Raw genomic sequence first — 54,323 nt, forward strand, 5'->3', positions numbered from 1 at the left:
CCCTCCAATGGAATTTTACAGGGCCATAAAGAGCTAAATTGTGTTATTTCTTGAAAAATTGGTGAAACTGGAAATCATTATGTTAAGCGAAATAAGCCATATTAAGGCAGATATCATATTTTCTCTCATATGTGGACGCTAGATTTTTTTAAGGCATGAATGTAGAAAGAGGATCATTTGGGAAGAGAAAGGGGACAACAGAAGGGTAAAAAAAGGAGACAAAGACAAGAAACTGGTGACTATGATCCAATCTTATTAAGGTATAAAAATATTATAATGAAAGTTGTATTCCGTACAATTAATATACACTAATTATTTCCAGATGCTGAATACTGTTTTATAACAAGGGAATATGCAGTAACTAGAAGAAGCAGAACAACTTGCCACCAATCAGAGTGGAAGCATGCCATCAGCCTCTGCCTTGTTCTCCGACAGAGACGAAGCCAGTGCCTCCCATGCCGGGCTCTCTGGAGATCATCTCTCAGCATGGAGAGCCTGCTCCAGCCCCTGAAGCAGAAAGCTGCTACTTAACCAAACACACAGGCCTAACAGCTGGGATTAAATGACCCGAAAGGTAAAACAATCCTGCCTACAGCAAACAGAATCACCACTTAGGCTCTGCTGTCAAGTCATGTGGACCCTGTAAAAACAGGTTAAGCCATGTTGAGAATGTGCTATGCTCACACAGCAGAGTAGAATAAACTAGCGAGGGTATGATTGGGATAGGAGCACGTTTTGCTAAAGCCAATTCTCTCTAACTCCCACATACACGTCTACTTGTATCCTTCAGTAATTCCTGAATATGTTAAAGGAAGAAACTACAGACGAATACATGTTCTACTTACTGATCTGCCTGCTGGAAATCTCTTCATTTAATTTCTGGAGACTACCTAAATCAGAAAACTATAGCAGTACAATGAGTAACCATGTTAAGTAATCCTCTCTACCACCTCGTTCCCCAGGCTAAGACACTTCTAAGGAAGCATTTTAGCTCAATTGGAGAACTTCTTAAAGCCAGATCAAAACTAAAACTCAGTGTGTCAGAGAAGTAACTGGGTTTTAAAAGAAAAGGCTGTGTGAGCCATCTTCGAACAGCAGAATGTCTCTCTTAAAATTACTGACATCCAGAATCAGATGTCTTGTCTACAGAGCAAGACCCTGTCTCAAAAACACAACAGCAAAAATAACTTCTGAGATTCGTTTAGAATTATCCTTACTGATAAAATTACAACTATAAAAGAGATAATCATTTTAAGTACAGAAAATTATTCAGACAGAAAAATGGATTCCAGAAAGCAACCCTGTGTTTAAGTCACTGTTTCGGGTAATTTCTCCATTGTCATTGTTTAGATACAAGCTGGGGGCTAGCAGTGATCTCATGGGCGCCTATAAAAGATGCCCAGGAACGTGATAACCATTGGATGTTGTATACATGCAATCAGAAACACAACCAAGATTGTGTCAAACTCAGGGCCTTGGAATTGAGAGGAAGAGAGCCTCCCTCGGCTGTCTGTTAGCCCCTCTCTACCCTTAGGAAGTATCTATTCTTGCTTCCTAACTGAATGTTATTTAGAATTCTGTTTTGATTATACACACTTTTTATGTTTCAGGAAAAAAAAATATTTTCCCGTGCATGGTTTTAATTCTTTTTCTAAAACAGAAGTTTAACACTACAAAAAAAAAAAAAAAGGAAAGAAAAAGCAATAATGGTTGTAAGGGGAAAACACAGAAATTAAGGCAGACTCTCTCTAATGGGGAATGTGGATGAAGGAGTACTTGGGAAAGCCAAGCTATGAAGAATTGTCTAAGATTATTCTTCAATCTCCTTATCCTTCCTTGGATTTTCCAACTGTTCCACAACAACCACACACACAAAGAGAGCAGCCTGTGAGGGGTACACAGCCTGAGCGGGAGTTCAGGACACTACTCTCTACCCAGTTTCTGCACGGGCAGCCAGTTGGCAGCACTCACTGTGGCAGCCCAAGGTGACTTTCTCTAGGGCTGCAGTCGTGCTCAGATTTGAGCCCTGGTGTAGCTTCAAAACATCCAGTGTCTGAGCTTGACCCATTTTCTCCCAGGAAAACTCTCATGTTCCCTAAAACAACCTCCTCTGACCTGTGAGGACCAGTCAGTAGGTGTCCACGGGAAAACCCTTTGCCTGAAGGACTCGGGGCAGGGGCTTCGGACAGGCAGAATTGCACCCCAACTCAGCCAGCACTGTCAGCTATGGGTGGCTTCATGCACTTAAGAGAACAAAGCTAAGGACGTGGCAGTGAACTGATGTGGCAAACACTCAAAAGAACCATCTTCCATGCTAGAAAATGTCCGGGCCACTCAAACATAAACACGAACAGCCACACATGTAGCATTGCTGGTTAACTAGTCCCTGGGCTGTTGTTCCAGACAGAGTCAGTTGGCGAAGAAGTACTAGAAATGCAAACATACTGACAGACCTAAGGGAGTTACTGGGGGAACACCACAGTGGGTTTTATGGGGCACATATTATCCAGCACTAGGAGCCTTAAGCACCTCGTTCCTTTAGACCACGCATAACCGGTAGAGTGAGGCTCTCTGATCCATCAGTGAGCATGTGCTGAACACTCCAACAGGACCAGGAAGAAACTATGAGGTCCAGCGGTGTTCAGCTTAGCTTTCTGGGGAACGATGGCAATAACTTTCCCAAAGAGGAAGGACTGTCGAAATGTCAGCTTAGCTTTCTGGGGAACGATGGCAATAACTTTCCCAAAGAGGAAGGACTGTCGAAATGGAACAAAGATAGTTAGCCTTCAGGGACAGGAACCGATAAAGCTATGTCTCCCAAGGAGCCCACTCTGCTGTGGACACAGAAATCCCAGCCTCAGCTTGTTCAGGAGGCCTTGACATGCTGGGCTGGAGCGCCCCCTTCTGACCACTGCCTTCTGTGACATCAAGTTCTGAGGCCAGACTCTCTCAGATGAGGCTACCTAAATGTCATTTTGTCCTCGGTTTTCTGGATGTTTTGGATTAGGAATTTTTTTATGTTTTGAATTTTCTTTGACAGTTGTGTCAATATCTTCCAATGTATCTTCTACACCTGAGATTCTCTCTTCTATCTCTTGTATTCTGTTGATGATGCTTACATCTGTAATTCCTGACCTTTTTCTTTAAAGAAAAAAGGAAAATAGGTGGTAGCTATCAATCCATCGTCAAAGACGACTATTTTTAACATCATTTGATATGTATCATTTTTACATAGTTGAGGTCATGCTATGCAGTAGCCGTTTTCCATACACTTCTGCCTTCATTCCCTGGCCCTCCCTGGCCCCTGTCAAGCTGGCTTCCCACTATTCCACTAGACTGGACAACGGGAGGCACTGGCAAGTTTAAAGAGCAGAAGGGTCAAGTCTGGATATTTTCTCACCCCCTTTGCCTGGAGAAGGAATTTTCCAGTAGCCACAACTCTTGTGCCCACCAAGTGGATAATTTCTAGGCCCTGAGACCTCTTGCAACCCTGATGTTGTTCAGCCCTGGGTCCCTTCAGCTTAATGGTGGGTTCTCTGCACTTTGTCACCTACAAAGTAGATCCCACAATGACATCATTTGAAATACGCAGCGTGGTTTAATTTTCTAATCATGACAAGACCAATCTGTATACTCATTTAAAATTATTCCACATGGGTTGTCAAATATAGTTCTTTACAGATTCTTTTGCTGTGGTATTGTTTTCGGTTTGTTGTTTTGTTTGAGACAAGGTCTGACGCAGCCCAGGTTGTCCAAGGGTGACTTTAAACCTCTGATCCTCCTGCCTCTACCTCCTGAGTGCTGGGATTACAGGCCTATATCACCATACTGGGGTTTATACGGTGCTGGAGATCAAACCTAGAGGCACTCTCCCAACCGAGATACATCCCCAGTGAACAAACTCCATCTTAAAAGACTGAAGAATAATTCATACCATTTAGGTTTCCATATTTGCTAAAATATAACACTGGTACAAACAACTTCATAACTGAATTAGTATCCGCCCTTCAATGTGCTTGTACAGGTTGTGTCCTACGAGTAACTAAAAATGAATGGGACAGTTTATGTTTCTTGGTACATGTTGCCAAAAATCTCCAGTAAGAGAAGTTAGAAGAGTTTACAACCCCACCAGCAAACTGGGAACACTTGTGTCACCATCTCCTCCCCAGCTCTGTTTATATTATTGATGCTGAGACAGTAAGCAGGGCACCCCTGCTGCCGCCGCTGTTTAATTTAGGTGTTTTGTCTTCAATGTTATCGAAGCAGAACATTTTTTCAGGTGTTTCCTCTTTGGTAAACTCTCCTGTCTCTTACTATAGAGTTCTCACTAGCTCTCTTAGAGATTAAGGTGTCATCAGATCCTTAGGTACACAGATACTGGCTGTGGTGGCATTAAATAGAAGGGAATCGTTGAAAGCATAGCACGGGATTCTAAGTGCTAGAAAACTAGAATCAATAGAGCCCAGCAATTGGCAAAGAGCCAGGACCCCACTCTAAAGCCCCTTTAAAATATGGCACTGCTGACTGTGCTGCCCTGAATGGAGTACCTAGCATCCCTGCCCCTCCCACCAGCCAAATGCACAGTAACCACCCTTACATCTTTGTCACTCCCTGTGACAACATGGAAAAGCATTAGTGGACGAGTCTATGTCTCAAGGTCCTACCTGTGAAGAATACAGTAAGTAGGTGTGAGTTGTATACTTTGAGGTAGGCCCATGGCGTCCATAAGAATTTTCCTGCTATAGATCTGTTAAGTATCGTCCAAAGGCCAATGTGCTAAAGATTTGACACTAGCCTGTGATACTGTTGGGAGGTGGAAGAACCCTTGGAAAGTGAAGCCTAGTGGGACATGCCCTTGAAGGGAATACTGGGACCCTAACCCACTCCTCTCTCCACTTCCTGGCCTCCATGAAGTGAACAGTTTCCTCAGTCTTGTGTTCCTGTCAGGATGTTTTACCACAGCCCCCAAAACAGGTTAGGAACAAATGACAAAAGAGCTAAACCGTCTGGCCAAAACAAACCTTTTCTTTTATATTGATTATCTCAGGTAATTTGTTCTGGTGCTAGAAAGCTAACTCCTTCGAGACCGTCTGTTCTTGCTGGCCCATGGAGAGCAGGAGGCCCAGGCAACCACACAGTCTAGTATTAATTCAACTTGCTCCAGAGTTATAAACCACATGCTCCAGCCCCTGCTTCATTTGCAGGGCTGTGAACAAATGGAAGTGTTCTAAGCTGCTAAGTGTGGCGTGCTCTGGGGCATGAAGGTAGAGCTGAGATTCTCCCTTAGAATTCAAGCCCTGGGCAGGAGCGGCTGGACAGACCCTGGTACCACCAGGAAGCAGCGAGGGTGGATATTTCAGCTTCCATGGAGGGAGGAGACCTTGTCCTTCCTTGAGGGACTCCCCATAGCAAGGAAATCAGAAGCTGGAGTCCCAACACTAAAACAACAAAACAATCCCAAGTCCCTGTTGTCAAAGTAACTAGTGACACTGCCTGATGCCTCCCAGAGGGAAGAGTCCCTCACAGCAGAGCATCTCTCACAACCCAGTGTTCTGTGCTTTGAAAGTAGAAAGTCAGAATAAGCTAGGACACCACCATGCACTGCCTGCCTACCTGCCCAGGGCAACCAGAGATTTAAAAAGAATGAGGAAGGAAGGAGAATTTCAATAGTGTAAATGTATATGTAATATACGTTACATATGTACACAAATATACCAAAGACAGCAAAAATATGACCACAGAAAACCTTTACAAGCAGGTCCTTAGGGTTCCTATGTGCATAATATCCAGAAGTAGGGAAAAATTACAAACTAATGGTTCAACAATTTATGTAAAAAATATACATAAAGGAGAGAGTATTATTCAACAATAAAAAATTAAGTACTGATGATCCATGCCAAATCGTGAGTAACTCTTAAATATCCTACAGAGGTCCCCAGAGGCCTAGACATTTTGCCATTTAAAGGAATCGAAGATGATGAGGCTTCTGCAAGCAGACATGACACGTTTTATTAGATGCATAGGAAAACCATCTCAGATGATTGGTGCTGGAAGGACTGTCTTGCTCTTGCAAGGACCACTTTGATTGTTGTAAGCATATCGCACATATTCACAGAAGCTGGGCTCTCAAGAGTGGCACTTGCACAGTTGCATAAATCTTACCTCCTTGAACCAATATCCTGCAAAAGCCAGGATTTGGGGACTAGAGCCAGATACAGAGACCCTGGTGATGGTTTCCTGCTTCACACACACACACACACATACACACACACACACACACACACACACACACACACACACACACCTTCTCTGAAATCAGCAGAGGGAAGATATGAATTACTTCTTACAGTAAGTAAGAAGCATCACATCTGAAGTGTCACATCTAATACTAATTTTTAATGCACAGTTCTAGTCGAATATGGAAAAAAAGAGGGAGTGTTCGTGCTTTCAATCCACTCACATGGAATTCCACGTCTCCTACAGCAGTCCTGAGGTGCCCCTAGCATTCTGGCTTCTGCCCTCCCATGATAGTGTTAAATCAGAGTGAATAACTAGGCAGAATTTTTCCTAGCAAGCTGTTCTGTTTTCTTTGGAATTTCTGGTGTTCACGGAACTACTCTGCATGTTGTATCCAGTCTGGTATACTTCTCCATCTCATTACAAGCAGGAAGAACTCATGTGTGTCCTGCCATCCTTACAGGTGTGTGTGTATGTGTATGTGTGTGTGAGAGAGAGAGAGGTATGTGGGGTGTGTGTGTGTGTGTGTGTATGTGTGTGGGTGAGAGAGAGAGAGGTATGTGGAGGGTGTGTGTGTGTGTGGTGTGTCTGTGTCTGTGTGAATATGTATGTGTGTGTATGTGTGTAGTGGCGTGTGTCTGTGTCTGTGTGGTGTGTGTGTGTGTGTGTGTATGTGTGTGTGTGTGTGAGAGAGTGTGTGGTGTGTGAGTGTATGTGTGTGTCTGTGTGTATATGTATGTGTGGTGTGTGTCTGTGTCTGTGTGTGTGTGTGTGTGTGAGAGAGAGAGAGAGAGAGAGAGAGGTATGTGGGGTGTGTGTGTGGTGTGTCTGTGTCTGTGTGTATATGTGTGTGTGTATGTGTGTAGTGGCGTGTGTCTGTGTCTGTGTGTGTGTGTATGTGTGTGTATGAGAGAGAGAGAGTGTGTGGTGTGAGTGTGAGTGTATGTGTGTGTCTGTGTGTATATGTATGTGTGGTGTGTGTCTGTGTGTGTGTGTGTGTGTGTGTGTGTGTGTGTGTGTGTGTGTGTATAATTTTCATGTGGGGTTTGGCAGATGCTTTGGGTCTAATCCTGTGAGCTCACCTGAGCCCTAGGTGATGACATCTGCATCCTTTCCTTTCCTAGATAACTTTAAAGCTCCTAAGTGTAAATCCCATGGCAGTTTTCTGTAAAGAACTTGATAGCTCAGTTTGCATGACAATTGCTTAAGGAACTCTGCTAGACATGGCTATCTCTCCCGGACCACGCCAATGACATTTATGGTGTATTTTGGTTCCACATCAAGAGTGATCAGTCCCCATAACCCTTTGAGCCTCTTCAGGCACGTCCACATGCGCTGTTGCAGATTTCCCTTTGCATTGTATTACTCTGACAGCTGTAATTTGAATCAGATCTAAAAGGAATCTAGGATAAAATATATTTTGGTTGAAAAAACAAAATGTGCTAAATAAAAACAACACTGTACCAGAGGCTATTAACTATAGGATCGCAGTTCTACGACATATCCAGCGGAGTCAAGCCTGTAGGCAGGTGAATTCAAGTTGCCTAGACCTTGAGTGATGGGCAAGGAACTGAAGGAAAGTAGTGAGAAACCAATACTGGGCACAGCGTCTCTTTGGAGTGATCAAAACACTGTTATTAACTGTGATGATGGTTGACAAACTGAATATTTTCAAACTTAGTGAATTGCGTAGCTTAAACAGGTGACTTATATAGCATAGGATATAATCTCACTAAAGCTATAGTCTTTCTCTTTTTCTTCAAAAACAGATTTGGGGCTCAGTGACAGAATGCTTACCTGGTATGCACAAGTCCCTGGGCACAATCCTTAATATCTAACACACACACACACACACACACACACACACACACACGACACAAAGACACATCTAAGGACTATGTTGGTTCCCAGCATCCACATCTAGTAGCTCGCAGCTGCTGTAAAGCCAGTCACAGGGAACATAACAGTCTCTTGGCTCCTCAGGTATCCACACACTCATATACACACCCACACACAAAGGTATCAATAAATAATAATTTTTAAGTAGAGAGCAGTGGACCACCAGGTACAGCTCAGCTCAAAGTTCCCTCTTCCACTGTCCAACCTTGTACACTGCCATGCTCTTAATCGCCAGTCCCAGACATTCAAGATTAAATGTTTAATAGCTACCAACACTCACCCAGAACTCTGTGTCACTAACTGCCCTAAGCTCTCTGCAGTTCAGTGAACCCTCAAACAACCCTAGAAGGGTATTTCTGGTAATAATAATAATAGTAGCAGTAACAACAACAACTGCCCCAAAAGCTAGGAAAGGAGGGGGAAAAATGGGTCTCAAACTTAGTATCTTCATCATACCTCCTGCCTCTCTTAGAAAAACTAGAGCTCCCAACTAGAGGGATCACTTGATTCAGAAGCTGAAAGAATGAAGCTTCTCACCCAGAGTGAAGGTGTGTGTCAGTTCTTTGTCAGTTCTCCTCTCTCTGCCAGAAACATCCTGAGGCCACAGGAAAACTCTAAGTTTATTCCGGGAACTCAGAGAAGTCCTACGTAAGCCTCCAGAGCAGCCATGTCCGCTGACACTCATGAAGAGCTTATGTGGCACTGTTGACCTTTGCTCTCCATACTATAGCCTGTCACCGTGTGGCTAATAAGCCCTTGGGATGTGTGGCCTTGGGATATTTTGAAAATGTAATAAAAAATGTAAAATACTATTGTTAAAATAGTATCTTAGAAATTTAGAATTAGCTACTTTGAAATTGGTTTCACCCCTTAGTGTGGTAACTAGAATTACTTTAAACTGTGTGACTGACATTTCCACAGGTGATGTCATTGAATCTGGGAGCAGCCCTGGTACCCGGCTCCCTGTGGGAGTTTGCTCTGTGAATGCCCCTTACAGGTTTGCAAAGACATGGGAGGGAGGGAGGGAGCATCCTCAGCACCAAGGAACATGGGCCCATGTACAACTCTCAAATCTCGGGAACTCGGGGTCTCATCAGTGACAGGAGACTGGCCTCACTCTCCATCAAGACCAAAATGAGGATTAACACACTTGCCTCACTCTGAGATGCCGAAGTGTAGCTCCTGCTCTCTCTTCAGGGCACATTTGTGAGTCTGACTGTCACTAGGCTGAGGCTGACGTGAGATGCCACCAACCAAGAATTCAATGCCTTTACCTTCTTTGCTAAGCCAAAGTTCTCAGTGACCCACCATGAGAGGGTTTCAACCTGAATTTATTGTATCTTCAACCCACACGGCACACTGTCCAGGGAACAAAGGGGTCACCTTTACAAGGAGCGCCTCTCCTTCCATCCCTGAGTTATGCCTCACCGAAGCCCAGCTAAGCTTGCTTCATCGCTCTAAGCCCAGCTGCATGTTTACCTGCTGAGGCCCACTGTGTCCAGCCCATTGCTAAGCTATACTCAGTGTTCTGCAATCCTGTGATTCAGCCCAGTTACTAAAAAACACAGTACCTGTCACAACATCTGACTACTGGGTTAGTAGAGTGAAGGCTGATGCAATCCTAAATCTGGCTGCATCCGCTGTAGCGTTGACAGGAAGCAGTCGAGCATCTGAAGGCACAAGAAATTTTTGTGGCCCCAACGAAACCTGAAGACTGAAGCCGTAACATAGGGTATCTGGGACCCCACATCATCCACCCCAGTGCCCAGTTCACAGCAAGTGCACACTGCCAGTTAATCACAGGTATAAGGGATTGCTAACTCTGGATCTCAAGAAAAAAGAATGGGTCTCAGCTAGCACAACTGGTCTGGCTCTGTCAGGCCTTGGGGTGGCTACCAGCCAGCCTGACACAAACACCTAAGCCTCATCCCTTTTGGTGAACATAAAAAATTCTACTGGCCATTAGGCAAGGTCACGTTTTGATCATGACCAGAAAAGCAAAACCCCTCACAATCATATCTAAATATCCGTGAAACAGGAATACCACCCACATCATAAAACAGTCTAGGAAACAGCCCCTGATCCTGACTAATCATGGCTGCTTCCCTACAATGTCTACAGCTTTTAGCCTCCCTCCAGTCTTCTTCCCGTGTAGGTAAGAATTTTAAGATGCCTGCCCAAAGATTCATTCCTGCTTCCTATCAGCTCTTGGTCCTAGGAAAGTCCTTACAAACCATGACCAAGCACAAGAACAGACCCTCTGAGAATTAACACCAAACACCCCAAAGACTACACCAGCAAGCCTTCATGTGGTGGGTCCGTAACTTGACTTTGCCTAAAGGGAACTCGCAATCCCCTTTCCTGGGTTGTGTCTATGGTGGCCCTCACACCCAATTCATAGAAAACTCAGAGCAGAGGGACACAGAGAAGCCGGGGACAAACAGTGGTTGTTAACCACTTCTGTGACAGACCAGACAAGGGACACTCTCCAACTAGATTGCATGCAACATTCTATTCCCTTCTTCCAAAAAGAAAGCTCAACAACATAGAAACAAACAGAATTAGCTATGAGCACACAGGCACACACATGTGCCAACAGCCATTCGCTAACTTGAGGCCTTGTAATTCATTACAGCTAAAAGGTACAATCAAGGGACATAAGTTTGGTAAAACGCTACAACTACCCAAAAATATAAGCAAGGCTAGGAACCAGAAGTCTGCTCTGCTCTCCTGGGTGTGACTGGAAAGGTACTTAAACTGAGCCTCACTTTCTCACTCTGGGAAGTGAGGCACACAAAGGAGCTACAGGGTGACACCTATGTTCCATGGCAGTGCCTGGCAACAGGACAAGTTCAAAGAGAACCCCCACCCCACCCCCACCCACCACCACCCTCCCCCCACCACTTTCCTTCCTTGCTGTGAGCTCTGACTGAAGCCAACCAAGTCAATTCTACCCAAGTCCCCAAGAATTCCCCCATGGCATTCTACCATGACTACAGACCTTTCCCAAAAGTCCAACTCGAAGCCTGAGACATGCCTCAGGGGTCAGAGTATGCACTGTTCTTGCACACGGCCCAAGTTTGGTTCCCAGCACCCATGCCACACAGCTCACAACTATCTGCAACTCCAGGCCACAGTTTCCAATACTCTTTTCTCACTTCTGCAGGCACTGACATTCATGTGCACATATTCATACACATAAAGACAAATACAATTTTTATTGTGTTTTGTTTTTTGACAGGGTCTATGTAGCTAGCTCTCCTGAAACTCACTATATAGACCAAGCTGAGCTCAAATTCAGAGATCTGCCTGCCTCTGCCTTCTCGTTCTGGGATTAAAGGAGTGTGCCACTACACCTAGATATATAAATATAGCTTAAATATATTAAAAAATCTTAAGTATTTACTTTATGTATATGAGTGCATGTGGTTGCTGGGAATCAAACTCAGGACCTCTGGAAGAACAGTCAGTGCTCTTAAACGCTGAGCCATCTCTCTAGCCCTAAAAAATACTTTTTTAAAGATTTTTATTTATTTTACGTATGTGAGTACACTGCAGAGTGAGTACACTGTAGCTGTCTTCAGACACACCAGAAGAAGGTTTCCAATCCCATTACAGATGGTTGTGAGCCACCATGTGGTTGCTGGGAATTGAACTCAGGACCTCTGGAAAAGCAGTCAGAGCTCTTAACCACTGAGCCATCTCTCCAGCCCTAAAAAATATTTTTTAAGCCAAACTCCAACTTGTCCCACATGCCTAAGATAAAGCAAAGACACTAACAGAAACTGGCTTAGCTCACTCATCACTTAAAAGGTCACATTTAGTAATCTAGTGGGAAATCTCTCACAATTCAATCTTCACCTCTATATCAAAATTCACCTCTAGGCTGCCCTTTGGCGCCTACCAGGTGTTTTGTTTTTCTCTATGAGAAGAAACATTCAAATGCCCTGGCTTGGGCACAGATGTCAAAGCCTGAAACCAACAGGAAATGTATATGTGAAGTGGAGCGAGCAGGTGTTTCTGAAACTGTTTACCTTTATCCACACCACGCAAACTTGCTTGTTTTGAAAACTTACTTTATCAAATTTAGCTCATTCTGCACCAAAGTTACTGATTAACCAATTAAAAATAATGCACTCCTAATACCAACAGTCTAACAGCACCTAAGGCATAGTTTTTAGAGATCACTTTCAGAGTAATAGGATTAATCAAGTAGGGAAAATGCATTTCTTTGTTTGCTTGCTTATTTGTTTTTTAGATAGGGTTTCCCTGTATAGCCCTGGCTAACCTAGAACTATGTAGACCATGCTAGCCTAGTACCAATAGATCCACCTGCCCCTGCTGTGACTAAAGGTATGCACCACCACACTGGGCTGGAAAATGTCCACTTAAGGCTCTGTCCTGCTTAGTTTCTATTCTGAGACTTGATTCAGCAAGAATCTGGACACCAACACATGTAACTAAGTTCAATCTTCAAAGCAGAAGCTAAGCTGAAGAGCTGACTGCTAGATATCATGCAGCATTAGCGTGGGAGGAACCAGGGCTCGCTGCACAGGGATGTGTAACAGAATGGACTTGTGAGGCCCTTGTCAACCATCACTGAGCTGGTCAGTCTGCCTTCCTCTATGAAGCTTTTTCTAGGCACTCTGATGTTTACTAGGCAGTTTATCTAACCTCGAGACTAAGGGAAATGAGAAAATTCCAGTCCCTTTTAATGCTCATCAACTCCCATACAACTCAATAGAGCAGCTGGGAGTGAGGACGCCTGTGCTCAGCTATACCGCCCTCACTCAGACAGAAAAGACCAACACCGCAGCAAAGGTCTCAGGAGCACGTGTCCTTGATCCAATAAAGGAGACAACGGGAACATTTACCTGGTTGTCTCCGATTCCTGAGTGGATCCCACTTATCTGATATAAATTAGTCGGGCCAAACTGATTCCCATCAGTACAAATTCTGTAGTGAAGACAAAGGATCACAATGGCACAATCATGTTTATTTCAACCTTCAAACAGCACAAAGAAGTGACAGCTTCTGATACCAAATCATACAAGGGTTATTGGAGGAACAAAACAATACTAACATAAAGAAAATCATTCAAACAACAAAAGTAAGTGCTTTACATCTCAGACAATGCTGTGTGCTTGCTGCCAGAGGGCGTTTCCACCAGGGGCTTCCAACAGCAGGACCAAAGCAAAGCCAGGATCCGAGAGAAGGTGCATTCTCACCTGGGAGTTTATACCCAAGTCACTACAAACCCGACTGCTCCACTCAGAATTCCTGAAACCTGATCTTAAAACCTAACTAAGATTTGGGAGTGGTAACAATGAAAACAACCTCAAAACAGAAGAGTGTGGCAAGAAAGTAAACAGTAAACAAGGTTTCCCATAAGGCATCAGGAGACCTGCTGGCTGACTCCTCACTTTTCACCAGCTTAGAAAAATGTTACTTCTCAGCAAACCCAAAACTTCAGAAGGTGAACCAGTAGGTTCAGTCAAAGCTTTCAGAGACAGTCCTGATCTCTTATTTTTATTTATACATTTTTTTGTTTTTGGTAAATGTTTCATATAAAACATAAAATCAAGTTCTATTTTATAAAAAACTGAATATTTTAATAGTAAAAATATATATTTAAATTTCTTTTTAAAAAGACACATAGCAATACTTCATAAGACTGGATTTGACTACCCCACCCCCACGGCCAGCCATCCACTCTGGCACTGTGGACAGCTACATGAAGGTACATTAAGGCAAAGGCTCCTGGTGAGGCATGTCCACTGTGCCTGGGCTGGAGACTCAAAGTGAGCACCCTGCTCCTCGCAGGGTTAGAAGGGCTTCTCCCTCACGTTCACTGAGCCATCCTGCATCCCGAAGTAGACTCTCTCTGCCATGTTGATGAAAAGTCCTGTGTCCACCACGCCTGCAGAATGAAGAATCGGTACATTTAAGTTCAGCTTCCCAAGACCAGGCAAGCATCAAGTGTCCCTGAGAGCAAACATCACAAGCCAGCACCAGACAAAACTGGGGTCATCTTTGTTCCTTCCTGACACCTCTTCCTTCCACTACATCATGGCTTGCTCTGTGTACCTAAATGTGCCAGCTTCATCCCACTGTAGACCCTCTGCTCAGGTTGTCCCCCTGCCCTGCCGCTCCTCTTCACCCTTCCATGAACCTGCTAAAGAGACCCTCCCAGACTACGCTTGTGATATCACTCCTCCCAGGTATGTTCAGTCAACTACCATCCTTGAGAGTCTTCCTCAGAGAAGGAGAAAATCACAAAGCATACACCTGATAAAGGAGTCACATCAGAATACGGTTCCTAAGCCGCTAAGTAGCAAAAACCCAATAAAAGAACTAAATGGGGGGCTGGAGAGATGGCTCAGCAGTTAAGAGCACTGACTGCTCTTCCAGAGGTCCTGAGTTCAATTCCCAGCAACCACATGGTGGCTCACAACCATCTGTGATGGGATCTGATGCCCTCTTCTGGTGTGTCTGAAGACAGCTACAGTGTACTCATATACATTAAATAAATAATTAAAAAAAAAAAAGAACTAAACAAAGACTTCTTAAAAGAAGCAAACTCAAAAAGCATTCAAGCTCACTAGTGACAGGGCATGACAACTACTCCATCACCAGGATGAGTAAGGACAGGTGACCAGAATGTGGAGGCACAGACAGGAATATTCCTGAAGCCATCATCCAGATCCTGGTTCAATGAGAGACTCTGACTCAAATTAGAAAGGACACAGCTGGCTTCTGCACATACATACATGGGTTACACACATGCACTTGCATGCTCCTGCACACACTTGTATTCACACAACTTGCACTCACACACACATGCACACACACATAGTAGCATGAATAGATCACCACATTGTTCGTGCAAGCATACTAACAGTGGAATACTCAGCAATGAGAACTAACTAACTATACATGGCCTTCACAAAAACTGTTCACATATATGCATACATTACAGTGGGTCAACTCCGGCCAACTGTCAAAGAAAACGGAAGTGAACCCAGTGTGTAGAGAAACATGGGCCAGCACTGGTAAATTGGCACTCTTATGTGGGGAGCAATTTAATGTCATCTTATAAAATCAGTCTAGGGGCTGGGGATTTAGCTCAGTGGTAGAGCGCTTGCCTAGCAAGCACAAGGCCCTGGGTTCGGTCCCCAGCTCCCTGCCAAAAAAAAAATAAAATAAAATAAAATAAAATCAGTCTAATGTTTTGATCTGGTAGTTCCATGCTAGCACAGGATACAAAATGCAGCAGGGATCTGGTCAAGTAAACTGGGTTACACAGCCACAAAATTGAAATATCACCATTACTTTTTAAAAAGAGTTATTATATATAATACACACACACACACACACACACACACACACACACACACACACACACACACACACAGAGCTGTCTTCAGACACACCAGAAGAGGGCATCAAATCCCATTACAAATGGTTGTGAGCCACCATGTGGTTACTGGGAATTGAACTCAGGACCTCTGTTACAGCAGTCAGTGCTCTTAACCTCTGAGCCATCTCTCCAGCTCTTACCATTTTATTTTTTTTTAAGTAAAGGTCAGGGGCTGGAGAGATGGCTCACCAGTTAAGGGAACTGACTGCTCCTCCACAGAACCCAGGTTCAAATCCCAGCACCCCATATGGCTCACAATAGTCCATAACTCCAAGATCTGACACCTTAACACAGACATGCATACTGGAAAAAACACCAATGCATGATAGATAGATAGATAGATAGATAGATAGATAGATAGATAGATAGATAGATAGATAGATAGATAGATAGATAGATAGATAGAGACACAGACACAGACAGAGACAGAGACAGACAGACAGACAGAAGTAATGTTATCGCTTATGAGTCAAAATGAAGATAAGAAAGAGGGCAGAGTACAACCTAAGCATGGTATGCCCTTACTTGAGTTAAAAGGGGTGAGGCAGGGGAGTTTCAACTTGTGTTTTTGTAAAAGATCAACTCAGAATAGGCCATACAATTCCCTTAGTAACACTAGCTGCCTCCAGACAGGGTAACTGGTTGCCTGATGATTGGTTGGGGTTAGGGTTGGAAAGCGCTAGCCACTGTTTACCCATAATGTTGAACAAGGGGTAAAGGATATAAAGGGACAAAAGAACAAAGGGTAAGTTAAAACATCCGTGGACAGCCCTCAATACGCTGGCAAGACAGAGGCTGAGTCACTGAAGGATGAAGGTCCTGACACAAACCTAGAGATTTCTGAGGATGGACAAAGCAGTGTTCAACACTCATTTTGATCAGCACCTCTGTAGCACAGCCTAGAAGCTTCAATCTGGCCCCAGGGAAAGTCAACCCCACTTCAAAAGCTATAAAGAAAGTCTAAGGCAGCAGTCTAAGGCATGATTCTGGAGCCTCAAATTAATGAGTTGCTAGGAGGGACTGATTCCCCTCACCCCAAATAAACTCCAGAAGAAAAGGCAGAGCATGCTGAATGAGGGCAGAGGCAGGACCCATGAGACACAAATGGAGACTTTTCTCTGCATGTCTGCCTCGTGCAAATGAACCTGGGAGACACAGGAAAGCCTGCCATGCCCTTGCCCTGCGAGTCTGTCTAATATAATAGGTTAGAAATAAGTGAAAAGGAGACAAACCAGGGTGGTCCTGTGGTCACAGTCCGTCTTCCTCACACTACACTGTAACTGCAGTCTCCAGTGTATAGTCTTCATGCATAGGAGAAACCAAGAAAGGCCTCAGGAAGAGTAAGAGAGCCCCCTAGTGGGCTCAGCAGGAACCGGCTTCCCACTCCACCCTGGGTCAGTCTGCATTAACCAGGCAGGTGCACTCTGCCTACAAAGCATGACCTCCACATCATCATCCTCATTCCCTCTTGGCCTTTTAGAGAGGCAACACTAAGCAATAGAGTGGTTCATCTGTTTCACTTAACGGATGAGGGAAAGATTGTCAGAAGACTAAAGACGACAGGGGCTGGACTTGGAAGAAGAAGCTGCCTTATTGCACAGCATATATTCAAACTGGTTTCATTCCCAACCAGCACAAATAACTTACAGTCTAGAAAATAAAAATAAAAACAGGCAGTGGTGGTACAAACACACCTTTAATCACACCGATCAGGAGGCAGAGGCACACAACCTGTGTTCAAGGCCAGCCTGCTTTACAGAGTGAGTTTCAGGACAGCCAGGGAACAGAGAAACCTTGTCTTAAAAGAATAGGGGGGCTTGTCAGTGGGCATTGAGATGAGATTTCATGTAGCCCAGGCTGGCTGCAAACTGATTATGTAGGCAGGAAGTCCCTGACCTCTGATCATCCACCTCTACTTCCAAAGTTCCAGGATTACAGTCATGAGTCCCTGCGTGGGCACAATCTAGTGGTTCATTAGTGGAGACAGCAGTACATCCTCCCCTAGGGACTTTAGTCATCAAGCACTGTTTTAAGAGGTGACCTAATTCATTTAATCCCCACAGTGACCCCACGAGGTGGGTACTAGTTTTGGCCCTTTTTAAAAAGGAGAAACTGAGGCATGGAGCTGTTTGATAGGGGACATACTGCTCATACTGCTAGAGCATGGCAGGGTTAAAAGTCCATCCAGGCAGTCTGTCCCAGCATCCACTCAGACACTGCACTCTGAAAAACTGCCCAGCTATGGCTTCGATTGCTCGACTGCATGGAGAGCGATGCCTTTCGGTCACCTCCTCCTGTATATCCCTCCTACATCTGACCTGCCAGACTGAAGCCTGAACACCAATTCATCTCTATCCAGCTCACCCAGCCTTCACCCAGGTAGGTAGGTCCTCAACTCCTACGATTATCCTGTGGCATAAAGTCTATGCTTACACATACAGTCTCACTTGAGCGAGTGAGCGTTCAAGTTCAGGGTCTTGGGGCTGGAGAGATGGCTCGGCGCTTAAGTGAGCACACTGATCTTGTAGAGAACCAAGTTCAATTCTGAGCACCCAAAGCAGAAGGCTCACAACTAGCTGTAACTCCATCTCCAGGAGATCAGACGCCCTCTTCTGGTCCCTATGGGCACCTGCACTTAAGTGCACATACTCACACATATAATTAAAAATAACACAAATCTTAAAACTTCAAGAGACAGAAAACCTAGAGCTCTCACCTTGATGTCGTAGTTGTTAGGCAAACCACTTAGCTTAGCTCTGGGCCCATGTGGTCCCCTGTTAACTACCTCATCTAAGTGGGAATTTAATAAAACCTTTTAGGATGCTAAGCACTGTCTAGAAGACGTGATCATGTACACAGATCAATACCATATCTAAGAAACCACCCTACCTGACAAAGCAACCCCTGTGGACTGGACTTTTGCTGTTCCTCCAGCAGAAGCAGCACTTCAGCATCTGCAGACGTGGCTTCACACAGCCTCCCCCAGGTTTACATCAGCTCTAATCTAGGACTAATTCCATGTAATACAGGCAAGGCATCTTGCCTATGATACACAACCAGTGAATGCAGGTGAACTGAGTCACCTCCTCCACAAAGGTCGAAGAGGCTGCATCAGCCTCCTGGAAAAGGGAGGGGTCTCTCCCGGGGATGGTGACCTTATTTGAAAGCAAGCACCTCTGACTGCCATCAGCTTGGAGGCTATCCCAATGCCAACAGACTATAAAATATATATACATCAGCACTATTTCACAAACCAGGGGGAGGGAGGTGACTCAAGTACAAAACCTCAGACATGGTATAAACTGAGCACATGGTCATGCTGCCTTCTGTGGCCTGAAGAGGGGGTAGTTATGAAGGGAGACACTAGGTGACATCCAGGGAACACCCAGCTTACCTGGAGTCATCTTGATAGCTGTGTTCACTTCACCCCATTTATGTACCCGATCGAACTTCCAGTCCAGGATAAAATTCCCATTATCTGTCACCACAGGCCCCTAGAAGACAATTTTCCAATGACCAAGGATGAAAACACAGGTAGGCAAAAGCAAGAAAGATGACAGCCAGACAGATGTCCTTGCTCTGTGCTTCCTAGAAGGTGGCTCCATGAAGCAGAGATGAGCAGGCACTTTGGAGTCCTACAGACTATGATTATGTCTTAATGCCATTGAATTCTCTGAAACTTGTTTCTTCAGTGGCAAAAAGGGGGACAGAGATGCAAATGGGAAGGGCTCAAGGCAGTGACATTTTCAACTTAGCAGAGTGAAAACCGAGAGTATTGCCTGACAACATGGCTGCATCTCCAAGCTTAGCACAAGCAGCAGTGCTGTAACGTAAGGCTGCCTGCCTTCTCGCAGCACACCTTCTCCATCGGCAAGTCTCATTAAAAGGATGGGCGGACAGACAGATAGGTGAGGGGACGAACAGTTTAGCTCTGAATCCAGAATTCCTCAACACCACTGGACACTAGAGAAATCAGATTGCTTAGTAACATAAATGTTGACAGTACACAGGCAGAGGTAAGTAAGTAGTAAGACTCCTCTACAGCCTGGCATGGAGCAGTTAAAACTGTACAAAGGCAAACCAGGTGTGGTGGCTTCTATGTCTTATCCCAGCACTTGGTAGGAGGCAGAAAGATCAGGAGTTCAAGGTCATAGCAAGTTCAAGGTAGCCTCTCTAAGTACTAAGATAAGGTGCTGCATAACCAGTTATCCCAGCTTCTTTCTAAAGAGAAGTCAACAAAGTATGTCAGGGCAGTTATTAATCATTTCATTTTCTCTATCTCCCAAATTTTTCTAATAGCTACACATAGCTACACATATTTCAGTTTGGGATCATTACATTTGGTTGTTTATTTAAATATGAAAGAAAAAGTTCTTTGTAACCCAGACTCAGAAGCTAAAGAGAAACATCTCCACGGGGTATCACATGTTCACACCACCACCACCCCCAGAAAGTCTACCTCCTTAGTGATGAAGTACTTGCCTAGCATTTCCTGAAGCCTTGAATCCAATGCCTAACTGGAAAAAAAGAGAGGGTAGGGCTACCTTGTACAGAAAGTTCCTGGAAAAAAACCATCTTCCTCTAGCCTTCTGTACTTGGATTGACCAATTGGAACTTCAATGGCTTTGGAGTTTAGTATAGACTGCTACTAATCCACAGGCAGAATATCTTGGGCCATCTATACTCTTTGAAAGGCAAATGCACTGTGGTTCACACCAATCAAAAGGCTAAGAATGCTACCAGAGCTAGGGCAATGGTGGGGCTTGCCTTTAATCCCAGAGGCAGGCAGCTCTCTATAAATTTGAGGCCAGCCTGGTCTAGAGCTAGTTCCAGGACAGAAATGGGGGGGGGGGGGGGAGGTAAAATTTCCCCATTTTTCTATGACCTACCTACCTGGTGTTTCCAATGTATTTGAAAAGTGTCGGGGTTGGGGATTTAGCTCAGTGGTAGAGCGCTTGCCTAGGAAGCGCAAGGCCCTGGGTTCGGTCCCCAGCTCCGAAAAAGAAAAAAAAAGAACCAAAAAGAAAAGTGTCATTTGTGACCTTTGTTTTGTCTCTGTACAAATTTAAAAGTGTTACCTCACTGGAATGCAGAATTTGGAATACCCAAATGTGTGTTCCCAGGCCACAGTTATTCCTATTTGCTCTAAAGTAAAATTATCTCTTATCCTCTTTGAGATGAGAGTTGTACTCTTGCAATGATAGCCTCAGAAAGAATAAAAGAAAAAAGAAAAATACCACACCACAAACCCTGGAAAACTTTGTCCCCTCAGAGCTTCCCAAAAGACAGTGTTTAGAGGCCATTCACAGGGCAGTCCAGACCTCAAGCAACCCCGAGCAATGTCAGGAAAGAACCACGCCCCCTACTATGGAGGAAACTGAGAGGTTAAGCGAGCACCAAAGGCTTCAGGACCTAACTGACACAGAAAGAACAAGAGCAGCACACTGAGTCAGGGTGCTCTGGCCACTTACTGCCTTGTTGACAGCCATTCGAAGTTCCACCTCACCCCCAAACTTCTGGGTCACAGCTCGACTCACTGGGACATAGGCCATTGGGATGACTTCAATAGGAATCCCCTTGTGCCACCGATCCCCAAGGTTCTTTGAATCTTTCCTGGGAAAAATATCAATGAAATTAAATAAGTTCAACATACAAAACCAAATTCAGGCTAGGGGCTACCTAGACAGCTGGAGGGGAAAGAGACTAGGACAGTTCAGGGCTGCTTTACACTAAAGAGACTTGATAGACAAAAGTGATAAAATCTGCTCTGATGGTTTGCCAGCTAACCCCCGCCGTCCTTGCAGCTGTGGTATTTCCTGAGTAATACAAATGCAGACAGCTCTTCTAACAAGTTCAGAACACTGCCTCCTCTCTCAGGCTCCCAGAAAGAGAATCAGCCCGGTCAAAGACTGAGCATAACACAGTCATGTGTGGAAAAGCCTGACCCCAGAGGAAGCAGGATGTGCTGAGTCACCACCTATGGACGGTGCTTGCCCTGCTTCCTGAGGCTCCCTGTGAAAACCTAATGAGTAACACATGCAGAGGAGCTCTGGCTACAGGGTGACACTGCTTCCTCCCCATCCCCAAACATGAAGGCCCAGCTCAATGCAAGAGTGCTGGGTGCTGTGGTGATTAGCAGAGTCACTGCCTGTCATCCTAGAGAGCAGGTAATCCTCCTACATTCCTCCACAGGCTTCCTCCTCTAACGTGGGAACCCATACACCTTCTCGGTTCAATCGAAAAACCCTGGAACAGTACCTGAAATCAGCGATCACAATGAAGCGACTGGCATAACCAGCCACAATCTTCTCCTGGGTCAGGCAGCCTCTGACAGGAAAAAAGAGTGAGATCATCTTCATTTGAGAAGTAGGATCAGATGTGGGTGTCCCAAATGTGTTCAATCCTGATACTTAAAGAGAAACTGGCTTCCATTTTTAAAGAGCCATCCTCGCTCCTATAATGCTACTTTCTAGTAAATGAATACAGAAACATTTGCCTGTGTCTGGTAGAAACCTAGAAAGTAGACAATGGCTCTATTCAGGCTAAGCACTTCCCCTCCAACAGGCATCTAAGAAGCACTGTGTGAGGGAGATGACTCTGGACATGTCCTGAATAGATGCCCAGTTTGGAACACCTGCCCTGTGGACTATGTGACAGCACCAGGCCAGCCATACTGAACTGTCTGGCCTATTGCTACTGCTCCCTAGAAAAATCACTTCACACCCGCAACAAGGATTATGTAATACATTTTAAAAAGTGAACATGTTTCCAAATAATAAATGTTTCCAAATAAAGGAAGAGGACCCTCCAAGTGGTTACAGGCTTCACAGCTTTAACACAAAAGGCACAGACCTAACCGTCTAACCCAGGAATGCACTGTGTGTAGACAGAGACCATCTCACTGAAAAGGCCCAGGTTACCTGTCAGCAGATAAACACTAATGATCAGAAATGCTAGCTCAACGGCATATGGTATCAGGGTGCTGACAGGAAGAAAAACTCATGTGTATCAGGAACAATTGTTTACTCAGTACTCCATTTCGCTTTGCTAAGGGTTAGCTGACAGTCTCTTTAGCAACAAAGTCCCCACAACACTCACCCACCACCCTTGATGAGATTGAGCTCAGCATCCACTTCATCAGCACCATCGATGGCAAGGTCGATCTGTGGAGGCAGGGAGAGAAGAGCCTCATGAGCTGAGACAGATACTGTGGGGCTCCTGATCAAGCAGGGGTAGCTCATCAGTTCTCAGCAACACCGTTAGGCAGGCCCACTCAATCACCCAGGAGACTAAGGCCCCGCAGAGTAAGGTGCTTTGCTGGAGACACAAGGGAAGGGAGCTGAGGGCCTAAGACATACACTGTCCAGTTCTTAACCACTACAATTGCTTCCTTCACTCTCCATAAACAAAGTAAAATTGTGAGCATGCATTCCCAAAATAGGCACCATCATTCATTCCCAAAGAACTTAAATATTGGTTCTGAGGTGGCAGGTAAGGGCAAAACATTTAAGAGACTGCAGTTTGGGGCTGCCCAAAAGACCACAGACAGCGGGACTGGTGCATTCAATTCCCGGGAGACCAATAATGAAAGAGCAGAGTAAAACCGATCCCAAAGACAGAACTAACATGGGCATATAGAGGCAATTTCTCAAATGAACAAGATTACATGAAGACATCTCCACAGACGACAAACATTCAATGCACTCTTACACTGGAAACTATTTCTGCCCACAGAACTCCTCCAGGAGGTCCTTCCCAATTTTCACCAGGCACTTCATGGCATGAACTGCTACACCCTGTCCAAGACTCACTCCATGCCCATTCCACTATCCCAATCACTCAGAAAGTCTGAGCAATACCCATGTCGCCCACATACCCATATCTACTACCTTCCCCCCAAAGATCCTCTGTTGGCCCTGCCATGGAGCCTGGACAGCTAACCACAAACCTAGCCTCCCTCTTACTGTAACACTGCTCTAGAGCCTTGAGTGCACAAGTTAAAATTCTGCTTCTGCCACCTAAGCAAATGACATACCCTTTCTATATCTATCCCCTGGGACAGTTACAGTACTATCAAGATTAAACTTAGCCCCACACCTAATGACAGCTCAGGAGTTCCTGGGGTGACAAGGGTGCTGCTCACTCTCCAGAGCTCCAGTCCCTACTGGAATAAATAGCCTTGAATTTAACAGTCTTTTTCCACAAATATTAGCTTTAATTGGTTTTCAAGTGGCTACAACTACCTAAGGTATGACTTTTTCCTTAGCTTAGGTGTGAGCTCCGCAGGCTGGCACACTTATAAGAAGGGAATTTCAGGAGACCATGGACCAACCCTGGAACTCTCCAAATCCCCTTTACTATGCCTGTACTAAGCCCTGAAGCCTAAGTCTTTGGGAAGCTAAACCTGTACTATGCCTACACTGCCACTTCTTTGCTTGTGAGTTTAGTCAGAATTAATACTCAAGGCCCCTGAACAAAAGTGAATATTGGCTCATGTCTTCTGGACCTACCAAGATAGCTGGAGTCCATGAACAACTAGAAACCACCAAAATAAAAAGGAGACGAGGACAATCAGTCAATCTCTCAATCTCAATCACCCCCCCCCCTCACCTCCGGGTGTTGATCCAGGTCACTGAGGGTTAAGCCATACTGTAGGATAAGCTGCCTGGCCTGGGGAGGACAGAAAAGGCAAGCACAGTCATTTATACTGAAATTGTGACAAGGGTCTGCAGAATTCTTTTGCTATGTCAAACCCTAAAGACTGACCTAGGTTCTCTCATATCCCAAACTTGCTTACTGATAGGCAGGAGATCTATCCCCATGAAGAGCAATACTGACCGCTACTTCATTGCAGGAGCTGGAACCACGCAGCACAGGGGGACACAAGACAGTTCCAGAGGTGAGCTAAGAGCTGTCCCTCCCTGACTTGGGAAACAATACCAGGATGCTCCAAAAACTTCTAACAATACATTTGGGAGGCTGAGACACACAGCCAATTCAAACTCAGCCTGAGTTATCATAGTAATGCCCTGTCTCAAAAGACCAAGGACTGGCAATGGACCTCAGTGGTACAGCATTCTCCTAGCACCTCAAAGGCGGCAGGTGAGATCCTGGCATGAGCAGGGGCAGGAGATCTGAGGCAGGTGCAGGAAGAGCTTCAAGGGTGGAAAAAGTGGAATCCCAGGGAACTAAGCAGATCCTTCCCCACAGTTTCCTCCCTTCCCTCAGACCTCTTCCTCACCCACTGACACACCCAAAACATTCTTTCCTAGAAAACCATGCTGGCCAGCCAGGGAGCCAGATCCTCCTGGCAGACACCACATTCACCCCTCCTGTGGACCCTCTCAGCACCCACCCCGCCCTTCTACGCTTGGGGAGGTGGGGGCCTGCAGGTGTTATGGCCAGCAGGGAAGCCATCAGGGTAAGATAAGAATGAAACTCTGTGTTTGCTTCATCAGCACATATACTAAAACTGGAACGATAGAGAAGATTAGCATGGCCCCTACACAAGGATGACACGCAAATTGGTGAAGTGTTCCATACTTTTGCACACACAAATTCGAAGTGTTCCATATTTTAGCAGAGGATGAGCCTTGTCGGACATCAATGGGAGGAGAGGCACTTGGTCCTAGGAAGGCTCGATGCCCCAGTGTCAAGAAATGCCAGGGCAGGAAGGTAGGAGTGGGTGGGTGGGGGAGCAAAGGGGTTAACACTTGAAATGTAAATTTTAAAAAAATCCAATTTAAAAAAAAAAGAATGAAACTCTGTTCAGCTCCACTTAGTTGGCCATTACTGGTTCAAACTTCCAGAGTCTGACACACCTGGTCATTTGTTTTACCCATATTTAAGCACAGCACAATTTGGGGGGATGAAGAATTTTCTGATAACCACTAACTCAGTCCCATGAGTATAACAGAGAGTAAGACAAGTTTACACTAAAATCCTTTAACGTACACCCAGCTTCTTTCTCAGGATACTGTTGCCTGAGACAGTGCACAGGATCAGGGTCCAGGGACAGTGGCTGAGAGAAGCATAATGCCTGTGGGTGTCAGGGCAGGCCTGGCCGTAGGATAACCAGGAGGTAAACTCCATTCCTTCCCAATCCCTGCAGGACAGGTAAGCGTCTTCTTGGAAGACACAAGCCTGTATGTTTGACTGTCCCTGGCTTCTCTGGTGCTTATCTTATGTAGAGGACTCTTTGCCCTCTATGCTACCCTCTCCCCGTTCCTGATGTCATTCCCAATACTTCTACCTCGAACTCCCCCTCCCCCAGTACTACACCCGGCAGAAACACAAAGTAGCCTCTTCCAGGCAACCACCCAAAGCCACCACACACTCTTAAGATCAACAAGGACAAAACCAGATATCAACCTAGAATTAGAATCATCCCAAAAGCAGATGCCCAAGCACCAGGACACAGTTACAGCCAGGACTCCCTAGTCTCCCCTAGAGACCAGCAGCTCCACTACAGAAGCCTGGAGAAATGCAATAGGGGTGAAGCACAAGACAAGGACCTCAAAATGGCTACTATGACTATGATGAGGGACCTTACTTAAAGAAGATATGGTAAATCCCCTTCCTGTTAAAAGTCCTGGAGACACTAGGGATACCAGGGACAGATCTCAACATAAAGACAACAAACCCAAAGCCAACATCAACTTAAATGGAGAGAAGCTGAAAGCACTTTCACTAAATTCAGGAACAAGACAAGGCTGTCCTCTCTCTCCATATCTATTCAATACAGTACTTGAAGTCTTAGAACAATAAGACAACTGAAGTAGATAAAAGGAACCAAATTGGAAAAGAAGTCAAAGTATCTTTATTTGCAGAGGATGACAGTATACCTAAGGAAACTCCTACAGCTGATAAGGACTTTCAGCAAAGTAGCAGTATACAAAATCAACATACATAAATCAGTAGCCATATCATAAATTATTATCCTATATTCAAATGAGTAAGAGACTGAGAAATAAATCAGGGAAGCAACACCTTTCACAATAGACTCAAATAATATAAAATCTTAGGGTAACTCTAACCAGGCAAGAAGTGAAAGGCTTATATGATTAAAAACAAGTCATTGAATAAAGAAATGGAAGAAAATATCAGAAGCTCGTAAGTTGGCAGGATTGACATAATAAAAATGCTTTTGGACATGTACCAAAGGCAATCTAGAGATTCATTACAATTGCCATCAAAATTCCAGCCAATTCTTCACAGATCTCAAAGGGGTAATTTTCAGCTTCATATGGAACCAAAAAACCCAGGATAGCTAAAACACCCCTGAATAAAAGACCTGCTGGAGGTGTTACCATCTCTGATCTCAGACTGAACGACAGAGCTACAGTAATAAAAACTGTGATTTTGGCATAAAAACAGACATGTTGATCAACTGAATTTGAATAAAGACCCAAACATAAATCCACACACCGATGGACAACTGATTTTTTGATGAAGAAACCAGAAATACACAGTGGAAAAAAGACAGCACCTTCAACAAATGGTGCTGGTCAAATTGGATGGCTCCACGCAGAAGAATCCAAATAGATCCATGTTTATCACCCGGGACAAAACTCAACTTCCAAATGGATCAAAGACACCAATTTAAGGCCAGATACACTGAAACTGATAGAAGAGAAAGTGGGGAATAGTTTTGAACTCAATGGCACAGCAAAGGACTTTCTGAACAGAATATAATTAGCACAGGCACTAAGATCAACAATTAGTAAATGGGACCTCATGAAACTAAAAACTTTATGTCAAAAGACACCATCATCCAAAGCAGCAGCCTACAGAATGGGATAAGATTTTTAGCAACTACACACCAAACAGAGCACTAACATCTAAAATACACTTTACAAGAAAATCAAAAGCCTGGACATCAAGAACACAAATACCCAGTTTTAAAATGGGGTACAGATCTAAATAGATCCCTTTTTTCTCAAAAAAGGGAACACAAATGTTTGAGAAGTGTCCTCAGTCATCAGGGAAAGGCCAATCAAAACCACTCTGAGATTTCTCCTTACGCCGGTCAGAACGGCTAAGCTCAATAACACAAATGACAGCAAGGATGTGGAACAAGGGGAACACGCTTCCGTTACAGCCACTATGGAAATCAGTGAGGCAGATCCTCAGAAAAATGGTAACTATCTACCTCAAGATCCAGCTATACCGATTATGGGCATATGCCCAAAGGATGCTTCATCCTACCTCAAAACACTTGTGCAACCATGCTCATTACTGTTCTATTCGTGATAGACAAAAAGTGGATGTGAAGGTCCCTAGTTCTTACTGAAGCGTAAGAGCTATTAAGAGGCTGGTAGAAAGTAGGTAGGTTATGGAGTTCCTGTGAAGGACCCTAAGGGTTTTCGCCAGCCTTACACTCACCACCTCAGGTCAAGATTAGGCCAAGTACGAGCTTTCCGCCTCGGGTCAAGGCTAAGCCAAGTTCCATTCTCCACCCACAGTTCTCAGGAGGAGCAGGAACACTCTAGAAAATCCGAAGAATATACTAACATAGTCACCTGACCCTCTGGTGCCAGATAGAGTTCGAATGCATGTCATATGCTTGCTAGCCAATAGATTCAAAGGTCAATATGCTTAGCCAATAAGTTTAAACTGTAACCTTGCTGATGCAACCTGTACCCCTAAAAAGTATAAAAACTGCTTGTTATAACCATTCGGGGTCACCTTCCAGTCACTTGACACAAGGGACTGATTGAAGGTCGACCCCAACACACCAGAAAATAAACCTCTTGCATTTACATAGATCTCCATTCTTGGGGGGGAGGGGTCTCCCGGTAGTTAAGACTCATTTTAAGCCTTACAGATGAAGGGACCAACGGATGAAGTGATAAAGAAAATGTAGTATACTTACACAAAGGATTATTATTCAGCTGTTAAAATTAAGTTTATAGGTAAATGAATGAAACTAGAAAAAGATCATGTTAATATTGTTTCTGGCATAATGTTCTATTCTTGTTTTCTTTTTTCCTACATAACAGTTTTATTGATTCTCTGGGAGTTTCACATGTACCCAATCACATTCCTTCCCAGTCCTCCCATGTTCTTCCCCACTTGTGATCTCCTGTCCCCAAAGAAATAAAAACATGAAAATAAAAAAAGTAAAAAAAAAAACAAAAACAAAAACAAAAACAAAAAAAACCATCCTGAATGAGTTAACCCAGACCCAAAAAGACAAATGCAGTATGCATTCACTTATACATGGATATGCCAAGTCTAGCATGACCTTGGTGGAGACAAAATGACATGGTTCCTGCCCCTGGCAAAGGCCTTCATGTGGCTGCCAGGGGCATAAGGCATGTTTGCATGATAATGGACACATTTTACATTCCTCATTTAAGGAGTGTCCTCCCTGTTACAGATGACTCCATGATAATTAGAGACAGCACAGGTGCAGGAGGCAAAGGCTAATATCTTAACAAACGCTGGGACCTTCAGGACAGCTCTTAAAGCTGTGAAAAATAACTTGAAAATACAGGTTCAGGGGCTGGGGATTTAGCTCAGTGGTAGAGCGCTTACCTAGGAAGCGCAAGGCCCTGGGTTCGGTCCCCAGCTCCGAAAAAAAGAACCAAAAAAAAAAAAAAAAAAAGAAAATACAGGTTCAAAAATATATAATTTCTCAAAAAATAAGCCCGTAATATGAATTATATGAGGGGCATCATGAATCTAAAGGAGCAAAGGCAACTACACTGTGAGCCAAATTATCAGAAAGATCCTAAGGAAGGAGATGAAGAGACTTAGGGAGTGGTAGTCTCAGGCGATCCCACCCAGCAAAGGCTTTTGTTTATGCTTACAAGGGCAGACAGATTTCTGAGTTCAAGATCAGCCTAATTTAGGTCCATGTGCTGTAGAAAAAGTAATTTCAGTACAGGTCCCCACCCAGTGAGATTATCGTCTATGCTTAACAGAGGCAGACAGATGACCTCTGAATTCTTTGGCAGTATTAAAAAAAATGTGTGCTTGCTGTCTCCTAAGAATTTAGGGGCTGGGGTCATAGTATGCTGATTCATAGGATAATCAAAAGGAAAGCTGGAGTAAATGATTAGGCTTAGGATCTGCAAGAGATGATGACCTATCCAGACATTTTTAGAATAGCAAGAGAGAACTGCTTGGAGAACTGTCTTGAGCAGAATAGAGAGCTGTCTGAAGACCTCCAGAGAAAGCAGATCAGAGAGGAAGAAAGCAGAACAGAGAGAGAGAGCAGGCTGGAAAGCATAAGCCAGCAGCCTCAACCCATGATTTGGCTTCAGGTTGTTGGCCCAGACACCCCTTCTCTCAGAACCTTATCAAAGCCCAGGCTGGTCCTCAACAGGGATGTTCCTTGTTAAATCTTTGTTAAACATTATAATCCATATAATCACTGAGTTTAGGTAGAGAGTAAGAGACTGGGGATGGACTGGTTCACCTAGGAAGGGAAAATAGGGTAGTTACAAATGGATTTGGGGGAGGGACTGGAACAGGAAGATAAAGTGGGATGGGGAGGGGAGCTGAGAAGAACAGATAAAACTATGGCTTCCAGATTCTACAGTGTTCCCAGCTCTTCCACCTGTACACAGCCATTCTGGGAATACTCAACGTTTCTTATAAACCCAATTGTTTCTCTTGGTTCTGTTTCTCTGAAGAACCCTGACTGAAACAGCTACTGGTGGACAGAATTTTATAAAGTCAGATGAAAACAGAGACTCTCAGTCTACTTACTCTCTCTTTCCCAGCTCGTCTGGTTCCCCATCCAGCTCTGCTATTGCATAGTCTAAGAGTGAACTACACTTACATTAATAACTTCACAAATTCTTTTTGTGAAGTTCCCTTCATCCCTTAACAGGATAATAGTCCCTGAGGCTAAAGACCACACAGTTGACTCTGCACACCCCTAACGGTGCCTAACTCATAAGAAAACATCAAAGTAACTGAAACAAAATTACACCCCATCTGGGCATGGTAGAATGTGCTTTTAATCTCAGCACTCAGGAGGCAGAGGCAGGAAGATGAGTCTACATACCATGTCAGCCAAGGCAACACAGTGAAACCGGTCTTAAAAAAATTCTACCAGAGGAAATCATCTGGGATAACAAAACAAAGCTGGAGTACCCATTCTCAGGAACCCAGAAGACCCGACAGTTGTTAAGACATGGGCGGGGACACAAACGTGAAGTACCTGGAAAGATGTGGGGATGCAGATGAGGTCCAGGTTCTCTTGCTTCACTCTTTCAGCTGTAGAGACAAGAGCCACACTGGTATTGTTCCATTCCCCACAATTGATTTTTTTGTCACACGTGCATTTCTCAAATCCAACCAAAGAGGAAAGGCCCATCTCCCACTGACAGCTGCCTCTGTGGACTCTAGAGGACCTGGGAGGTAAGAATGGCCACTGGAAAAGCCGTTTCAGTGATACTGCTGCTGTTGTCTGCAGTTTGCTAAGAGCTGTTGATACAACCTTTTTAATCCAGATAGCCCAAGAGATGAGTTATAACTATCACCCTTTCTTTGCACACGAGGCAACAGTCACTGAGAAGTAAATTACCTTGGTAATCAGCTAACCAGTGGCTGGAATGTGGTCTTTAGTGGTCTTTCTTCCCTTTTCCCTTTTTTTTTTTTTTGGGGGGGGGGGGGGGGGCAGGGGATGACTTAAGACAGGGTTTCTCTATGTGGCCCTAGCTGTCTTAGAACTCTTTAGACCAGGTTGGCCTTGAACTCAGATCCACCTGCCTCCCTCAGAGCTGGGATTAAAGGTATGGGCCACTACTGGCCTTCTGGCTGTCAACTCTCAATCTTAGCTACAATCCTACCTTGCCTTTCCAGGAAACATCAGAACTTCACTTTATATTTATTAAGAAATATTAAAAAAAAAGAAAGAAAGAAATACAAGAATCTATAGGCCCCAGAGGATGATTAAAGGTTGGGAGAGGGATATATTAATTTTAATTTTAAAACTTTAGGAAATCTTAATTTAATGAGTCTTAAAAAAGCTGTTTTCTAAAAATGTCTAGTCTTTTTGATCAAGTCTGTCTCTTGGAAGGTTTTGATGTTACTCCTGTGAATCCATAGTAACTCCTGTGACCTAGAAACTCTGCATACACAGGGTTAAGGTAGATAAGAACTGGACACTGAATCGCTGATCAGTCATCACCCCTGTAATACAGCCACTTCCTGATCACAACAGGAACCTGTGTTGTACCTCCTAAGCCCTGACCCTTGGCCCTGCCAAAGATGGGCATTTGGGCAGGCCTCTCCCAGCCTTTGTTTTTACCAACAATGAGCAGGGTTGTAGAACCTGTTGAGCAGCCACAGGAGCTGATAATGCCTGAGCCTTCCCTAAGTACAAAGAGGACTCAATCAAAGTGAAGTCAACACCTACAAAAACCAGCCACCAACTGCAGGAGCCTCATCATAGACAGGACACGGTGACCTCAATCAGTCTGTCTGAGAAACACACAGGCTTCAGAGGAAACCTGAGACCAACACAGAAACCCTGCCTCACCTAAGTCAATTTCTCCCCTCTGGCTATACACAATAAACACAGGCATTGTCCCCCCAAAATCAGCTGTAGAGGACGAAGAATTCCTCTTTCCTAAGAACAGAAATACTCAACTAACCTCCGATGAACAACATGCTCTTCCCATCTCTACAAGGCTGAGTGGGAACTGAGACAAACGCCACACCTGCACCCATTCCCTCCCCTTCCTCCACCTCCTAGTCTCACGAAAACACAAGAAACACCCAGTACAGTCTGAGAATGAGAACGCACCTATTCGCTGCACAGCATGGACAATTGTAGAACCACTTCCAATTCCCAGCACTTGGTTATTCTGTCAAAAAAAGGATAGAAAAGTAAAAGTCATTACTATAGTAGTTGTACTAGACTTTTAAAGCATTGAAATCATCATGAATAATAGTACAGGTGCAAGACAGGTACTTGTGCCAACTTCACAGACACGTAACCACTGAACCTCAACGCTGCACTTTATCCTGCTGTCCAGCAGACAGAGCCTCCTCTTTCCTTTCTGACCCTAATACCATCCCCATTCAGCATTCCTCCATATACACACCCCAAATTAATAATTGGTGGCTCAAGTACTTACACCATATAACGACCCCACAGTAACTGAAGCTGGCCTCACAGAAATGGCCTGCAAATAACAGTGAAAGATTCCTGACCAATCTAGGGGGTTGGGGGGGATGGAGGGAGGGAGGAAGGAAGGAAAGGAGTGTGTGGAGCCTGGGTAAGCATGGGAAGCTGGGCCCTCTGGCTTTGTTCTCACACAAGCTCAACTCTTAGAACACAGGAGACTACTGTCTTCATAACTGTAACTCAAGAAAGCTCAGGCTACCACCCAGAACTCTGCCCAAGCCAGCAAAAGAACAGGGTAGCCAGGTAGGGTAGGAAGTGACTTCAGTAGTAATCTTTCTTCTACCCAGCTAACACCAAGGGGCCCTACTTTTCATAGAAGGGAATGAAAGCTTAGGAAGTCTTTATGTGCAGAGCATTTCCATAGCAAGAGTCTGAGCTGGAGGCCTGACACTGTGGGACTGTTAGGTCCAGCCTCACCCCAGAATGCAGATATAATGGTGAAAAGTCCAGGAAGGATTTTACTCCATGTAGCTACACTAAGAAGACACAAAGCAAGCATTTGGCCATCGACAGGGCACTGATGTGAGCTTTGATTTTTGCTAGGAGGGAGGGAGCAAGAAAGACACATAATTAAGCAATGTTAGTCAAACTCTGCTGTTTGATCACTATCACAGTTAAGATGTCTGCTTCGAAGACATCCTTCTTGCTGGAGGAAATAAACCCAGCATGAGATGACTGCTCCTACTTAGGGGGTGACTTCATCACACAGCAATAATTCCCTAGCTTCCAACACTAAGCCTGCCATCCTAAGAAAGAGGAGACACCTGTGGCCAGATGATGGGACCACAAAGAAAATCCAAAACATAACACTAATCATCAGGCTCCCAAGCAACTTCCCAGCACACCCTACTTCAGGCTACGGTAAAACCAACACTGGAACAGCAGCTGACACTGAACACTGCCTGGAATCACAGTTCTCAGCCCATGGGTCTCAACCTAGATAGATATACCAGATATTCAGATATTTACATTATAGTTCATAATAGTAACAAAGTTACAGCTATGAAGTAGCAATGAAAATAATTTTATGATTGGGTGTCACCACAACATGAGGAACTATATTGAAGGATCACAGCATTAGGAAGGTTGAGAAACAATGACCTAGAAAACCCACACTTGCTTTCCACCAAAAAGTGATACCAAGAGGACCTACATATCTTAGTAAGCCAAATTTCACAGCCACCCCTATGACCTAGAGACCCACTAGCTCACTTGACAGATGCGTGCAACAATCCAAGAAAAAAAAACTGTGAAGATTTTGAAGTAAGCCAAAGATTAATAGATTGCTTCAATAGAATTGTAGGACCTGCCTGTATTATGCAATCTTACAAGAGTATGTGCAATTAATTTTACAGTTCTGTACAGGCTGACCTCAACCTGTAGAAAACTGTTAGCATATCTTGTCCATAAAATTTAATTCACTGTGTTCTGAGATGCAACTCGTCATTACCCTACATTTATTATACAATAAATTCTTGTCTTTAAAAATTCATTTAATTTTATTCACATCATTTAATTTAATGAATTGAATAAATATTGATATAAGAAATTATTGTCCTTATCATGTTACCTTACAAAGAAAATCATCTTTCGACCTATTGAACACACACACACACACACACACACACACACACACAACTTCACTTTAAACAATTCAAGGAGTTAGATTGCTGAAAGAGCACGGTTTCTCAAATTTCTTGGAGTGGGGACAACTATTAGCAATTCACTTGGCAAGAGAAAGACTATTGTGAAACTTCCTCGTAGGAGGAAGAAACTAAACCCATAGTATGCACAGGGGTAGGCCCCAAAGCACTAGAGCCCCACATCCCCATGCCTCATTTGGTCCTTCTCAGAATTAAAACTAAAATACAGAAAAAATGACCAACAAGTACAAAGAATTTAGAAAGGCAAACAAATCAAACCCTAATGCCAATCACCCTTAACACACTACAAATGTTTCTAGCTGGTCCTCTCCTACCTACAGTAGACTTCACCCATCATTTTCTGTGGGCTTTTGTGGAGGACAGGGCAACATTAAAAGCCCCTCAAATAAATAGAGGCACTGTACAAGCCGTGGGGTTTTTAAACAAGGGACAGAGGGAAATTCTACTTTTGCAAGGAAATCCTCACATAAGCTTTAGAAAGTCACAAGCACTTAACCCAGAAACTTGAGGCAGTCATCCCTGGCCAGTCTAGTCGCTGTCAGGAACTGGCCTGTGGTCTTGCCTGTTCATCAAGTAGCTAGTTGTCTTCACATGCCAGATGCTTGACGGAGCCACTGTGGGCAAATTTCTTGCCTGCTTCACTATGTATCATGATCAGCAGCAGCTCCTGGGACAATAGAGTAAGGGTCTTCCCGAGGTTTCTGTTGAATTCTTGTAGAGACAGAATCCTCAATGCTGGCAGTAAACAGGCCATCACCCTTACGTGCCCCAGCAAACGGGTGGAAGACAGGGGGTTCTGGATACAGGACACACAGTAGGATTTCTTTTCCTGGGTAGAAATAGCCTGCAAAAGGTGGCTGCAGAAGGAAAGGGATGAGCACTAGGACATGAGGAGATTCAATGGCTGTGTGTTGTTTATTGAGAGAGAGAGTCTCGCTACATACCCCTGGCTGACTTGGAACTATGTAGACCAGGATGGCCTCAAACTCAGAGATCTGCCTGCCTCTCCTATCAAGTGGTGAGATTAAAGACATACACTACACCCAGCAATTTGTGTTTTAAATCTAGGAGGCATCACACCCAGTAATGTATGTCTTTTTTAATCTGATAGAAGCCCAGATTAACATACTCTTCCAAATTCCCCAAACACACCAAGAGATTCATCCCACCAGAGTCACTCACAGATCTCACCTGCTAGGATGCACTCGAGAAAGCAGTGCACCTACTAAAGTCATCAGCTGCCCCACGGACTCAAAATGCGAGGAACTCAAATAAAGGAACCGAACACAATATTTAAAACAGCTAAATGTCAATATGTGAAGTATCCAAACAATGGTGAACACCTCCATTTCTTAAAGCCTGGGTAAACGTAACCTGACAACTGGGAACATAGGACCTAAGCCGAATCTGATTTCCAGACTCCTCACTAGCTCCTATCAGTCCCAGCAGTCAAGTAGCACGAAGGCCAAACTTAGTGCTTCAGACAGGCTCTATTCTAGAAGGTGAACTGCAGGGGTCTGCAGATCCTGCTGCCTTGAAACAAAATGACAGACCCATAAGTGAGTGCCCTAGCGAAAGCCAAAAGGTGAGATGCGGCCTGCAAACTGGCCCAACAGCTGGTAGCCCTTCTAAAGGCAATGCTATACAGCATGCCATCAAGACATCAGGGTAATCTCACGAATCTATGAGACTGGCTTCGGTGGGCTAAGCCTCTTGGTGTATTTGGTGAGTTTGGAATAGTATGTTAGTAAAACAGGCTTCTACCAAATTAAAAACACAAAAATTGCCAGGCATGATGATACACTCCTTTAATCCCAGCACTAGAAAGGCAGAGGCAGGCAGATCTCTTTAAGTTTGAGGCCAGCCTGTTCTACATAGTGAATTCCAGGGCAGTCAGGAATACCTAGTAAGACTCTGTCTCAAAAAAACCAAAATACTAATAATAATATTAATATTATCTGCCCACTAGTTTCCTCAGGCTAAGCCAATCTCAAATCGAAGCCCAGGCACCACAGAGAGCAAAGATGAAGCAACAACCATGAGGATAGCATAGCCGTGTACAGTAACCCATCTGAGGTAACTACACTTAGTATCAGGCAGGTCTGGACCTGGTGACAAAGATTCAACTGAGAATTCAGAGTTCATCTTCACTGAAACAGAAATAGTCACAATGGAATGAATACCAGCAGGCTAGGGAACTGGAAACCCCACACTCAAGAGAGCCTAGGAAAGGGGCCACCAAAACCCACAACCTCCAACCTCCATTCATATCAGTGTTCCCATTCTACACATCTCACTGAACGCTGCCTAAGCAGCTCTCACTGTACACAATGCTGAATGTATAGATAACGTTAACTCTCCTCCCAGAGCTCACAGCGAGTTGGGCGAGAGAAACACAGAGAGGACTAGAACATAGGTCACGCTGAAGTGTCTGGGAGCCGTAATCAGAGGAAGCTGAGTGTATCACACACCTATAATGCCAGTCCCTGGGAGGCAGAGTCAAGAGGATAAAGCTGAATGATGATACACACCTTGGTAGATTTCAAAACCAGCAGAGTCCACATATCAAGTTCCTGCCTTGATATATGCTAGCCTGCTACAAAGAGGGAGGGGAGGGTTTCAAAGCCAGCCTGAGTTTCAAAAGAGGAAGAGGAATTGTCCTCTCCTAGTCTCCTTAGGAAGCCAAGAAAAAACTGAAAGTAGTCCTTTGAATATGGCCAGAACATCCGGTAAAGGCTTGCAGATTTCACTTTAATCGAGTACATAACAATAAAGCAAAGGTCAAGGAGACTTGCACCACTAAACATTAACGGTTTACCTAAGATAACGAGCTTTCCTAAGGTATGGATTTCATTTACCAATCTATTAAGTCACTTCGTGAAGGCATTTTGAAATTCCTCTTTACTAAGTAGTTCCAGTTTTACAGCTGTGGCACTGAATTCCAAACACAGAGCAGTATTACACATTTTACATTCACGCTCATACCCCACAACCCTCCTAAATGTGGAGTATCAAATCTTATGCTAAGATGAGCAAAGAGCTATACAGAACAGAAGAACAGAAGAGCAGAAGAACCCTGCCTGAAACAAAAATGGTGTTCTTCTGTTCAGCAGGCAAGCCGGAGGTTATCAGACCCGGTCCCGCCCACTCAGGCCACCCTCACTCTTGGCCGGGAGATAGATAAAGCTCTAAGAACATCATCTTTGCAAAGTAACTTTGTACAGCACTGCGTTAACAAATGAAAAGAATTCCCTTTAACAGAGATACGGATTCTGGTAACGTGATCTAAGAAATAGGAGTTAACAAATGAAAATAATTCCCTTTAACGGAGATATGGATTCCAGTAACCCGATCTAAGAAATAGGAAACATGACGGAGAAACTTCACCACAGGGCAACAGAAGAAGTACAATTAAGATAATTAACCTGCTACCAGACAGCAAACCCACCTACACTAAGAGTCCACTCAAGGTACCACACCCGCCACTTAACAAACAAATGGGGACTCAACCATACTAAGTAACTGCAAAACATCTGGACCCCGCCTAAAGAGCAGCACCTCCAGATGTGTCCATCTGGCCCTGTCAACAGTAACCTGATGGCTTCTTTGTAAAGACTACACAAGCTCCTCAGCAGGAGGAGCTGAAAAGCATGTTTGGAGTAAAATTTCAAAACACTTCGCAAAACAGCTCTCCACTGGCTTCCCGGTAAGCGAGAAGTGAAGAACAGCAGCCTCGGGGCTCACCATTTTCAATGGGCTTGATTAGGAGGCACGCATTAACAGCCTGACCAAGACTCTAAACGGAGTACTGCCCGGCTCTATTGTGCATCCAGTTCCAGCCGGACAGGAAATCTTTGTAGAAAAGGCTCTAGTTGGGGGAGAGTTGACACCCACCCATTCTCTGTCTAAAAGGCCTTTCAGGGGTTGGAAAGAACAGCGTGGATTCGGGTACAAGGCTCACCCTCTCCCTTCTCTCGCAACCCTCGCCCTTTCAGGAGTCAGGCGCACCCTGGCAGTGCCCTAGGCTGGCAGCACGAAGCCATCACGCCGCCACCAGTTGCCCCACCTTCACGTGGTTCTCCACTGCCGTGTGGCTCGCCAGTTTCTTAGCCTCCTCGGCCTTGGACATCGTGGAGGGGGCCGGGCCGCCCGCGCTCGAGCCTCCCTTGTCGCCGCGGGTCTCCGACTGTGTACGCCCCGGCAACTGCACGTGGGAGCCCGAGAGGCCCCAGTTGTTCCCGCCCCCACCCGAGGCCGCGCCCCCGGCCCGCCCGGGCAGTGGGGCCAGGACCCGCCCGTAGAGGGTGCTGAAGGGCCCGGGGCGCTGCATCCCGCCGCCTCGCTCCAGCCTCTGCGGCCGCCCCACCCCCAACTCCTCCGGAAACCCGCTCGCTTGCGCAACCTGCCCGGCGCGTATTGCTATATGTGTGTTGCTGGGAAATGTAGTCCTGCAGCGACAGTGGTCCCAAGCCCTTCTGCAATCGGGACTACAAGTCCCATAATGCCATCGACCTAGTGTGCAAATCGCCCGCCTTGACTTCAGCATTTCTGTCCGGAAGGTCCGGCTAACTGCTGTCTAGGAAGCTACCTAGGGGTCAAGTGTTTACAGAACCTTTCTGGCTGTATGCATGTTCTAAAAAAAGAAGAGAAAGAGAGACCTATTAAAAACCTGACCTTGTTTGCCCAACAAAGGAAGACGTTACTGTGTTGTAGGCGAGTCCTCAGGCAAGTGGGTCTACCAACGGCTTCTTTATAAATCTTTTAATTACATTTTACTATTTAAGTTGTGTTTGTATGCATGAGTGTGTTCTTGTGTAGGCCAGAGAACAACTTGCAGAAGTCCGTTATCATATCATCTTGGTGGTGACCATCTCAGCCTACTTACAGTGCTGTGATATACACACTTGGTACTCCCAGGTCTTCTGAAGTCTATGTTAGACCTTTACAAACCCAAGATTACAAGTTCAGTCATTAGCTCCTGCCTTGGGCATTGTTCTGCTCTTAGAATTAGAGGCCAAGGTGTCTGAATGGAGCCTGGGTGAGCGAACACAGCCAGTGTGTTGGGCTTCCTTCTCTACCTTTAGTTTGCTTGTATGTAAGGGGTGAGGAATTCTTATCACCACCCTTTACAAGCAGAAGAAACTAGTGCTGACCAAGCCTGAACACTTGGAAATTCTTGGTCTCATCCCGCAGCCTCACTGGCCTGGAACTTGGACTGTTTTTCCTGAGCTGGATTACACCATTGAAAAGGGCTGGAAGTTCTTGTTGTTTTGTTTGTAACTCTGGCTGTCCTGGAACTCTAGACCAGGATGGCCTTGAGCTCACACAGATCAGCCTGCGTTCCTCAGTGCAGGGGTTAACAGCACATGCCTACAAAAGGCACATGACTGCAAACCCCCAAGAGCTGGGCTCTTCCAAGAACTCCTAGGAACAATAACAGACAGGTCTCAGTGCATTTTTGCAACTTAAGCATTCAGGAACCACTTTATAGATTCCTTTGCCAAAAAAGGAGAAGAAAGTTCTTCAGCCACCATTACAAATGTAACTTCAGTAGCCACCAAAATCAGGTGTGCCACTATTGTTCAGACACTTTTTGAAACTCTTGAGGAACCCACATCCATACATGGGTAGTATCTTAGAGTTATTATTGCTGTGATGAAACACCATGACTAAAAGCAACTTGGGGAGGAAAGGGTTTATTTGGATTACGTATCCTGAATCACAGTTCATTGAGGAAAACAATGTCAGGAACCTGGAAGCAGAGGTGCTGTTTACTGGTTTGCTCGTCATGGCTCACTCAGCCTGCTTTCTTAAGAGCACCCAGAACCACCAGGCCAGATACCGCCCCACCCACAATGGGCTGGGCTGTCTCACACCAATCACTAATTAAGAAAATGTCCTACAGTCTTGCCTCCTGGCTGATCTTATGAAGTCATTTTCTCTATTGAGGTTTCCTCCACTCAGATGACTAGCATGTGACATAAAACTGCAGTATGGATAGTATCTCCCTTCGGATGAAATTAAATCTCTTCATAATAAACTGAACTATGATTTGGATCCTGGTTTCATCAGAGTAGACATCTCTGGAAAGAACTCCTGCAGTCACCACTGTGGAGCTGTCCCTGCCACATGCCCCATTGTCATTGACAGCACCATGTGAAAGGTCAGATGAGGATGTCAGCTCCCCTGGACCTGGAGCTATATGTGGTTGTAAGCTGCATGGTCACATGGAAAGTTGACCTTTCCGGCCTCGACCTCCTTCTGTAGCCCAGGCATCCCTTGAACTTTGAACCCATGTGCTAGGATGTAGCTAGGATCACACCACTAGTTCAGATCTTTCCTGATATGTTGTTTCTTTCCTTACTTTGTGCTTTTCAAACATCCCTTGTGGAGGCTATCAGCTGCTGCTCACACACATATGATCCTCAACAAGTATCTGAAGCAAGACATGGGATTGCACACATTCCATGCCTCGAGGTTACACTCTGCCCTCAGTCATGCAGAATTCCTGTCCCTTCATAAACACGGTGAGCTATGGGATTAAGCACGTTATCAAGACTTCACTGTGTAGAGAATGGGGAAGCACAGTGTGTGGCTTTCTGGGAGTTCCAGGCCAAGCAGCCTGGGCTACACAGCAAGACTCTGACTTCAAAAACCAAAAGACAGGGCCTGGAGAGATAAGTGCTTGGTGCTCTTGTAGAGGGCAGACTTTAGTTTCCAGCACTCCACATCATGCAGCTTACAACCACATATAGCTCCAGGTCCAGGGAATCTGACACCCTCATCTGACCTCTCACATGGTGGACAGACATACATTTAGACATTCACACACATTAAAAATAAAACTAAATCTTTTGGGGGCTGGAGAGATGGCTCAGCGGTTAAGAGCACCGTCTGCTCTTCCAGAGGTCCTGAGTTCAATTCCCAGCAACCACATGGTGGCTCACAACCATCTATAATCAGGTCTGGTGCCCTCTTCTGGCCTGCAGGCGCATACACGCAGGCAGAAAGCTGTATGATGTATACATGATAAATTTAAAAAAAAAAAAAAAACTAAATCTTTTAAAACTTCATGCTATTAGTATCTCAACAGCACTGAACTCTACTCCCACGTTCGTAGGTTGCCCCTTGGAGCACCCTCCCTTTCACCTGTACCTTTCTCTTAGTCTGTTTTGTTTAATCACCAAAATTTTTTTTTTTTTTCCGGAGCTGGGGACCGAACCCAGGGCCTTGAGCTTGCTAGGCAAGTGCTCTACCACTGAGCTAAATCCCCAACCCCTTGGTTTTTTTTTTTTTATCCCCAAAAATCTTAACATTTCTATAGTTTTTCTAAGCCCAAAGTTTCTTCTGAAACTAAGGCATTCTCTGTGAGCCCCTGCAAAACAAAATGGTTTAAGTTAAGAGGCACATATCTTTAATCCTACTACTTGGGAGACAGGAGGAGGCAGATCTCTCAGTTCCAGGCCAGCCTGGTCTCCAGAGCAAGTTACAGTACAGCCAAGGCTACACAGGAAAACCCTGTCTCAAAAAAAAAAAAAAAAAAAAAAAAGACTTGTGACCTTGAGAACAGAACAGCTAGAACATGAACCATGTCCAACAGAGTGTACATACCTACCGTAGAAACTAGAACCCAGAAAGTCATCCACAGAGAGAAAACTGAATTAGAAACTCCAGCTACCTTCAACAGCATTCCTCCAGTCAATGTCTTCTGGGTGCTGTAAGTCCTGGTTTAATGATCCACCACCATCTCTGCATGGAATTGAGTGCCCAAATTGATTATGGTTCACTGCCTGCTGCTTCTCTGTGTCCACTACTTGGTATGTATTCTTTTATGCTTCTTGCTATATGTTTAATAAATGCACTCCTTTGACACCGAAAGTTCAGCCGTCATAGATCATTGTTCAGACTATACAGAAGAGCCTCTCAGGAACCCTTGCATGGAACCCAACCAGGCTACATATTGTCTGATGTTAATGACTTCAGGGCAAGTCTCCATGACACCATAACTCATTTATTAGGCCCACAAACCCACATATATAACACTGTCAGGCTCTCTTGGCTGCTTGAGACGTCATCTGGTCCTTTTGTACCAGAATCGTAGTGGCCCCTGTGCCTTAGTAGCTGAACGTCTCCAGGTAGTTGCCTTCAAGCAGAGAACACCCTCTGTCGCATCCTTGGCTCACTGGCATTTTTACAGTGTGAAGCTTTCCATGGATGGTGTCCTACCCCCGCCCCCCAGAGTACTCTGATTGCCCCAGTTCAAAGCATAAGCTCAGGGCTAGAGAGATAAGATAGCTCAGTGGTTAAGTGCACTGACTGCTCTTCTGGAGGTCCTGAGTTCAATTCCCAGCAACCACATGGTGGCTCACAACCATCTGTAATGGGATCCAATGGCCTCCTCTGGTGTGTCTGAAGGCAGCTATAGTGTACTCACACACAAAGCATAAGCTCTTATCTGCTTGATAACTGCAGTTGGTTTCCCCAGCCTGCCTTGTCTGCAATTTTAATGTCACACTCCCTTTTTTCATATTCATATTTTATTCATATTTATTCATTTATTCATATTTCTACTGGGGGTCACTATAGATCTAACAAAGAACAGTTACTATGCTACATCCTGGATGTTATGCTGTAAAGAATTCCTCACCAAACAACTTAGTCTGTTTTTTAAAGATTTATTTATTTATTATCTATAAGTACACAGTAGCTGTCTTCACACACACCAGAAGAGGGCATTGGATCTCATTACAGATGGTTGTGAGCCACCATGTGGTTGCTGGGAATTGAACTCAGGACCTCTAGGAAGAGCAGTCAGTGCTCTTAACCACTGAGCCATGTCTCTAACCCTAGTCTGTTGTTTTTTAATTTGGTTTCACTCATTTTCTCAGGAAATGGACAGGATGTGGAGATTCTTTGCCAGAATGCAATGTGAATGGCTTCCAGCCTAGTTCCCAGCAGAGTTCTTAAGATTCCCTTGAAAATCTCATGGTGCAAATTTCTCTCAGCATTCTGATTTTCCAGTTTCCTTCCAGAATGACCCACTAAATGGTTAGAGTACACTCTAGGCCTTCTGTAGTTCACAGCTCCAAACTCCTTCCAGGCAAACCAGTTCCAGAAGCCAGGAATCACAAAGCCAAGTAATCAAAGCATGTAACTGGTTTTCTTTTTTTTTTCTTTTTTATCGGAGCTGAGGATCAAACCCAGGGCCTTGTGCTTGCTAGGCAAGCGCTCTACCACTGAGCTAAATCCCCAACCCCTTAACTGGTTTTCTATAGTAAGTACTTGTTATCACAACAAAAGCAGCCTAAGGAAGAAAGAAATTATGTTAGCTCACAGTCTGAGAGGACAAGGCCCAGCATGGTAGGGAGCCTTGGCAGCCGCTGCTTGACCCACAGTACACACCAGAAAGCAGAGGAAGGGTAATACCAGAGCTCAGCTGGCTTCCCCCCTCTTCCTTTATTCATTCTGGGAATATGGATACTTGGATGGTGCCATCCACATTCAGAGTGGATCTTCAGTTAAACTCTAGATATACAGTGAGTCATCACACACATCAAGTTGACAATGGAAATCAACCATCAAAGTCACCAGTCACCCAGATACAGTCCTCTCAACTCTACCCATTTAGAAACTGTGGGTGGAAAAGAAACACTGTGAGTCTGTCTGATCTTTGGTAACCTTTTGTCCTTTGGTGTTTGACAGCTTTAAGTGGTGGTGACATCAGGTGGTGCCCTCTAGTGGTCAGCTCTGCACAAGCCTCTGGCATCGGGACTGGGCTCTCTACTTAACTGCTCCTGCCATAGATAGCGGTGCCTTCCTATCTCTGGTGCTTGCTTCACGTTACCAGCTCAGCCTACACAATTACACTATTATGTGTAGCAAGAAGAGATGGCTGAGGCCTAATGCTGCGACACCAGTGGAGATAGCAGAAGTGTCTCCCAGATGACTTACTGAACCACTTGAAGGTCCTCACAAAATAAAAATCTTTTCTTGAGATAGGCTCTCACTATGTAGCTGGTCTGCCTCCAACTAGTGATTCTCCTGCCTCTACTTCCTAAGTGTTGTGACTGTAGGCGAGTGCCACCATTCGGAGGAACAACGTGAAGTGGTCTTGATGCTGCTGCTGCTGCTGCTGCTGCTGTTGTTGTTGTCGCTGTTGTTGTTGTTGTTGTTGTTGTTGTTGTTGTTGTTGGACGAGGCTTTCCTTGTTGTTTTTCCCCAGTGCTAGGAATCAACCACAGGACCTCGTCCACACCCAGCAAGCACTACACCACTGTGTCTCATCCCTAGGCTTAGCCTACTCTATAATCTTAATGGCCACTAAACCCTCCTCTTCATCACATCAGGTTTCTTCCTTCCTTCATGGAGTCTAGTGCACGTGGGTTAGTTAAGACTCCAAGAGATTCTTGGAAAAGAGTTCACAGAATAAGACTAAAGGACACCAGGAAGTTGAGCACACAATTCTGAGCCATGGCTTTTGATGAAAGGGAGAGATGCTTGGGTCTTACAGAGGCTTTAGGAGATGCTCTCTGGAGGGCTCCCAGGACGACCATTTTTAAGAAGCACTGGTCTAAGCGGGCTGCACTGCTGAGATGAAAGCATGCCTGGGGAGACACATGGCTGCCATTGTGAGCCTGTCTGGGCTTCAGTGAAGAAAAAAAAATATTACCCCTTGGTTTTGCCACATCATCTCCTCTTCTTTCTCCACATGTTTTCTTCAAAGCATGAAAATTTGGAAGGTGAATAAACTAAAAAAGAAAAAAAAGCACCTAGCCCTGAAGAGACTTGATGTGCCAGGGTTCAGGGATACTCAGAGGAGAAGGAGGTGGGAGATAGAAGAGAGGACTGTGGGAGGGGGGACTGGAGGGGACAGTGATCAGGATATAAAGTGAATAAGAGAGGAAGGAAGGAAGGAAGGAAGGAAGGAAGGAAGGAAGGAAGGAAGGAAGGAATACTTCGAAGGTGATCTCTAGGAAATATTGTACATAACTACAAACCAGACTTGAGAATCCTGACAGAGACTGCAGTGATCTTGGCTCACATGTGTGTCTGGAGATGGCTCAGAAAGTAAAAGCAACAGCAGAAACCCAGACACCTGAATGTGATCCCCGGGTCGCACACATGGAAGCAGAGAACTGACTCTGGCAAGTTGTCTTCTAACCTCCATACTCACTATAGCAAGTCTGTTTGTGCACACATGTGCACTAGAATAAATAAGTAAATAAATAAACAAACAAATAATAAGTAAAATCCATGTGAGAAAAGAAACATCTTAAGCTCACGTGGCTTCTCTAGTCTCACACGCTAAAAATTGTCTTGGAACTTCAAACTGTGGTCTGCATTGCTTTGTCCTTTTTTTTTTTTTTTTTTAACAAGGGCAGATTTATCGTCTACTAACAATGTTGATGATTAAATCCATAAAAGTATTTGGGCCATGTTTACAGTCCTCGTGACTAAATGATTCATTGCCGTGCCAGCATTAGTATCCTGTGTACTTAGCAATGGAATGCAGCATAGAGCAGTGTATCTATCTTCCTATACTTTGACTAAAGCCATGCGGTTCCAGGGGTGGGAGAGGTACATAGAACAATTTCTTACCAGGTAGGGGGTGGACCTATTTTTTGTTTGTTTGCTTGTTTGTTTTACTTTGTTTTAGGATCAGGCTGCCTCGCTGATCCTGGCCCACAGCTCCCTGCTCCCAAACCTCGTGGGAGAGAAAGCTCATTGCCCAGACAGGTGGGCACTCCTGAGACTGCAGGGCAGGACAGAACACCAGTATTACCCACCCCTGCCCACATCCCTGGCCCAAGAGGAAACTGTATAGGGCCTCTGGAAACAGGAAGGTAGGGGCACTCAACACTGTGGTCCAGACACCACCCAGATCTGAAGGGACCCAGTCAAACAGCTCCCTGCACCCAAATCCTGTGGGAGGGAGAGCTAGACCTACAGAGGGGCAGACACACCTGGGAAGCCAGAGGAGACTACTCTCTGCCCACATTTCTAACTCAAGAGGAAAACACCTAGTGCCATCTGGGCCCCCTGTGCAAAGGGTCCCAAGCGAAGGCGGGGCAGGCCCTTCTGGTTGCTGCCCTCACAGAAAGCTGAAACCCTGTTCTGAGAAGCAACTCCAGGCCTGAGACCAGAGGTAAGATCGACTTTTCTGCTCCAAGTGACCTACATGGTAGACTCAGGACACACGCCCACAGGAACACCTAAAGACCAGTAGACAGGAACGACTACATGCCTGAAAGCAGAACACTTTGTTCCCATAACTGGCTGAAAGAGAACGGAAAAATGGGTCTACAGCACGCACAAGCCTGTAGGACTGTCTAACCACTGTCAGAAAAAGCAGAACAAGGTGACACCAGAGACAACCTGATGGCAAGAGGCAAGTGCAGGAACTCAAGCAACAGAAACCTAGACTACATGGCATCATCGAAGCCCAATTCTCCCACCAAAGCAAACACTGAATATCCAAACACACCAGAAAAGCAAGATCTAGATTAAAAAATCACATTTGATCATGATGATGGAGGACTTCAAGAAAGACATGAAGAACTCCCTTAGAGAAATGCAGGAAAACATAAATAAACAAGTAGAAGCCTATAGAGAGGAATCACAAAAATCCCTGAAAGAATTCCAGGAAAACACAATCAAACAGTTGAAGGAATTAAAAATGGAGATAGAAGCAATGAAGAAAGAACACAGGGGAACAACCCTGGATATAGAAAACCAAAGGAAGAGACAAGGAGCCTTAGATACAAGCATCACCAACAGAATGCAAGAGATAGAAGAGAGAATCTCAGGAGCAGAAGATTCCATAGAAATCATTGAAACAACTGTTAAAGATAATGTAAAATGGAAAAGGCTACTGGCCCAAAACATACAGGAAATCCAGGACACAATGAGAAGATCAAACCTAAGGATAGTAGGTAAAGAAGAGAGTGAAGACTGCCAACTCAAAGGACCAGTAAATATCTTCAACAAAATGATAGAAGAAAACTTCCCTAACCTAAAGAAAGAGATGCCCATGAACATACAAGAAGCCTACAGAACTCCAAATAGATTGGACCAGAAAAGAAACTCCTCCCATCTAATAATACTCAAAACACCAAATGCACAAAATAAAGAAAGAATATTAAAAGCAGTAAGGGGAAAAGGTCAAGTAACATATAAAGGCAGACCTATCAGAATCACACCGGATTTCTCACCAGAGATTATGAAAGCCAGAAGATCCTGGACAGATGTCATACAGACCCTAAGAGAAGGAAAATGCCAGCCCAGGTTACTGTATCCAGCAAAACTCTCAATTAACATAGGTGGAGAAACCAAGATATTCCATGAAAAAAAAAACAAATTTATACAATATCTTTCTACAAATCCAGCCCTACAAAGGATAGTAAATGGTAAAGCACAACATAAGAAGGCAAGCTACACCCTAGAAAAAGCAAGAAACTAATCGTCTTGCAACAAAACAAAGAGAAGAAAAGCACACAAACATAACCTCACATCCAAATATGAATATAACGGGAAACAATAATCACTATTCCTTAATATCTCTCAACATCAATGGACTCAACTCCCCAATAAAAAGACATAGATTAACAAACTGGATAGGCAACGAGGACCCTGCATTCTGCTGCCTACAGGAAACACACCTCAGAGACAAAGACAGACACGACCTCAGAGTGAAAGGCTGGAAAACAACTTTCCAAGCAAATGGTCTGAAGAAGCAAGCTGGAGTAGCCATTCTAATATCGAATAAAATTGATTTTCAACCAAAAGTCATCAAAAAAGATAAGGAAGGACACTTCATATTCATCAAAGGAAAAATCCACCAAGATGAACTCTCAATCCTAAATATCTATGCCCCAAATACAAGGGCACCTACATACGTAAAAGAAACCTTACTAAAGCTCAAAACACACATTGCACCTCACACAATAATAGTAGGAGATCTCAACACCCCACTCTCATCAATGGACAGATCATGGAAACAGAAATTAAACAGTGACGTAGACAGACTCAGAGAAGTCATGAGCCAAATGGACTTAACGGATATTTATAGAAAATTCTATCCTAAAACAAAAGGATATACCTTCTTCTCACCATCTCATGGTACTTTCTCCAAAATTGACCATATACTCGGTCATAAAACAGGCCTCAACAGACACAGAAAGATAGAAATAATCCCATGCGTCCTATCAGACCACCACGGGCTACAGCTGGTCTTCAATAACAATAAGGGAAGAACACCCACATACACATGAAAGTTGAACAATGCTCTACTCAATGATAACTTGGTAAAGGAAGAAATAAAGAAAGAAATTAAAGACTTTTTTTCTCTGTGTCCTCTCATTAGTCTGGCTAAGGGTTCATCTATCTTGTTGATTTTCACAAAGAACCAACTTTTGGTTCTGTTGATTCTTTCTATGGTCCTTTTTGTTTCTACTTGGTTGATTTCAGCTCTGAGTTTGATTGTTTCCTGCCTTCTACTCCTCCTGGGTGTATTTGCTTCTTTTTGTTCTAGAGCTTTTAGGTATGCTGTCAAGCTGCTGACATATGCTCTCTCCTGTTTCTTTCTGCAGGCACTCAGAGCTATGAGTTTTCCTCTTAGCATACCTTTCATTGTGTCCCATAAGTTTGGGTATGTTGTACCTTCATTTTCATTAAATTCTAAGAAGTCTTTAATTTCTTTCTTTATTTCTTCCTTGACCAGTTTATCATTGAGTAGAGCATTACTCAACTTCCATATGTATGTGGTCGTTCTTTCCTTACTATTATTGAAGAACAGCTCTAGCCCGTGGTGGTCTGATAGGACGCATGGGATTATTTCTATCTTTCTGTGTCTGTTGAGGCCTGTTTTATGACCGAGTATATGGTCAATTTTGGAGAAAGTACCATGAGGTGGTGAGAAGAAGGTATATCCTTTTGTTTTAGGATAGAATGTTCTATAAATATCTGTGAAGTCCATTTGGTTCATGACTTCTCTGAGTCTGTCTATGTCTCTGTTTAATTTCTGTTTCCATGATCTGTCCATTGATGAGAGTGGGGTGTTGAAATCTCCTACTATTATTGTGTGAGGTGCAATGTGTGTTTTGAGCTTTAGTAAAGTTTCTTTTACGTATGTAGATGCCCTTGTATTTGGGGCATAGATATTTAGGATTGAGAGTTCATCTTGGTGGATTTTTCCTTTGATGAATATGAAGTGTCCTTCCTTATCTTTTTTGATGACTTTTGGTTGAAAATCAATTTTATTCGATATTAGAATGGCTACTCCAGCTTGCTTCTTCAGACCATTTGCTTGGAAAGTTGTTTTCCAGCCTTTCACTCTGAGGTCGTGTCTGTCTTTGTCTCTGAGGTGTGTTTTCTGTAGGCGGCAGAATGCAGGGTCCTCATTGCATATCCAGTTTGTTAATCTGTGTCTTTTTATTAGAGAATTGAGTCCATTGATGTTGAGAGATATTAAGGAATAGTGATTATTGCTTCCTGTTATATTCATATTTGGATGTGAGGTTATGTTTGTGTGCTTTTCTTCTCTTTGTTTTGTTGCAAGACGATTAGTTTCTTGCTTTTTCTAGGGTGTAGCTTGCCTTCTTATGTTGTGCTTTACCATTTACTATCCTTTGTAGGGCTGGATTTGTAGAAAGATATTGTATAAATTTGTTTTTTTTTTCATGGAATATCTTGGTTTCTCCACCTATGTTAATTGAGAGTTTTGCTGGATACAGTAACCTGGGCTGGCATTTTCCTTCTCTTAGGGTCTGTATGACATCTGTCCAGGATCTTCTGGCTTTCATAATCTCTGGTGAGAAATCCGGTGTGATTCTGATAGGTCTGCCTTTATATGTTACTTGACCTTTTCCCCTTACTGCTTTTAATATTCTTTCTTTATTTTGTGCATTTGGTGTTTTGAGTATTATTAGATGGGAGGAGTTTCTTTTCTGGTCCAATCTATTTGGAGTTCTGTAGGCTTCTTGTATGTTCATGGGCATCTCTTTCTTTAGGTTAGGGAAGTTTTCTTCTATCATTTTGTTGAAGATATTTACTGGTCCTTTGAGTTGGCAGTCTTCACTCTCTTCTTTACCTACTATCCTTAGGTTTGATCTTCTCATTGTGTCCTGGATTTCCTGTATGTTTTGGGCCAGTAGCCTTTTCCATTTTACATTATCTTTAACAGTTGTTTCAATTATTTCTATGGAATCTTCTGCTCCTGAGATTCTCTCTTCTATCTCTTGCATTCTGTTGGTGATGCTTGTATCTAAGGCTCCTTGTCTCTTCCTTTGGTTTTCTATATCCAGGGTTGTTCCCCTGTGTTCTTTCTTCATTGCTTCTATCTCCATTTTTAATTCCTTCAACTGTTTGATTGTGTTTTCCTGGAATTCTTTCAGGGATTTTTGTGATTCCTCTCTATAGGCTTCTACTTGTTTATTTATGTTTTCCTGCATTTCTCTAAGGGAGTTCTTCATGTCTTTCTTGAAGTCCTCCATCATCATGATCAAATGTGATTTTTTAATCTAGATCTTGCTTTTCTGGTGTGTTTGGATATTCAGTGTTTGCTTTGGTGGGAGAATTGGGCTTCGATGATGCCATGTAGTCTTGGTTTCTGTTGCTTGAGTTCCTGCACTTGCCTCTGGCCATCAGATTATCTAGTATTACTTTGTTCTGCTATTTCTGACAGTGGCTAGACTGTCCTATAGGCCTGTGTGTCAGGAGTGCTGTAGACCTGTCTTCCTGTTTTCTTTCAGCCAGTTATGGGAACAGAGTGTTCTGCTTTCGGGCGTGTAATCTTTCCTGTCTACTGGTCTTCAGCTGTTCCCATGGGCCTGTGTCCAGGCAGGTTGCTTGGAGCAGAAAAGTTGGTCTTACCTGTGGTCCTGCGGCTCAAGTTTGCTCGTGGGGTGTTGGTTTTGAGCTCTCCGTGAGGGCGGCAACCAGGAGGGCCTGCGCCACCTTTTCTGGGCGCACCAGTGCACCGGGTTCCCAGATGGTGTTAGGTGTTTTCCTCTGGAGTCAGAAATATGGGCAGAGTGTAGTCTCTTCTGGCTTCCCAAGCGTGTCTGCCTCTCTGAAGGTTTAGCTCTCCCTCCCACTGGATTTGGGTGCAGAGAACTGTTGATCTGGTCCCTTCAGGTCCCAGCAGTGTCTGGAGCGCAGGGACCTGCAGCTCCAGTGCCCCTATCTCTCCTTTACTTTTGGAAGTAGATTCTTCACCTTTTTTGTACCTATTGTCCACAGGTTTGCTCTTTTCAGAGTACCACATCAGTCTTGATATTCCCACCGGCACTTTCTTCTTATTTTCTTTTGTCCTTGTTAGGTTGTCCCATTTCCTGCAGCTTGTCTTCAAGCTCAGACATCCTGACCGTCCGTCCCTCCATTCATTGTTATGGCTTTCAGCGAGGCTTTTGTTTGGCGTACTGTGGTTTGTTTGGTTTTTCAGTCTCCAGCGTTTGGATTGGGTTTGCTTCTGTATCCCTGCCTCTTTGTTGAATGTCTCCTTCACAGTATTCCTCACCCTCCTTATTCAGCTGTTCACCTGTGTCTTTAAACATATTTATAATCATTATTTTAACCTTTCTGCCTGGGGTTTTATTAACTCATTCTCGCTAGTCACCATTATTGCCAGGTTAGTAATCTTTAGAGATATTCTATTGCTGTGTGTGTGTGTGTGTGTGTGTGTGTGTCTGTGTGTCTGTGTGTGTGTTTCTTACAACACAGCAGCATTGAACTATATGGATATCCTAATGTTTTATTTGATGTATGTTTTAAATGAGCTATATTCTTTCAATTGACATTTTTGTGAAGTAGGACTTGGATGTGGTAGAGTTGAGTGTGTAGTTCAGAAAATAACCCCAGTCCAGGAGCTCCAGGTGCCTCACAGAGGCTCCATCTTACTCCCCGGTGCCTTATTAGCTGGAGAGCAACCACAGCCGCTGGATATTATCACTACGCAAACCTCACACTGGCCCATTAACCCCTCTGACCCCTTTGACATCAGCTGTTAGAGGACAAGCCGTCAGGGGCAGTATGGAGTACACCTTGATTTTAGTTTAATAACTAAGATTAAAATAGAGTGGCAATAGGAATAACAGTGGCTATGGTTAAGAATTAATATTTGATCAGTTTTGAAAGTTTAAAAAAAAATCCAAGGTAGGTTTAAGTAGCGAAGAATGGAAAGTTGGGGTACTATTAGGGTCCACAGATTTTGTATATTGTTAAGCACATGGGAGATTGCTTGCTATTAAGAAGTAAGTATCTGCTTGATGGAGCAGATTTTGCATGCTTATAGATAAAAAAATTTACATTGTTGCCTTTCTATACTTTATGAAATAGCTTCCTTAGAATCAAATAACCTGGACTAATGCCCTGTAGAGTCTAGGCAATATAGTTGCTTGCAGGCTTACAGAATATTCCGTGCAGTGCCAGCTTCAAGGTTCCCAAGCACCCTGTCCCTCTAAAGCTAAAAGCAGTTAGCATATATGTGTTGGTGGTGGTGGTAGTTTGTTTTCTGTGGGTTTTTTTGTTTTGTTTTGGGATCAAGTCTCACCATGTAGCTCTGTCTGTCCTAGAACTCATTATGTAGACCAAGGGGTGACGTTGAACCCCTCCTGCTTGTGTATAGTTTTAAAGCAGGACTGAGCTGGCGAATTCTGTAGTGCAGGCTACAGCAGCAACATTATACCACTAGGTGGCAGTAGCCACCATATCTTTCTTCTAGCCAACAAAACCAATCTGCAATCTGGAGGCCAATTCTTTCCCCACCCCCATTCTCTCCCTCTATCTCCACCTCTTCCCTCCACACCAGCATCCGTGACCCAAGTTCTCTTGAAAGAGTTTCAGACAAATTAGTTCAGTTCTTCACGTAGAACCCATATCAAGAACCACATTCTATACAACTCTGAAAAGAATATTCATGCGCTCACCCTTTTTTCACATAAGTTGATATTTTGTATCCTTTTGCTATTCGATGTGTATTAATACCTGCTGCTTTTGTTTGAATGTTCCCTCCAAAATTCATGATGAATTTATATGTATTTATTACATATAATAAATATTTATTTGGTTGGTTGGTTGGTTGGTTTTTCAACCCAGGATTTCTCTGTGAAGTCCTGACTATCCTGGAACTCACTTTGTAGACCAGGCTGGCTTCAAATTCAGAGATCCACCCGCTTCTGCCTCTCAAGTGTTGGGATTAAAGGGGTGTACCACCATGCACAGCTCCTTCGTGATGAAATTTAATTGTCCCTCCACTGCCAATATCGAGCTTTCCGTGCATGTTTTCTGACTAAAATTATGGAAAATAGTACTTAATTCATCTACACAGTTGCATTTTAAAATGACGAATTCTTTACCGTTAGGAACGGCAACTCTGCTTTTACCACTAGGGACAGCAACATCTCAATTGTGACAACCATAAAAACCTCTGCGTACCCCTCCCCCTCAACCAGGTGTACAGAAATGGTGTTCACTCCCTGGAAGATCCCTTTAGCCCGGATCAAGTAGGAGTCAACAGCCAGCTTCAAATTTCTTTCTCTTCAGTCTTCACTAGTTTTCACCTTCCCAGAGCAAGATCCCTTTTCAGAGAGGTCTTCAAGTAAGTGCATCTTTCCCTTCGAATATTGTAATACTATTAAGGGGGTGATAAGTTTACTAGGTGGTAGGTTATAAGGACATAATCCTCATTACACTTAGAGAAGAGGGAGAGATGTGTGTGTTGGGAGGGTGGAGGTGTAAGGACACCAGGTGTCCTCCTTCACTCAACCTTATTCCCTTGTGACAGAGTCTCATGGAACCTGGCCAGGCTGGTAACAGGCAAGTCCTAACAATTCTATGTGCCTTGGGGTTATAGGGAGCTACACATCCCTGGATTATGCACAACCTGGATTTGAATTCAGATCCTCATGCTTGCACATTAGGCTCTTTCAATGATTTAGCATCGTCTCACCCCAGAGAG

At 44.2% G+C, this 54,323-nt stretch overlaps 1 protein-coding gene and 1 non-coding gene across 3 annotated transcripts; one reads left to right on the forward strand and one right to left on the reverse strand.

Moving 5' to 3' along the window:
* Nucleotides 1–13,092: 13,092 nt before the first annotated feature.
* Rpia (ribose 5-phosphate isomerase A) lies at nt 13,093–38,744 on the reverse strand. 2 transcript variants are annotated; one of them, NM_001108632.1, is made up of 9 exons: nt 38,436–38,730; nt 32,322–32,382; nt 30,732–30,787; nt 24,167–24,226; nt 22,655–22,719; nt 21,815–21,883; nt 21,028–21,169; nt 18,951–19,050; nt 13,093–14,056 (listed from the first exon to the last, which is right to left on the reverse strand). In NM_001108632.1, exons 1-9 carry the CDS (start codon nt 38,697–38,699, stop codon nt 13,962–13,964), a joined length of 912 nt encoding a protein of 303 aa, NP_001102102.1. In that variant the 5' UTR covers nt 38,700–38,730; the 3' UTR covers nt 13,093–13,961. The 2 variants fall into 2 exon arrangements, with proteins under 2 accessions (NP_001102102.1, XP_006236690.1); XM_006236628.5 differs by lacking the exon at nt 24,167–24,226 and having other exon boundaries at nt 13,112–14,056; nt 38,436–38,744.
* On the forward strand, nt 24,999–25,103 carry LOC120102574 (U6 spliceosomal RNA). Its single transcript, XR_005504210.1, has one exon. It is a non-coding gene; the product is annotated as a U6 spliceosomal RNA (small nuclear RNA).
* Nucleotides 38,745–54,323: the final 15,579 nt, after the last annotated feature.

Source organism: Rattus norvegicus, chromosome 4 (genome assembly GCF_036323735.1).
Source record: "Rattus norvegicus strain BN/NHsdMcwi chromosome 4, GRCr8, whole genome shotgun sequence".
NCBI classification, from domain to species: Eukaryota; Metazoa; Chordata; class Mammalia; order Rodentia; family Muridae; genus Rattus; species Rattus norvegicus.

Bases quoted from the DNA above. Each gene is read 5' to 3' on its own strand.
- Rpia (NM_001108632.1), bottom strand. From the start codon at position 38,699: ATGCAGCGCCCCGGGCCCTTCAGCACCCTCTACGGGCGGGTCCTGGCC. The intron at 32,383-38,435 runs GTGGGGCAACTG...TTTTTTTGACAG, and splicing joins CAGTGGAGAACCACGTGAAG to AATAACCAAGTGCTGGGAAT. The intron at 22,720-24,166 runs GTGAGGGGGGGG...CTGCCTCCACAG, and splicing joins ACCTGGATCAACACCCGGAG to ATCGACCTTGCCATCGATGG.